The following is a 71,852-nucleotide window of genomic DNA, read 5'->3' as shown; positions in this document are numbered from 1 at the left end:
CACGTGAAGAGTGTGTTTCTGGTTGCACCGAGTGCTTGTGCATGGCTTTTGGTGCATTTGGAGTCTCTATTTAATTTCAGCACGGTGCCTGGGATGTGTCTTCGACTGATGTGTTTACCATCCTATCTTGCTCACGGATTGAAAGGGGTCCCATAGTGGCGGCGAATTGCGTCCTAGTTGCCAGTGTGTCGTGCTGTCGGATGTCGCGATTCCGGCAGTTCGTCTCAAGCCTAGTTCACATGCAGCGGTTTTGGCCCTAGAGCGGCGCGATTTCTGCCGTCGCGGCGCTCGTGCCGCAGAATTGCTGGTGCTGGCCAGAGCGCCGCGACGGCAGAAATCGCGCCGCTCTAGGGCCAAAACCTCTGCATGTGAACTAGGCTTTAGGGCCAAACTCGCTGCATGTGAAACACGCTTTAGAAATGCCGGCGAAAAAGGCGGGAGGATGCGAGATTCGCTGTCGTTGTGGCATCCCATTTCGCTTCTGCTTCAATTTCCGTCGACCGTCTGGCTGCAAAGCGACCTACAGCAGAAAAGGCGTCTGCCACTTCTGCTAATGTACCGCTAAACGCACTAGTCGGCAACGCACTCCAGGCACGGTGGTTTCAGGGTCCTTCTTTGGTCATCTAATCGGTGAATTCATTGGTTACGATAGGGAAGCCTGGTGGTACTTGACTGTTTCATCATACCCAGGCATTACCGTGTTTACTGTCGCATTGACCGTATGGTGTGCTAAAGGGTGCCGAATGTCGCTGTAATAATTCCATATCGATCTGGATTTGTGATGGCTACCAGGCAATGTTACCATAGCCTATTGGGAGCGAGAAAGTTAATAGTGGCTTGATCGCCGATTCTAGTATCTTGGGCTGCCTTTGTAGTACAGGGTGGCGACTCACAGGTTAAGGCAGGTCTGTGTTCTGTTGCAGCGATTGCTTCCTTGTTTTGCATGGGAACTTAGGGTCGTCCATTTATGGTCCTATCTCGATCTGTGGGCTCTAAGCATCCTAAAAAAAACCAAACATTACATTCGTGCATGACCAATTTTTTTTATTAAAATCTGTATTAAAAATTGATTACCTCGGAACTACTATCCAGACACCAGAGGAGTTCACTGCAGTCGATCGAACGCCATTTCATCGAAAAAACATTTTAGAGAAATTGCACATTTTATTGAAGCTCGGTGTAGAGAAACGCTGCTTATCGAAAAGGGGACACTGTTTAAAATAGATCACGCCTCGGGTTCGCGTTTGTGGTTTGGAACTCGGTAACAGTGTTACATGTTACAGGAGAAGCGCTAAAGTAGACTCATACCCCTGTTATACCCCTGTTACACGGGCACACTTAACCGCGGTTAACTCAGCTTTAACTGCGGTTACATGGCAGCACAGATGCCGCACTATAGCCTCGGACAGCTATTTCAAAAGAAGGGAAGAGAGCGCGTGAACTGCTTTGATGGGTGCTCAAGATGCTCAAGCGCACGTTCGCCCATAGCTTTGACTGCATAGCCGCAGAATGTTGTCCGCAAGTATTGTGCGCTAACTGTGGCTTAGCGTAACCGCAGTTAAGTGTGCCCGTGTAACAAGGGTATCACTCACCCTCACATTCACACTCACACCAGAAAAACGGTCACTCACGTCGCGACGTGAGTGACCGTTTTTCTGGTGTGAGTGTGAGGGTGAGTGAGTCTACTTTAGCGCTTCTCCTGCAACATGTATATCCAACTCGCCCAAGCATCCATTCTAAGAAGAAAAAAAAAAAAAAACAGTGTTACATAGCAATCTTATTGAAAACGTTCAGCGAAAGTTTATACAATTTCCAAAAACCAATACGGTTACAAAAATTACCGCATCTCCACGTGGTGAATGATGTTGATTGGGGCGAAGCTCGGGTGGTGCTGATACTGATCTTGGTCATAGGTAGTGCTGATGGTGCAGTTTTCATTCATGTCGGTAGGAGAATGTGTGGTTTTCTTCTTTTTTTTAAGAAGACGGATGGGATGGCAAGTCAGAACCCCCTACTTTTTTTTTTTCTTCTTTTTCTTGATACTGATTTTGGTCATAGGTAGTGCTGATGGTGCCGTTTTCATTCATGTCAGTAGAATGAGTGAGTGAGAAAATGTTTTATTTTCAGGTGGGGTACCTGTTGCCCTTGAAACTCGTCATTGGCTACAGGGGGAGGGGAAGGAGGGATTGGGTTTAAATGTAAATATAAAGTCCGGCGGACTTGATGAACTCTATCAGCGAGTCCAAAATTGCTTTTCTGTGCTCGGGGGTGCCGTCTGGAAGAACCCATTCCTTTAGGCAGGATGGTCTTTCTTGTGGCGGTAGAGCATTCAAAGCTAGTTTCCGCTTGATGTCACTTTTGGGACAATCCCAGATGATGTGTTTGATGTCTGCCAATATTTGACAGTGATCGCACATGTCAGTTTCGGAATCTTCCCCGTTGTTGCTTTTCCGGAATTTATACTTCAAAGCCGGTGTCATGGCGGTTCCTGTACGCAACCTTCGTAGGCATACACGCTCCCACCGACTGTAAGATGTCGATGGAAGGGGGTGTTCGTCTGGCCTGCGTAGATCGGCGAGTCTTTGTCTTCTTTCTAGCCGTTCTTGTGCTTTGATTTCCGACGGGTCGACGTCGTCTTCGATGTCTTCATCTACGACGGGGTGCACTGAGCCTTGGCCGGGTGGGACTGCCTGTAGCTGCTCCCGTGCGGCTGCATGTGCCTCGTCGTTTCCGTGGATACCTTGATGTCCGGGGATCCATCGTATCTTGATGGTACGGCCTTCAGCTCGAAGCTGTCGGGCCGTAGCCTTAATGCTTTTAACCGTTTTGCTGCGGCTATCATGTTTTTTCAATTCTCGTACGGCTTCTTTAGAGTCCGTAAAGACATAAATGTTGCTTTTATGTTTTTCTTGTTCTGCACTTTCGACCGCCGTCTTGATGGCTTGAAGTTCAGCCTCCTTGACGCTGGTGGTAATGCCCAGGGAGGCGGCGACTCTTCTCTGGTCGTTTGCGCAATAATGAGCCATAGCTGTGCATTTGTCCTCCTTGGCTGCGTCCGTGTAAATAATGACGTTAGTGTCATCTTCAAGAAGTGATTGTACCTCGGTGTCGTGTTTCCTGGCAGCGCTATTTCTTCTTTTAACTTGTGTTTTTCCTTGATTTTGCGGGGTCGGTCTTGTATCAATAACTATCTCGTCTTCCCATGGTGGAGGAGGTTTCGTAAAAACTTGGTAGACCTCGTTGTTGTAACCAAGAGCTCTCAGGATCTTTCTTCCTGGTTCAGTTTTTTCAAGCCTCAAGTTTTGACTGATTTTGTTTTCTTGTGCTATTTCTTCAATCGTGTTGAGTCCTCCGATCTCGTAAAGCGCTTCCACCTTGGTGCACCTGGGAAGCCCAGTGATTACTCTCAAGGCTTCCCTGTTAAGTTCTTCAAGTCCGTTCTTTTGTGCTCTGGTTAGACTGAGGTAGTTCACTCCGTAAGTTGCCTTTGGTACAAGGAAAGCCTTAACCATGGTCCTGAGGATGTCTTCTTTAGCTCCCCACGCTTTGCCGGTGGTGTGTTTGATCATATTGAGTGCCTGCTTCCACTGACTTTTGATTTGCTGGTACCAGCTTCCCGCCTTTCCGTTTTCGTCAATCACGATACCGAGTATCTTAATTGAGGTTTGAGATTTAATTGGCTGGCCATTGATGAGGAGCTTGATCTTGTCTCCAACTTTTTCATCTCGCCCTCTGGCGTTGGATATGGCGACGTAATTTGTTTTTTCGGTTGAGAGTTGTAACCCCGTCTGCTTGGAGAAGTCTTGAATTGTGTCCAGGGCTTTTTGAAGCGTGGTGACTTGCGTGGACGTGCTGCAGTTCTTTGTCCAAATAGTAATATCGTCTGCGTAAATGGTAAATCCCAAGAAAGGAATTTTTTCTAGGGAAAGAGCAAGATCTGCCATCACCATATTAAAAAGTGTTGGCGAGATTACGGCTCCTTGTGGGACACCGATCTTGTTATCCGTCATCGGTCCTCTGGTTGGTCCTATAGCCGTTTGGTATTTTCTTTTGTCCAGAAAAGAGTGAATGAATTTCAGGAGTCTCCCTTTGATTCCTCTTTTGACTGCACCACGTATGACCGCGTCGTGGGGCACAGAATCAAAAGCTTTCTTTATGTCGATCGTGACGATCAGCCGTGGATTGTAGGATGGTCGTTTGGAGGTGATGTCCTTGTGAATAAGGGCCAAACTATCCTGCGTTGACAAACCTGGTCTGAAGCCGGTTTGTCTGGCGCAGTAAGCCTGGCTCTCAATTTCGAGGAGCCACGTGATTCTCGCGAGGACCATCCTCTCCATGGTCTTGCACAAATTGGAAGTGAGTGAGATTGGTCTTAGGTTCTGGATTGAGTCGGTGAGCTTGCCTGGCTTGGGAATTGGAATAACCGTTGACAGTTTCCATTCTTCGGGCAGCTGTCCTGTCTCCCATATTTCGTTAAACCAGGCCAGCAGTTCCGTCTTCTTTTCCTCTGGCAGGTTCTTGAGAGACGTGATGGTGATCTTATCCGGTCCGGGTGCGGTGTTCCTTGCTGATTCCAGAGCCATTATAAGTTCCCCCATGTTAAATGGGGCGTCTGCTGGTGACCCATGGTCGAGCTCGGGAACCCTCTTTTTGTAGCGTTGCTGCAGCTGTTGTGTTGTTGGTTGCGGGAAGAAGTGTTCCCCTGCCATTACTGCAAGATCTTCTTCCGTGATGCCGAGCTTGATAGCGAGATTTTGTCCCGTACAATTGTTCTTCTTCTTACCGGACATGCCTTTGTATGTCCGCCACATTCTTCTAATGCCGGTTTTTTCATTGAATGAATGGCAGTGCCGTCTCCAGATTTGCTGCTTCAGCTCCTTCGTATAACGTTTGGCTCTAGCCGTTGCGATGTTTAGTTGTATTTTGTAGCGGATGTTATACTTTGCTTTTCTATATCGCTGTTGAGCTTGAAGTCTGCTTGCCCAAAGGTTCAGCAAATGCATGTCTGGGTTGGGAGTGTCTTCTTTGACTTGGTAGGTCCTTGTCGCCGCTTTGACTGCCAGTTGGATCTGATGAGCGAGGGGGAGTGAGGAAGGGACCTTTTTGATGGCATCGCGAAACGTGTCCCATCGAATGAAGGGTGCGTCTCGTCTCCGTGTACCGTTGGTAGGGAGCTCGATCCTGATCGGCAGATGATCACTACCCATTGCGTCTGGCAATGTTTTCCAGGAGAGTTTGATTTTCTTGCTTGCCCAAGTGAGGTCAGGCGTCGTGTCTACTTCTTTGGCATGAAGGCCAATCCTCGTTGGTATGCAGGGTTCGTTGACTAGTACTAATCCGACCTCCTTCATTTTGCACTTTAGTGTCTTGCCTCGAGCTGATGTGCGGGTATAGCCCCAGTCTTCGTGCTGAGCGTTAAAATCTCCGCTGATTATGAGAAGTTCTTTATTGGGTCTGAGGCGCGTGAGCCAGCTCATATCATCTCCGTCTTTAACGTTAGGTCGGATGTAGGTTGAAGCAATTATGAGAGGCTTCCCTTCGTGTTTTATCTGCACAGCAACTACCTCTCTTGCTTCATTGCACAGATGTGCTGATTCTATACGCGCGTGTGGAACTTGTTCCTGAACTAGAATGGCCACCTGCCCGATGATCGCTGTCACTGCATCTTTGCCATTCCCGCGGTGAATCGTTCTCGTTATGGAGGGTTCTGTGTACGTTTTGTATCCATTAAGTTTGACGTTTTCGTGGTTGGTTTCCTGAAGGAGAAGTACCGCTGGTCTTCTCTTGCCCATTCTTTCGAGTTGAAGTTTGAGCTCCGCACATTTGTTTGCAAAACCTCTACAATTCCAATGAAAAATCCAAGGGTGTACCTTTGTATCTTGGTAGTTTGAGCCGTTCGGTTTCATATTTACTGTGGTGGGTGTTTAGCAGTGAGGTATTTGTCAAATTTCTCGCCGATGTAGTTCACCTTGGTGAGGATCTCAAATGCTAGAGATTCTAGTTGTTCTATTCGGCTCGTGTTGGTCTGGACGTTTGCGAAACCTTGCTCAACCATGTCAGTAGAAGAATGTGTGGTTTTCTTCTTTTTCTTTTTTAAGAAGACAGATGGGATTAAAGCCCCTCGATGTGTTTGCTTTAGATGGGATTAGAGTGCCTTCATACACACGCGCGCTTTTGCTTGAGTGGTGACATCTCAGCCATTTTTCCGCCCAATCGTTTTTTTATGCATTTTGAAGTGCGCGCAATCCGGTGTCACTCAGCTCGAGCGCGTAGCTTTGGTTGATGCATAGACGCCATCTTACCGCCCAAGTCACGCACCGAGTGCGCGAGAGCGTCACGCGCTGGCACTTTCCGGACAACAATGGATGTCTTCACCCTGAGACAGACAGAGAGACATCTAGGCACCCTAGATGGGATTAGAGTGCCTTCATACACACGCGCGCTTTTGCTTGAGTGGTGACATCTCAGCCATTTTTCCGCCCAATGGTTCTTAATGCATTTTGAAGTGCGCGCAATCCGGTGTCACACAGCTCGAGCGCGTAGCTTTGGCTAATGCATAGACGCCATTTCACCGCCCAAGCCACGCATTGAGTGCGCGAGAGCGTCACGTGCTGGCACATTCAGGGCAACAATGGATGTCTTCACCCTGAGACAGACAGACATGTAGGCACCCTATACTTCGTTTCACTTTATCTGGGAGCGAAGCCAAAGCTAGATGCGCGAGACCAGCGCCTTTTGCGCTTCTCCCCAGCTCGCGCGCTCGAGCAAAGCCTGAACGCATGGAGCTTCCGTGCTCGCGCTTCCAGCTTTGCCTTCGCTCGCACATAAGGTGAAACGAAGTATAGATGGGATGGCATCTCAGAGCCCCCTATTTTTTTTTTTTCTTTTTTTTTTTTTTTTTGCTTTCGCTGCTGAACGAGCAGGAGCTCGTGAGCTCCTGCTCGTGAGCTTACGAGCAGGACGGCGGACGGACATACGGACATGGCTAGCCCCTAAGGAGCTTCGTCCCTATAAGGCTAGTGCGTGATTCACCGAGGCATGTTTACCCAAGACTTGGATCTCCCCTCACCCACCTCCTCTCTCCCCCTGTAAACCTGGCGAGACGCACAAAGTTGCGCCGCTCAATCCCGAATTGTTTTTTACAAAAACGAATTCGCTAAAAGGAGGCTCTTCACAATGTTCTCTAAACTGGGTTTTTCTATTTAGGGATTCTGTAAACGAGGATGTCCGTACTAGCGTTACTAGTATGAGCTTTGGTAAAATGGATGCCTCCGGCACTAGAGGGTGCCGTCGGACGAGTATGGGCAGAGCTCTGAGTATGGGCAGAGCTCTGAGTATGGGTAAAGCCCCTTTATGTTTTAAAAGTAGTGTAAGGTGCGTCGATGCACCAGGCATGTGCAACGTGCAGCCCTTTGGAAGATCATGGCGGCACAGCGCAGCACTGAGCTAGATTTCAGCTGCCATGTTCTTCCCAAAGTGGTGCGTGGCACGTGTCTCGAGCATTTCCACAGCAATAAATGGCGCCACTTTTCCCAGGATAGGAGGGGCTTTAAGTATGGGAGGTTGCGATGCAACAAATAGCAACTGTGATGGCAGAACAATTTAACAAGCAAAGATTTATAGGTGGTATTAAAGTAGTGGAGGAAGACAGTCTAATTAGTGAACTGGAAGCTATTGGACAAGTGGAATGGGTAAAGGCAGAGCAGTGAGTTCCTAGTGGTGGTAATCAGTGCATCGAACGATGTTTCATCGAAAGCTCAAATCAACTTTTTTCTGTAATAAGCTGCACGAGACTGTTGCCATAAAGCGGCACGTACGGGTCGCCGAGATGAATTAACATTTTTGTAATGAGCCGCCGAAGACTCTCCGCAACACGGCGTGACCGCAGGCCGGGAGGGGGGAGGGGGGGGGGGGGGGGGTGGTTAGCGCGTACCCCAGTGTTACACGTGTGATGAAATGTCCCTATAGCGTGCAATTTGCGTAACGAGTATCAATGAAACTATCGTGTCGGCAAAACGTGTGTTCATGAAAAGTTGTCCACGAAACGTAATTCCACGAAACGAGTTTCGACGAAATGATAGGGACCCAGTTCCTAGCGGTACATCGACAGGTCGAGATTGTATTTCGATTATGTTTATAAAAAGGTTAGGCCCAAAATCTAAGGCATCGGAGGTAGAAAATTTCTTATGAATAGAAACCACACAAAATACAATAGTTCATGGTTTAGACAGTAGAGAAATACAAGTACCTAGGGGTAACAATTCATGAGTGGATTACCTTTGTGAGTATGAAAAATATGTAACTGGTAAGGGAAACAGAAATGCAGCTGTAATGAAGAGTAGAGCTCTGTGTAATTACAACAGGTATGAGGCGGTGAGGGAAATTGGGAAGGGAGTTACGGTGCCGAGAACTTTTGGCAATGCAGTTCTGTATATGAGATCTGATATCCAAGCATGGTTAGAAGGAATGCAATGCGGTGTGGATAGACTGGCATTGGGGGAGCACATAAGAAAACCAAATCGGGGTGCAAGGTGATTTGGGATGGTCATCATTTGAAGGTAGGGAAGGTAGGGAAAGATAGATTCTGGGGAGAGTCTGAGGGACACGGGGGAGGAACGATGGGCATGGAGTGTTTTTGGCTATTTGTACATAAAGGTGTCGATACAAAGTGTAGAAAGCAAACAAGAAAACTCTGGTCGGAATTCTTGGGCAATAATGGCGCAGATCAGGAAATTACAGTTAAGAGAGTTAAAGCGGAGGAAAGGGAAGTATGGGAAATGGGGATGCACACTAAATCTACCCTGGAGACAAATAGAAAATGTAAGATGGATATTGCTAAGGAAAGTGTATATGACAATTCCAGGGGAAGCTCGCTGCTTGAGGCAAGGACAGGGGTGTTACGAACTATAGGTGTACAGAACTAAATATCGGGACACAGATATCGTATGTGGTAAAGGAGACGGCTGAACATTTGATACTTTACTATAAAGGGCGTTGCCCTGCAGTTCAAGGCGATACTGATGAAGTGAAAGCTGTAGGCTTTAAAGGGGCGATGCAACAATTTTTGCACTTTGCGCAAATACCGCTTAGAACGGGTCCCTGACGTTAATGACCTATGAAACGCGTTCGTTTTTCACCCCACGCAATAGGAGTCCCGGAAAAAAAATTTTAAGAAAAACAAGCAGCGTTCACACCCTCAATTAGCAGCCAAAACAAGCGGCCACGTGATCTGGAGCCGATTATATGTCGCCAATGTTGATCATAGCCGCGCGCTCGGGTTGGCAAACCACAGGACAAGCGCTGAGTTCCAGACATTGTTATGGCTCGGCTGTTGTCGTCATGGCAGCGATTGGACACGGGCCACTACCCGAATGCTTCTCGAGCTAGTAATTATCACAAGCCTAAATCGGGTGCTCACGCAATGCACGGGTCCAATCTGGTCCCACGGCATCCATCTTGAACGAGGCGTTAGTTCAACCAATAGATGGCGACACGCACCCGTGGGGTGGCCGAAACATTGGTTCACAGTGGGATGGCTCGAGCACCATCACGTTCCCCTCGTGGCCTTGCTCGCGCCGCTGCCAGCTGTGCTCAGCTAGCTCAAGTAGCGTGGCCCAGCAAACGGATGTATGCGGAGATGCGGTTCGGCGGTTGTAACAGGCTTTCGCAACAAATCTTACCAAGACGGAATCAAATGTTGATTGACGTGTTAATATTCTATCAATGAAAATTTCCTCTGCAAGAATGCACGCTCACTAGACTCAACCAGTGGAAGCGGACGTCGAGTAAACTGCTTCGCGATTTACGGTACTTACCTCACCATTTTAATGACGACTAAAATAACGTCACGAAATATTGTGTTTCACGGGGTCCGGAAGATGTTGTAAAGGTTGTTACATTATAGTTCCCGGAAAACAAACGCCGTTGCAATATTTTCGGAAGTACCGACACACATTATGTTGTAAGTACAGCTTAGGGAAACCATCAGAAGAAATAGGAAGACGTTTATTTGCAATGAAGACGCTATGAATGAACGGCGTTTAGCGACGACAAGTTATGAGCGTTCGGGAATTTATAAGTTGACGTGATTGCTAACCATGGACATGCGGACAATGAAGACCAGTTTTGTCGGGAGATGGTGTTGTGGTGATGACCGGATATCGGACGACTCATGGCAGACGAACAAGCAAGTTTCTTCTCAGCGATTGGTAAGTGTCCAGTTTCAAGCACAACACGTGGCTACCGACGTTGTCGACGTTTTGAACACTTACTGCTTTCGACAAAAGTCCTGGCACCTGGGCTAACTTTGTGGAAAGACTCGAACAGTAACTGAAAACGATCCACTATTCAGTCGGTGGGTGGCGAAACGTATCCACATCTGCGGAGTCATGTACGATGCGTACTCTAAGTGGCTGGAAGTTTACACGATGTCTGCCACGACGTCCAAACACGTCATTGACGTTCTACGGTCTCTTTTACCTACTTTTGCCCTACCGAAAATACTTTTCTCTGATAACGCGCCAAATCGTGCTTCAAATAAAATAAACAAGTTTAAAAAAAAAACGGCATCAGGCATCACATTAGTGCACCATACCATCCTGCAACTAACGGGCAAGCAGAACAGATGGTGTGCGAAACGAAAAAAAAAAATCCCTTTTGAAGCTTACGGAAGAAGCAGTCCAGTGAAGAATCGCCAGGTTCTTGTTCCGGCAGCACGCGTCGGTCTCATCTTACACGAAAAAAAAACCCGCCGAAGCAATATTCGGCGGAAGAATAGCCACACCCCTCGATCTCATGATACTATCGCTTACGAACAAAGATCGAGAGATACCCACATCGGGAGTAATGGCAGTTTATTCGGTCGGACAACTCGTCTACGTGAGGAATTTCAGCGGAAGTCTGGCCTTCCATGTAAAACTTGAGGAGAAAAGGTTCTATGTTGGTTGACCAGGAGGTGTCATCTCTCTGAATAGGTTGGATATCAATGCCCTTAAGTGTAAATATAACTAAATCACAAACCTTTCTTTGTGTATTGTGTAACTGTCCTTGTATTTGATAGTAGAATACGGTGGTGATCTGGACCTTTCACACCAGACTCCTTTTTCTTATTTTTCGCCTCATACTCCTTTGCGGTTTAAGTATGCTTCAAGAATCTTTTGGAACGGGGACACTTTACGTCAACGAGGCCATTTGTTCCAAGTAGTCAATCAGGGAATGCTGCTAGAAATCCGTCCCTCATATTAACGAATAAACCGCGCTTCTGCACAGTGCAGTTTTCCTGTTCCACGTACAGTTGTAAAGCAACATCGTCATTGATTCTACCATATTCTGTTGCGGGTGAAGGAAGTCTTTGGGTACACGATACTTGGAACAAGTCTGGCACTGTACGTTGTAGTTCGACACCCACTAATGTCGTCGTCCTTATAGAGCCTCATCATTTAATCATTACCTCGTCACCTCATATTGCTTTTCATCAACAGCAAGTACAATAGGCTACCGCCACATTACAGTCCAAGAATTGAAAAATTAAGTCGTTCAGTCCTTCAACCAGTTTATAATTTATATAATGTTATTACGTTACATTACCTCGAGACGATCGACGTCCATTGTCGATCTTCAAATATTTATACCTGTATATAAATTAGACGCACAAGGAGGGTTGGTTGCCGAGTGCATGGTTTAGCGCACACCAGCTCGGAGCACTGGCAGCGAAAGCTCGCGCTGCAGAACCCACCCCGCCCCTGCCCGTTTCGATCTGGAAGAGCATCGTACCGGCGTGCGGTCGTGCATCACTACTGCGTGGCGCACGTTGAAGACCCCAGGTTTTCGGTTGTACCGCACTGGCTAAATTGCTCATCTACAGCTGAGACACCAGACGCCCACTAAGGCAGACTAACTTCCGGCTGAATAAACATACACACAACAATTTGCAATTAGACGCATAATAACAAAGAACACAGTGAGCCGCCTCTTTTCTTTGGATGCCTTTTTTTCTAAACCAGCGCAAGCTCGTGCGTTCTCTCTTTTGAGACGGTTAGAACGGTCGCGTATAAAACCCGCGTTTCTCCTACCCGCCCGCTTCCTCCTCTCATTATGTGTATTTGGTTATAACTAAATAAGCTATAATAATGGTGTATTATTCATATTTACTTTCAGTTTCAGTCAGGGAGAAGGAGTTTCGCGGCAACTAGAGCCAATAAATGAGCTGCGCTTAGAGTATCGGCACTCTCTTCCCCGACAGTGTTGTGAACGCCGCCATTTTGGTGCTTGTGCAGAGCAGGCGCAACTGCCGATCGTCATGATTCAAAAGTGCGACATCGTCAGCATTAGGTTCGGTGTTAGGAAGCTCATGTAATGTTGCTTTGCTTTGTCGCAAACTGTTTAAAGTGGGGGACGGAAAAGCGTTTCTTGTGATTTCAGATAAAGCTTCAAATAACTGGCAACCATAATTTTAAGCCATACTAAGACCAAGCGTGGCTACTCTGAAGCGTAGCTTATTTAATAACACTATTCATGCTCTTGTTCAAGAGGCTCGTAATACCTAGGGTGCCTCAATGTCCTTCTGTTTAGGGTGATGCCACCCTCTGTAGTACCCGATGCCGACAGCACGCGCTCACGGGGAAAATACAAAGAAATCAACGAAAACAAAATGTCGCCATAGCACAATCAGCGCCTCGAGCGCGTGCAGGGACACGCTCTTTCACGCGCTTCTGAACAAAAAATAAAAATAAAAGAGGGGGACAAAATGGCCAGATGTCGTGCTCCACCCTAAGCAAAGGGCACATGAAGTGCTCCACCCAGTAATACCTGGAGGGGCCATATCGTAAGCCCCGTGGATTCCACAAGCCACTACCTTTTGACACCTGCCTCTTCTTCATTGTTCCCGCTTGTGCCAGTAAATTAGCTACGGTTCAGAGCACTGATCTCTATGACAATTGCTGGATCGCGCTTCCCCGCTTGTTCGCTGCAGCGCAAGTGAAGCCACCGGGCTTCACTCGCTTGGGATACGATTTGCCGTTTGTGCTAGCCTTTGCTGCGGTTTTCCAGCGTGCTGACGACACGTTTTCTACTCGTTCGTCGTCATTCGCCGAAGAAGTTTTTTGAAGACTCTGTGTATGTTGAGACTTGCCGTTGTGAACACGTGGAAAATTTTACGAAAGTGCAGTGTCGCAGGAAAAAGGCACAACGCGTCGAAAGGAAGGGCTGGCGGCGTGTTCAAAGATTCCTTGGCACGCCGAAGTGCCGTGTCTCTGTGCCTTCGCACGCTTGGATACCGACCAAGAACCGACGCCGTGTGTATGTGTTCAGCGAGTGCAATGTGCGTGAAGCTGTTCGTGCCTCTGGATCAGCGTCTTTTCCCCTCGCGGTTTAGGAACGAGCTTAATCCAGCGTCCACTAGCGACGGAAGATGGGGAAAAGGTACGTCTTTTTTTCGTCCTTAGACGATTTACACAATACCGTGCACAACAGCTCCTCATCACTGATCAGTGCTGGCTTATTATCAACCTACTTAATTGCATTTGACGTTTGAGCGCGGCTCACCTAATTGTAATTGGTCAACAGATTGCACACGACCATATCGGCCGCGCTTCAAAGATTTTCATTCTCGCCGTCTTGTACTTTTGCTTTCGAAAACCCCCCTGGCTCCACGTACAACGTTGCCCTATTCGTGCTCCCACGGAATCTATTAGAGTAGATTTGGGACATAGCCATGGTTAATATAGTACATAAGAATACGTACAGATCTCCCCCTTTTATTGATAGCAACTCACCGGAACAGCTGGACGATCCAGAACTCCGTGGCCGATATATATAAATGATCTAAAGGCATCTACGCGCGACACACGTTCAGAACTTTGGCGCGGCGTCAATTCTTGACCGGTATCCAAGCGTGCGAAGGCACAAAGATGCATCACTCGGCGTGCCAAGGAAGCTTTGATCACGCCGCGACACCGGCGACACGTTTTCGACGAGTTGTACCTTTTGATACGGCTTCACGCACATTGCACTCGCTAAACACATTCACACGGCGTCGATCGGTTCTTGTTCGGTATCCAAGCGCGCGAAGGCACAGAGACACGGCACTTCGGCGTGCCAAGGATGCTTTGAACACGCCGCCAGCCCTTCCTTTCGACGCGTTGTGCCTTTTTCCTGCGACACTGCACTTTCGTAAAATTTTCCACGTGTTCACAACGGAAAGTCTCAACAATACACTGAGTCTTCAAAAAACTTCTTCGGCGAACGACGACGAACGAGTAGAAAACGTGTCGTCAGCACGCTGGAAAACCGCAGCAAAGGCTAGCAAAAACGGCAAATCGTATCCCAAGCGAGTGACGCCCGGTGGCTTCACTTGCGGGAGCGGCAAGCGCGATCCAGCAATTGTCATTGAGATCAGTGGTTCAGAGTAACGACACTTGGCCATTTTGTGGCTTAAAATCATGGTTGCCAGTTACCTGAAGCTTTATCTAAAATCACAGGAAACGATTTTCCCACCCTCACAAATGTCTGAACAACCCGCCACAGAGAATTGAAATATTGCATCAGCTTCCTAGCACCGCATCTAATGCTGAGGAAGTCGTACTTTTAGACCACGATGATCGGCAGTTGCGTTTGCTCTGAGCAAGACCCAAAATGGCGGCGCCCAAAACAATTTTGGGGAACGGAGTGCCGATACTTTAAAGCTAATTTAGTGACTCTAGACATGAAGTGAACTCGGGTGTATTCTTTTCCTCTTCGTCTTCATTGTTTATTTATTTCAATCATATCGAATAATGAACACATTATATCACGCTACGCTTGTGTAAATATTGGTCTTAGATTTATTAGCCTGACCCAGTACTTAAACCATTCAGTTATCGATACTAAATCTTCCAATATGTTTTTTAAATGTGAGGGTAAAAAGACACGGAGATTGATGATGATACAGACGCCAACGCCGCCCTCGGAAATTTTTCGAACATTAAAAATCAGCAGTTTGTCTGCCATCCGCCAGGTAGCGCAACAAAACACCCAAACAGTTTTTAATGGTTTTTAAAATTAGCTAAGCTCTACACCTATTAAGAAACCAAAGCAATATCATTGTGAAAATTTAATACATCACAATGTATATCTATTCCAAACTATAAATGTTATTAAATGCCAATAAATCTGTTTGATGTCCAAAACAGATATGCGTCAAAAACAGGTAAGTTTGAAGGGCTCCTGGAGCGTTATGACTTTGAAAATGAAAAAAAGCCATCGTCCACCTCTTGGGCAACCATTGTAGCTCTAAATGTTATAAAAGATTCTATCATAGTTTAAATATTTCTTCAGCGGCATTTGAACTACAATGACACGAAGCACAAACAAGTGCTACGTTTGATATAAAATATCAAAACAAAAAAAAATTTACACAACATTAAATTTTTTTCTGCATATTACCAATTATAAGCACTACATCTGTAGCTAATTTCATTGCCCTAAAGGCCCGTTCACACACATGCGTCCGTAGCGACCGGAACGACCGGAACAACCGAAACGACCGTTGCAACGGTCTGCAACCGTCAGTTGCCATAGCGACGGAGGGACGCACGCACGTGTCGTTCACGACGCAAGGAGTTGGAGCGAGCCCAACTTTCCCCGATGCGTTGGAAACGACCGAAGCGACCGCAACGACAGACCAATCACAGGTCGAGGAGAATGGGTCGAGCGCGTTGCATGCCGGTCTGCCGGTCGCGGGCAGAGTCCTTCTGTCTGCAAACATGGCGTCGGTGGTGATCGTCGACGTCGGGGTGAAAGTTCATCGTTCCGCGTAAAAGCGGCAGCCTTGACTGTGAATTTTCGTCGTGTGTCGCTATGATAACCCAGCACGTATTAGAAGGGAAGATCCACCTACTCGTGCGGCGATGTCGTGGTTGTACTCTCAAGACAGCAGAAACGCCCGTGCCGTCGTGTTTGTTTACTTCGACTACAGTGGTGCTTTCTAAGCATTTGTGTCCTCGAACATCGCCCGGATTTCTGATTTGGCGCATTCCTTGCGTGTGCCCAAGTTCAAGGTATTACTGGTGCGTACCGTATAAAGGATGCGAATTTTTTACTCGTTTTCATCGCCCGAAAAAGGTGATTAGTGTTAGCAATCCTGAACGCTCGCATCGTCTGTCAAATTATATTTCTACGTTGCTATATCGTTGCTAAGATTACATCGTCTTTTATAATCGTAGAAAAGGCGTGTGGCGAGATTTGTACTGTTGGCAAAGTCGTGTATTAAAGTCGTGATCGTGCAAGACGGCGTACTGCATCTCTTTCTTTTTTTTTCTTTTTTTTTTTTTTTTTTTTAATGCACTACCCTGCAAGCTTATCCTGAAAAGAGTAATAAAGCTTGGGGTCATAGAAGACGGTCTGTCTATTTTCTGTTACGCAAGTGAGTGGCAGCGCGTCCCCTTCTTTTTGGAGGCACCGCTGAAACAGCTGACGGCAACGGAGAGGCGGTCGCCGTGCTGCCGACCCGCTGCGCTTGTTGCAGTGGTTGCAGGTGTGTGTACGCGCGGCGCAGAGCGGTCGTTCCGGTCGCTTCGGTTGCAACGGACGCATCGCGCTCGTTGTACATGTCTGAACCAGCCTCAACTCTTGTCATTAAACACATATTTGTGCGGAAAAATGTCAATTTTAGGGCAATATTTGGAGGGATGAAAAAAACAAAGTAGTGCAAATATCAAAAAAGTGGATCGTTAGATTCTGCTCCGACATCGTCTTAACAAAACTGCTATATTGGAACCGTGCTATCTTTAATAGATCGTTCGTAAAACATGAACTAGCGGAGCAAGTGAGGGTCCGCGCCATCATATTCGCAACGCTACAAATGCGCATGAACAGTAAAAACCAACACATACATAATATCAAATGAAAGAGGATTGCATTGCCTTTCAAATGACATCAATCCCACAAAACAGTATTTAAAAGGAGATGAGTAATGGCCTGCCGAAAAGTACCTAAACTGCCACATTCAGTGGGACCGTGGCCTTAAAATATCGTCATTTGGGTGCACTTTTTCAATCCCCACTTTACGTGATCAAATTTTGCATTGTCCCCGCAGCTCCGTCATCAAGTTTTGCGAAGGAGAGACTGAAAGGTCCGCTTTTATCCTTGGAATTCTACGGCAACGAAGACGCTTCTTGGTCAGTTGCGTTGCGTTTGAGTATTCTTAGGGCCCACCAGCTATGTTGTAAAGGGAGAAGCGTTCCCACCAAATATTGTTGCACAGCCCCTTTAAAGGCATCGACGGAAAAATGAATGCTGGGAAAGCTTCGATCACAAAGCGCAAGTTATCGGACGGGCGACATAAGTCAAGTGGAAGAATTAAGCTTCGTGGAGAATGGTAGGTGAAGGCTTGTGCTTAGCAGCAATACAAGATTCTTTTGCCCTTTTCCATTGACTATAAATCTAATCAGAGATTATTTAAATTTAATGGAAAGCTTTGGCTAGGTGGAGCAAGCCGCCGCCCAATTTAAATGGTTCAGCCGTATTCATACATTCATCCACCTGACACAGGGGCCACAGGGGTGGCTGCCGGGTTGGTTTTGTGCTGACAGCGGTCCATCACCGTTCTGCAGAGCTGCTTTTTGTAGCTGATCAGTGCACTTTTTTTACTCATCTAGGCCTCTTCATGTCAAAATCTGACACTTGATTCTTCACAAATGGTGCAGTTTTGTTCCCTTTGTCAGCTGATTCCAGTACACTCAAGAAGCAGCCAATTTCTTGCTGTCGTAAGCTCAGGAGCCATTCACAAACTGTATCATGCTTGCTTTACAGTGTCTGTCTTCAAGGACGGGTTGACACGTGCCTGTAGACAAAGCATCCTTGGCCACATGCCGGTTACGAAGCTTTGTCAAAAACTGCGGCTTGATTACCGTCTGAAACCACAGCGGAGGGTCTTGTAAAAACAACATTTTTAACTTCTGAAAATGTAGAATTCGATACAATTTAAATACAATTACCGTTGTCAAGTTTAGGTCGCATCACTCATGTATTTTTACATAAATGCAACAATTTAGATGATCGCAACGCGTGAGTTGCATCGCTATCGTGATGAATCGTTATGGCCGAACAAGGAGGTTATAAGGCAAAATTTATCCAGTGCTTTAGTTATAACTACTAGCCACCATAATAAGTACTAGGAGGGGGCACGTTTCAATACTGGTGAGGCCTAGACATAAAAAAGTAAACGATATTGTGCCCAATGTGACGCAAGATCTCTATGGCGATTGGTGCGCGTGACATGCCACGTGCGAGATGGATGGTTGATTGTAGGAGGATTCCTTGCAGGCTTGCGCGCGCTCTGTCCGGCAGGTTTCATCAGATCGAAGGCTAGACGAAGGCTTGCTACGGTCACGTGATATGGTCATGTTGGGCTGATAAGTGAGGGGAGTAAGGAGGAAAATGAGAAAGAGGCGAGGCGTCAAGGGAGCATGGCTTGTGGATGCTACGCTGACGTCATGCCCTCTCCTACGCTTCTATCCTCCTTGTTGGGAGCACTTTCACTGTTTGCATACGCCCCTGGATCATCACTTACCCTGCCTAGTCGAGGCCTCTTTCTTTTCTCGTCCGTTATTCTGCATGTGGGACGGATAGCCTGGAAATACCGTCGGAATGGCGGTTGGCAGCAGGACCCGCAATTTCCCCGTCTTCCTGTAATCATTGTCTGTGAAGGGCAAGGAACACAGGACTGTTCTTCTCACTTGGTTCCCACCGGGTACCTTTTCCTCCGAATCCCTGCCTGGATATGCTTTTCAATCACGCTGCCCGGCGCTCAGCATTGCACGGAAATTCGCGGTAGCGGACGCCCGGATCCTTCCTTGCGTTAGACGTGCACAGTGGCACGCAGCAGTTGCGCGGCATACTGCCGCACCAGCGACACTGTCCCGCGAAGAGAATGTTTGTAATTGCACGCGTTGGACAAAACACGAAAGCACGAATTTAGAAACGAAAGCTCCACGGTGGCCGGCACTGTGGTCAGCAGGGCTGGCCGTATCTTGGTCTTGATCGAGCGGCCGTGCCATAGGAGTAGTGTACAACCTCGTTTTTTTTGTTTTTGTTTTTTTTTCTTTTAACAATATCACGCGAGCGCCGACCGGCCAGTAGATTAGAACACCAGCACGGCGTAAAATGAGTGATGTGATTGCTGCGCCAGACTGCGCCAAATTTTACCCAAATGTGTGGAATTTGCGCCAACATTACGCCAAAACTTAATTTCACTTTAATAATACTGAAAACAGAATAGCTCATGCCTCGCTACTTGGTCGGATCGTTACGAGACACGTATCCGACTTTTCAGAACTTTTTATTATCACCTCAAATAATGTACTATTTGATTGCATGTTATATCAGAGACTGGCACAGCGACACTACTGCGGAAGTTTCGCAACCATTAAGCCGGGGTCAGACTGCTTATACATCAAACAAAAGACAGTCTACATACAGATTCAAACGCGAGTCGCTGCGAGAAACGTGCTTGAATGCCGCATGACAATGAGTTCGAGGAGAAAACTGGGCACACGACATTCGAGCCACGGATATTACGGGGACTCGTGCTTGTTGACTGTTGTTGTAGTGTGACCCCGACCTTATGTTCGTGGTTTGTCCTGGCGGGTTAGTTCGTTTCGTTGACTGCGCTTCTCACCGCGCGCTGGTGTACTGCAGAGAAACGACAACCGCGGAGTAGGCATCGCAAGTTTCCGTGTCTTGCTTCGCCGCAGCGCACCGGCGTGCTAAGGGGAAAGCACTCTTTCAGAGCGAGACGCGACCATTTCTGAGTGCAACTTCGGCTTGCATATATGATAGACTGCGATAGCCTGACGGTACTTTTTAATGTGAAAGCATTAACTGGTCTCATGGAGTGAAGCCGGTGTTGTCTGTAACCGTCTGTAGTAGCGAAATGGCAGAAATTCCTATTGGCCAAAAGCACAGCAACGCAGAGGCTTCGTCAGGGAAGCCGGCGGGGCGCTCAATGTCAAAGCGGACGCGCTTCAGAAAAAAAATTCGGCAGAGACACTTAAGACTGCTTACGTGTAGGAATGCGGAAGCGTTCCTACACGCAGCGCATTCCTACAAGCAGCGCGCCACTTCTTTCTTTGGCACACGGCGCTGCGGTGGTGACATCACGCTCCCCCACTGCGCAGGCGCGGCAAACCTTGCCGGCTTCAAGACGGCTTTCGTGACGAAGCATTGCGGTGTTGTGCTTTTCTTTGTGTTTTATTTCTGAGGCGCGTCTGCTTTGACCTTGAGCGCCCCCGCCGGCTTGCGTGCCGAAGCATATTCGTTGCTGTGCTTTTCTTTGTGTTTTATTTTCTGAGACCCTTGCTTGATGACGTATTGGTGTGACCACCTTTCGGGCACAACGCCTCCGCTTTTTCGCGTAATGGGACAAGTAAGGCTTTCGCCTTAAAAGAGATTGATTGTGGTTTTGGGTTTATGATCATGTCTTTCCAATTCGAGAATTAGCAAAGATAGTTCGGTATTGCAAAAAGATTTACATCCATTCTTCTGTACGTTTATTTTTTATGCCAACTCTTTTGCTTAGCTATCACCTTTTTTTATAGGTGTGACATAAAGCAAAAATAAATCGTCAGGAGCAGTGGAGGGAAGCTTGGAAAGAATCTTCACAACTTCGATGGAATTGTTTTTAAGAAGGCATATAATCGGTTCACGGGCACGTGGCCTGGATTTTGTTTCGGGGGGGGGGGGGGGGGGGGGGGGAGGGAGGGAGGGAGGGAGGGAGGGAGGGGAGGGGAGGGGAGAAGGTGGGGGGCGCCAATCACAAAATGCTTTATGAGGCGGAGGAGGGAGAGAAGGCCCCAGGCAAAATAGATTTCAGGAGGGCCCGGACCCCATGACTGCCCCCCCCCCCCTCCCCCCTGAATACGTGTCTGATCGTTCACATGCCAATGTTTGTTATCGAGTTATACATGTAAAATTTGATTGACGTTCATTATCAGATGACAAGTGCTTTGACCTTGATCTGAATTATAAATTGCAGTTTGATTACAACCTCTAGAGCTTGAAGCGACCTAATATAGCCATTCATAGCAGTTGCTGTCCTTCGTCAGTCATCTTCTTGTTACCGTGTCTGGTGCTTCTCCATGCAACTAAAGGCTAGTCCTGTATTTGAGGGAATCGCTCCTTCTGTGAAATCGATATTAACAGAGGGTAGCACGTGTGTAAGAAGGCAAAGTAGACCTTGCTTTTTGGTTGAACAGGCCGACACATTAATTTAACACGATATTTGCAGTGGTATGAATAAAAATGAAATGCGCTCTTACGCCCCAAAAGTTATTTTACTGCACCAAAATTGACATTTGGCTGCTCCAACCAATTACGTCGCTGGAAGTGGCAAAACTGACGCGTGCGCAAAAGAACGTGCAAAAGTTGGCGTCGTCCGCTAAGCTGTTCCCTCAAGCCCAGCCCACACCTGCTCCTGTTATCCGCGCCGCCTTCTCTCCATCACTAACCAGCAATAAAAAGGCTAAAGCTTCATTAAAAAAAAATTGTCTTGGCACACATATGAAAAAATGTGTTAGGCTATTTCAGCGAAAACAAAATTGGCTGCATATACGTTTGGTCATTCTGCCAAAGGCGTTTAAATGTGGTAGTTTTAAAGGGTGAGTGGTGCTCTTAGGTAAGTTGCTGCCTAGGGCAGGGGGTTTCGCATGGAAACAGATTACGTCACACCATTCTTTCTTTGCGACGCTGCGCGTTTCCCTTCAGAAATCAAAAACGGGAAAAAACCGGCGCTAGTTTTTGTGCTAACTGCGTGGAAGCGTGTACCATAATGCGTTTACAATGTCAAATTGTAGCACCGTGACATGTTAAAAAAAAAGGCTGCTTTTGCTTTAGTTTCTTGAAGACTTCGAAGATTACTTTGAAGTGGCAGCCCGTGCTATATAGTACCGAAACAAGCAAGTTTGAACGATAACACTACACGCTAAGCTCCCGAATAGGGGCTTTAATAGGGAGTCCTCAGACAGTTTTTCCACAAAGAGCGCTCTGGCCGCCGCCATTTTGCGAATCGAGCGGCCCCTATCAGCCAGAAATTTCTGGCACCCGCCTGAGCTGTGGAAACCCGGTCAGCGTGACTCCCCAGCTGCATTTTGCATTCGGAGTTCGCCGGCTTTTCTTGGACGTTTTTATTTTATTCGCCTGTTTAGGATGCTTACCCTTTGTATGTTATCTTCCACTGTGAGAACCAGGGAATACCAGGGCTCGTAGGCTGCTCGGCCTTCGCAGGAAACGAACGAAGAGAGCGAACGTCAAGCAGCCCGCGACGCAGGCAGTTCGACGTGCTTGGAGGATTATTTCCGTCGAGATAATCTCCAAAAAAGCCTTCCAGGCTGTGTTCCGGGTCTTCGCAAAAACTAGCTGATAGGGTCGGGTCCGGGGAGTGGCGACATAATAAGCACGTTCGTTCATTTGCTATGAAGCTGTGCAAAAAAGGAGCTCTCTTTTACATGTTCCTCAAAACACGCGGGATTCCGTCCGATCGTCGTGAAGTGACTATCGTCGACACTGTATATTGGACATGCTGTGTTATTTGAGACCTTTCTCAAATCCTGTTTGGATAACGCGGCACCGAGGGGTACGTGCAATATATTTTTTGTTCGACTGATGAGACTCATTGAATTTTATGTTGTGGGCGGGGAATATCCCTGCAGTACGGATATCCTGTGTGGTCAAATATTTTGACCTTTATAGATTGACACGGCTGAGTTTACGGTGCCGTAAAACAAAGAACATAAAATGAAACAAACATCCAGTTGCATTTGTTCTGTCGCGCACGGACTCACCAAAACAGCTTTCATTTCTTTGTTTTTGTTCCCAAAAATAGAGCACTGCTTTCTTAAAGACCTTTATAAATTATGCTCACCACAGAACACAAGATAGAAAAGAAAACGCGGCAATTCAGCCGCCACCAGCGTCCGGAATTGCGCCCAACGCAGGCTGCCACAGCCTACTGACGAGAAACTCCACAGCTCAGCGCAGTCGGGCAACACTGACGTACACTCTCAAAACCAGGGACACGCGCTGTAAATCGCTTCGTTCGAGACTGCCGCTGGAAAGGTCTATACGCTCTCTGGAACGAAGACTCCGCTACTGCGCATGCGCGACGCTAGCCTCGCCTGCAGAGTCTCAGATCTCGTAGCGGGTTGCGGAAAACGTTGGGGCTCAGCGGGAACGATCTACGAAAACTCCCTAATAATAGGGAGTTTTCGTAGATCGTTTTCACCGTCCCGCAACCTGCAGCCTCTTCTGCCTCCGCCTGGTCCATCAGAAGGTTGACCTTCTCGTCTTCTGTTGCTGCATTCACCTCGTCGGCATATGTCTTCCTACACTCCTGCCAGGTGTGTCCATAGCAGCGATAGCCTTCACACCGAGGCACACGACACTCTTTACGGATATGACCAGTCTTCCGGCACCGTATAGACAGAGCGGTGACCTTCCTGGCGCGATGACCAGCGCAGTGCACCCGGACAGTCGGAGTTGGTGCCGAAGTTGCTCGGTGGAGACACCGTCTTTTAGCGTTGGCCTCGCCGTCCTCGTGGTCGACTGCACCCCGTCAAACCCTTTGATACGACACGTCTCTCTTTCTATCTCCCCAGCTTTGCCATACGGCTCCAGTGAATTTTTCCCGTTATCATCGGGCAGATGAAAAGGTAACGGGTGCTCCGCTCGTGGCACGTGTCTTGCGCATCTCCGCAACCATGGTTGGCGGTAATAGTCAAAAACGTCTTTATCAAAAAAACCTTAAACCAAGCAATAAAAAATAAAAATAGCAGCAAACTATCATCATCATCATTATAGTGGGTCTACCGAACTTAGGTAGTGTACTAGAATACGGGTAGTGTTTGGACCGGCGCGGCTCGGCAATGGCTGCTAATGAGGCTGCGCGCGTAGACAACAATCGCGGTGCTGCAGTCGACAGGGCTGCAGAAATTCGCTGCAGTCCGCTCGTGCCGCCGCACGTGCACGTGCACGCGGTGAAACGCGCACAACCGCCACCGTACTGACCCTACTGCCTCTGCGCCGGTGTCGACACACCACACGCCTCAGCCGCCCCGGTCCCAACACTATCCCGTTTTCTAGTACACTGTGACTTATACCCTTGTTATACCCCTGTTACACGGGCACACTTAACCGCGGTTAACTCAGCTTTAACTGCGGTTACGTGGCAGCACAGATGCCGCACAATACCCTCGGACAGTTATTTCAAAAGAAGTGAAGAGAGCGCGTGCACTGTTTTGATGCGTGCTCAAGATGTTCAAGCGCACGTTCGCCCATAGCTCTGACTGCATCGCCGCAGAACGTTGTCGGCAAGTATGGTGCGCTAATTGTGGTTTAGCGTAACTGCAGTTAAGTGTGCCCGTGTAACAAGGGTATTACACGGGCACAATTAACTGCGGTTACGCTAAGCTAGCGCACAATACTTGCGGACAACATTCTGCGGCTATGCAGTCAAAGCTATGGGCGAACGTGCCCTCGAGCATCTTGAGCATCTATCGAAGCAGTGCGCTCGCGCTCTTCACTTCTTCTGATATAGCTGTCAGAGAGTATAGTGCGGTATCTGTGGTGCTGCGAAACAGCAGTTAAGTTGAGTTAACCGCGGTTAAGTGTGCCCGTGTAACAGGGGTATTAGAAGGAGCAGCGCGAAATGTGCTCCCCGCCTCTCGCCGCAACCCAGAGACCTTTGGCAAGGAAGAAGTTGATCGAAATGTGAAGGTTCATTTTTTCAAAGGTGTAGAGCAAATGTCCGTGCACGTAAGTGTAGTCCAGAAAGCTGATCTCAGGCGTGACGACAAAAATGAAAGGCGTTTACAATACTCTGTCATGCCGAATTGGAGCGCAGCTCTTGAGGAGGAGGAGGGGAGGATACGGAGGGAAGGGTATACCCCTCCTCTCCTGATCCCCATTTCCGCAAAACTTTTCCGCTAAATTTAGCGGGGAAACTTTTTCAATAAATTGAGCCGCGAAATTTTTCCGCTAAACTTAGCGGGGAAATTTTTCCGTAAATTTTTCCTCCATATTTAGCGAAAAAGTTGTATTCTCGTGACGTCATGTGTGACGTCATTATGGGAAACCTCTCATAATGCAACGCGCGGTAACGCCGACGCCGACGCCACTTCAACCCGGAAACGGGCGCCTGAAGCGCGATCCAAACCAACGTGTTTGGTGTGCGCTTAGGCCGTGCGCTTCCCGGAAATTGCGTATTTCGTGACGTTCTTGCTGTTTCGTCACAGCGCGTTTTCGTGAGCGTTCGTAAAAAAAATGGGAGTGTCTACATCCACGCGCGGGGATGTAGCCATGTCGGGAGGAGATAAGGCTCCATCCACGCACTACGTCACTTCCGGCGCCCGCGTCACTTTTTTGCGTGGACGGAAGCAGTTCTTTTTCCGTCTTCTCTCGGTCGACGCAGCAATCAATCTACGGTGCTACGGTCTTGTCTCCCATTGTTTTGCCTTGTGCTCGGTGGCCATCGCTCCTTGCGTTCCTGCCGTGCGCGGACTGCTGTTCCTGCCTGGTCTTCCCCAATCCCCAGGCGGGTTTATCTGAAGTTTTTTTTTTATATCTTTTTTTTATTGTTTTCTTGGTCAAGAAAACTTTGTGTATTCACACGGTCGCGCTTCTGATATGCCTCCAGTTTTGGTTGCCGGGGGTTCGATGGTGAAATACTTGTCCCAGTATTTCACATCGAATAACCGGGTGGCTGTCGAAGTGCGGGTGTTTAGTAAGATTAGGATCAAGGCTTTGCTTCTCGAAGTGTCTGACGCCCTGCTCGATTTTGGCACAAACAACACCAGCGTGTGTGCCTGCGCGTACGTTGACAAGTACCGTCGGCTGGCCGCTCAGATCTTGGAACGCAATACGACGACGCAGATCGCTTTTTCTTCCGAGTTGGGAGAACAGGTTCTTTTCGTTGGAGTGTCAGCGTAGGCAGAGTGCAGTGATCCAGGCGTAGAATGATCGGCACAAAGAAGTGAACTGGCTCCTGCAGGAGTTCTGCCGCAAGAAGGGCTTCGTGTTCATCGGTGATCTCGTGGATGAGTGGCATCTGTGCATCGGCTACTGTTTTATTTGTCATGAAATAAACTGTTTCTGGAATCTTTTACCCAGTTTTCTCGATTGAATGCTCTCAATAGGTTTGTTATTACTGAGTCTAATGCATGCTTTCCCTTCTCGCACAATCTTTGTGAGATAGCGAGCGTGCGCGCAAGTCAAGAACATACGAAGCGTACGTGTGCTCGCACTTGTCCCCTTCGATGCACATAAGCTCACACTACAACGCCTTAAACGAATTAAGCCAATCACATACACGGCGAAGCCTCGCCGCCTCGCCTCAGCAGCGATGTGCACAAGGGCGATGGCCCCAGAGGCCGCAGCCGCGCCAAGCCAACCAAGCCCACACCACATGGCTGCAGGCTGCACGCCCACACGCACGGATGACACTCACGCTGCCCACACGTGTGTGTGACTCCTGGACAACATAAATATAAAGACATCTACGGATACTATTTTTATGACGCATGATATTTCCTATCGGTGTTAGAAAACAGTGAAACATTGATAAATTGTCTAAGAATTTGTAAAGTCACGTGATATATTAACTTTAAAACAACAATAAAATGTAACCTCTTTATTTTTAGATCCTATATTTACTTGTAAGACAGCATAATATGTACATAAAAACAAATTATCTCTTTATGTTATAAGTCACGTGACCTTTTGCGTGGATGGAGCCTTATCTCCTCCCGACTTGGCTACGTCCCCGCGCGTGGATGTAGACTCGGCCAAAAAAAATAGAAATCAACCAACTTTTTTATGCGCGCCCCGAAGGGCGCGCATAAATCAGCACGACGTCACGAAATACGCTATTTCCGGAAAGCGCACGGCCAACGCGCGCACAAAAACGCGTTGGTTTGGATCGCGCTGCGCTTTAAAATAGTCCTATGCCTGTCCCGCCGGCCCAGACAGTACTCTCAGCGGGCAAATAGAGATTCGCACTGAATTCTGAGATATCATCCAGCACAACAACGCAGCCCGGAGCAGCGAAAAAATGCGATTCTGATGATGAGAGCAAGAAAAATGCGACCTTCATGCCGCTGGCCCACACTCGACAGCGCGCTTTGAGGCGATTCTGTTTCCGTTTCTGGTTTAAAGTTCCTCGATAAAATTCACGCTTGCAAAATATTGATAACATTCGCGCAAGACAAACGCAAACACACCGAGGGGCTTTACTCTGGTTTAGAGTAATTGTTACTTTAGTCTGGTTTGGTTATAGCGCCGCATACGGAGATATAGAAAACTGGTTCGGCTCGTTTTTTCTGGTGGGCAGCCGAGCGTTTCGACATGCCATAGCAGAGCGCGCAGAAAATCTCGGAGGCCAAACGCCGCAGACTAGTGTCACTAAATAAGCTACGCTTCAGAGTAACGACACTTGGCCATATTGTGGCTTAAAATCATGGTTGCCAGTTATCTGAAGCTTTATCTGAAATCACAGGAAATGCTTTTCCGCCCTCCACAAATGTTTAAACCGTTCGCGACAGAGCAAAGCAATATTTCATGACCTTCCTAATACCGAATCTAATGCTGAGGAAGTCGCACTTTTGAATCATGACGATCGGCCGTTGCGTCTGTTCTGCATACGAGCCAAAATGGCGGCGCCCACAACAATGTCGGGGAACGGAGTGCCGATACTCTAAGCGGAGCTTATTTAGTGGCTCTACCGCAGACCATAGCAGCCGTCCGCTGGGCAAATCTTTTGCCAGCACCAGCACGAGGCACGTAGCCGGGATTTTGTTACGGGGGGGCAGGGGGGGATGACGAAATGCTGTTTGAGGGGAAGGGGGAGAGGAGGCCCCAGAAAAATGGAAGATTTGGGGGGGAAGCCGCCCCCCCCCCCTCCCTTCACGTCATATACAAGACATATACTGCGGCTAAATAAGATGTTCTAGAATTTAGACAGTGAAGTTAACCAACCTTGAAATCAGGCCAGTCTTTTCTGGTGAAGCAGAACCCGTACATGTCGAAGTCGGCAGTTATGTCAGAATAATCTGAAATAAAATGGAAAAAAAGAAGACGTGGAAGAAAACGCATCTTCTAGGGCCCCCGCGAGGGCAAGGCAGAGAAGAAGCAGAGGTTCGAACCATAGGGTCGTCGAAGCGGTGAGTGCCCGTCGTTTGCACCACTCCGAAGGCCCGTTCACACACTTGCCTTTGCTTAGGACCGAGTTCGTGGGATGTCTCACGACGAGAAAACACACTGGCCTGCTGGTTCCGTTTATGAGGCGTCCCTGAACCCGCATTTCACTAAAGCGAAGGTGTATTGGCGAGATCGAATGTGCGTATCTGTCTATGAGCAATCGTCCTTTATCACACTGTCAAAAGTGTGTTTCAAACAAAAGAAAAAAAAAAAAAGGAAATGCGCGTAAACAAAGATGAAACCAGTGTTTTTTTCTCGTGGAAAGGGATTTTAAGATGTAAGGCACTCGGTCGGAAAGAGTCGCTAGTGTGTGTCATGTATCGGGACAGAGCGTAAAAACACGCTCAGTTGTTGGTTTATTTGCCGCTAGTTTTTTTGTCGGCAGGGTGTACTAGGACGGGGAGTGCGGCGATCGAGTATGTTTTTTTTTTAAAAAGCTGTAAAAGTGCCCGCCTAAAAAAAAAAAAAAAAAAAAAAAAAAAAAAAAAAAAAGCGAGATGGCGTTGTTGTTGTTGATTTGTATGTAGGTTCCGAGGTGTCATTGTCGGGAAGGAGCGCTTTAACGAAGGGCGAGGGTAAGACTAGCCGGGGAGGAGGAAGCAGATGGAACGCTAAAGAGAGAACAAGGTTTCCATCTCTCTTCTCCAGCGTTCCGTCTGCTTCCTCCTCCCCAGTCCGTCTTACCCTCGCCCTTCGTTCTTAGGTTGCAACAGACTACAGACCACTCAGCTGGGAAACTCACCGTTGAAACCTGGGCTGCCGGCGTCCACCGAGACCGGGCTAAATACGATAACAGCGCCACCCTTAATCTTTATTCATGTGGTTACCTTGAGCTTTGAGAAAGCATTTTTTATTTTTTTTGCGTAAAACAAACGGAAAAAAAAAAACTTTTTTTTTTTTTGTAAGAGCTTTTATTGGAGATTAGTAAAAAAATAACAGGGCGCGTGATGTTTTCTAAAATCTGTAGTTTACAAGGTTTTGTTGCACAATCAATGTTGTTTTTATACAACCATGTACCACCGGGGATTTCAGGTAGCGCGTCCCGACCTGGACGAGTCATAATTTCGAAAGGAATTTGCGGCATGTCCGCTTGGGAGACGGGGGTTGGCATCCCTGAAACCCCTTCCACCGTGTTTCCGTGTTTCGGCGCCAAAATGGCCGGTTAAAGTGGACGCTATCGAATAGGGTAGTCCCGAACCAATGCAAGCAGCCGCGCAGTTCCCCGAGTGGCCGTTGCAAGAAAAATTGCGGCGTTGCGATCGCCATTAGCTCGGTGAACCGTTTCCCAACTGAGTGGTTGTAGTAACGTTGGTTTCAGCTAAGTTGTCGATTCTAGAGAGCCAGCTCCGCCTAAGATTAGTTCATTGAGATCGAAGCTCAACTTTCTCCCGGCTAGATTTAGAGGCCGGTTAAAACCGGGAGGGAGTTTATCGCTTCCTGCATACTCCATGTGGCCTAAATTTCCGTCCTCTTAGCCCCCCCCCCCCCCCCCCCCCCCCCCCCCCCTCCAAGGGGTGGTACTTTCTAGATATGTGAACTCATCCTGAGCACGCACAGTGAACAGCGCACTCAAATGTAGCGTCCAGGGACCAGCATTATGTATATATGGAACTGATTTCTTGGGCATTCGGTGAGATTCTCGTTGAATGATGAACGGCAACTTTAATTGGGTTCTATCTTACTCTACTCCCATGCCAACTGGAGTCATCACAAATTGAAGCCGAGAAATCACACCAAATATAGGCACCTCATGTTCAAGACATAGTCTATTTTTTTTTTTTTCGTGGGCTGCGGGACGTGGGATTGGTCGTCCTCTTTTCTTGGACCGTAATCTAGAGACGGTGCTGTGGCCCAGGGAACCATGGGTGTGGTCTCGCAAGTCTTGGCCATCATCTGGAAAGACGTGTACGTGCAGAAGATCAAGCGGCACTACTTCATCACCGCTGCCGAGATCCTTCTTGTCGTCGTGTGCTTCCTCTTCGTGGAGAAGGACCGTCCCATCCTGGACGCCCCTCCGGGTTGTGCCGGCAATGTGTCCTGCCTGCGCCTCGCCAAACCCCAGGTCTACCCGGAACGCAGCCTCGCAGACTTCCGGGGACCGCAGATGGTGAGACGTCTGAACGCGCACTCGTCATACTCTGGTCGCCAATAAGTTCTGCTAGAGCCAGTAAACAAGCTACACCTCTCAGTGGCAATGCTTCAGCCAAGTTTCAAAATCATCGTCTCCAGTTCTTGTAAACTTGATCCAAAATCGCAGGAAACGCTTTTCTTTTTTCCGGAGTCGCTCGACTCGTCAAGCACAAATTTGGGGCCAAAGTTCGCGGAGCGTGCTGATTGGACTCTCGCCACGATGGCGGCGCGCTGGACGAGATGTCGATCATCCGAAATCTTTCGGTGCTTAATTAGACCTTACTGGAAAATCCCAGGAGACCTTGCAACGAGGGGAATTGTGGGGCTGTTCGGATGTACGCTAGGGGGGGGGGGGGGGGGGGGGGGGGGCTTGTGTTGGTGCGAACGCTTCGTATAACTTGGTAGCGTCACGTGATTTATTCTTTCTTATCGTTAGGAACTCAGAACACAGGCAAAACTTAAGCGAACGGAGAAGAAGGTCATCACATACTCTGTTTTGCTTTGTTCGCGCATTCTTTGCGTTCTGAAATCAGTAATTATTGTTAAATTAACGTCAACTTCCTATTGAATGGGTTAAAACAGCGCAAAAAAGACGAAGGCCCAGTAAAAGGAAACACCCAGACACAGTGCTTTCTTTCATTTTCCTTTGTTTCCTTTTACTGGTCCTTCGCCTTTTTTTGCGCTGTTTTAACCCATTCAATATGACCATCAACCAACTCGCCCAACTTTACACCTTGTCAACTTCCTCTTCGATTCTTGGGTAATTTCACGTGCCGTACATCTAAACATCACAATGCGTAAAGCAGACGCTGAGAGCACCACATATTTCTGAAAATGTCTCTTCCAGCGAGATTGTGAAACACAAAGTCGTAGCGAGCTTCATCGGAGCGCGCTCGAGCGACACCTTGGGGCCAGCCGAATGAACGGCTGCACTGATGACGTCAGGCCCCCGTGTCCCTGCATCCCTACGCCGCGTTAGTGTCAAGGGGCCCTAGCAATTACTTTTTTACTAATTTTTAATTTGCACCGAACCTGAGCGCACTGAACGTAGTAACTTTGTGAAACTTTTCTTTCCTCAAAATTCCCATTATTTTAAAAGTTATAGGCAAATTAAAATTACAAAAAACAAGCAAGAAATAACCTCCCTCATGACGTCCTTGGTTGCTTGAGAGTGGCCGTGAACTGAAGGAGGGGTAGTGAGCTTATCGAGCGCTCACGGCTGCCGCACTCCTTGTCGACGGCGCGAGAGGGCGCCATTAAAGCGTGTTCTGTAGAGTTCCTGTATAGCTACAGGGAGCCTATACAGGAACTCTAGTGTTCTGGATCGGCTGTATGCAGCGGGCAGCCGGAGAGGCTCTCATTGCATTTGCTGCGCGATTAAATACTAATTCGGCATGACACTTCACCGGCCACAAACGTCAGCAAACACGGGGTAAAGATCAGCAGTTCAGAATGGGAGCTACTTTGCGCTGCTATACCGCGAAATGGCCTGACCGCAAGACAGAGCTTCTCGGCGAAAGCCTTCGGAAAGCTCGGAGCCCGTCGGATCTTGCTGCAAATACGACCGCAGCGCCGCCGCGTACATCCGGGACTTTTCCGTGTCGGCGCCTGATCCCACTACTCCTTTCTAGTATGCGCCGCCTTTTCCACCGCTTGGTGGGGGTATGTCACCGGGTCATTTCTTGTTTCCGTACTTTATGAACTGCATTCGTTTCTTTTTTTAACTAAAATACTGAACGAAAACAACTTTTATAAACAATTGAAAAGGTTCGCGCCACTTATATTTGGTATTTCGACCAAAAAAGAAGCCTTTAGCGGCTCTGACCAGTAGTAAGCCCAGGACCAAAGACGTCACATTTTGCGCGCTTTCGGTACCGCGGGTCGCCCTCGTCGGTGGAGGAGGTTTCCGCGTCGTCCGGTTAAAATATGACGCACTGATAGTCAGTTACTCTCTCCGTGCCCGCTGGCTTGCCCGAACCCCAAGAGACGTGGAAACCGCAAAAAAGGTAGAGGCTTAAATATGATTGCAGGGCCCCTTTAAGGAGTTTTCGTAGATCGTTTCCGCTGTCCCGCAACGGCTCTCCGCAACCAGCTACGCCTGCCGGAACTCTACAGTCAAGGCCATCGGCGCGCCGGCGCAGTAGCGGCTGCTTCGTTGCGGAGGGCTTAGCGGAGGGGGAAACGCGGTTTACGAAAACTCCCTAATGCTGTCTAGGTTGACACTAGGCGAGTGCCGAACTTTCCCGTCGCTAGACTCGTCGTTTGTGGAGGCTATCGGTGACGACAAAGTGACATGGTCAACAGCGCTACCGGAGTCACCGAGATGCGTTGTGGGTAGTGGGGAAAGAGAAATAATGTAACCTGGGGACGAAAAAAAAAAAATTACAATCAAAACGCACGCAAAAAAAAAAAAAGGGGGGGGGGGCAGGAAGTGTCGTAGAGAATATTCAGGAGATAGAGAGAGATGGAGATGGGGAGGGGGTGACGATAGTGAAGAAGGGGGATATCCCGTCTCCCGAATTTGTTTTATATACCTTTCTGAAATGTCTTGAGCAGGGGCGATCGGATGGGTGGATGGATGCTATAGAGCAGGGGTGGCCGGGCTGACCCGGCCTAAGAGCCGCAAACCAAACCACGCAACTTCCAAGAGCCGCAGAGGGGGACAAACTTTAGTCCAGAGCAACAATCGAAACTCTAACTACTTTCAATCTATCCGTGTCAAAAGCAGTCCAACTCGACGTGAGGTAGGAGAAGCATAATACAACCAAACCGCAACCTGTCCTTCGAGTTAAAACGCGGTCCATTTCTCGTTCTGGGGAAGTGCAAGGGGGAAGGGGGAGAGGGGAGAGAGCCGCGAGCCGCACTTTAATACGCGAAGAGCCGCATGCGGCTCGCGAGCCGCAGCTTGGCCACCCCTGCTATAGAGTATTTAATTTAGTCTGTAATAGCAAACGCAAAAAAGATGACCAGTGCCGCGACCTTACACCATTTTGGTGCTGCTTGATTTGCTCCTTAAAGGGGTAGGGAAACGAAATTTCAGCGCTCATTTTCTAGCTTTAATGTGTTGCATGTTGCACCCTAACCTCAAAAACACCAGTCTTCCGTTGAAAAGCACAAGAAAACTAATTTTAAAGTAAATAAACGATCTTTCAATGTGCACCTGGTGGATGCATGCGGAGCCTATTTGGGAGGTAGTCTAGCAACGTTGTGGAGACTGCTACGTAGTCGTGACGTAGCAGTTTCCTTCGGAGCAGCGCCGCTCTTTGGCATTTCAACGTTTTCCTTCTTAGCTTTCCTCCTGAACTCACAAATCGCGCATTGTACCAAACGGTCCAAGAAGACGGAAAGGAAGAACTCCCTTCTTTCTCGGAGCCTCGTTCGTGCAACCGGAAACAGCCATTGTCCCCCTAGAAGATTAGCCCGTCGCTCCAAACTCGAACAAAAGTTGCTTTCCCCACCCCGTTCAGCCCTAAGCTGACAGTGTTGTGGAAGCTACGTGCTCCTTGGGCCAGCCACACGCTCGTCACCCCACGGATACTTCGAGCGGCTCGGTTGTAACGCGCTGACGCTATTGACACCACCACAACGCTGACACCGCCACCAAGGGCAAAGCTCATAACCACGCTTGCCTTGCTACTCCACGAACGCGGGAAATCTTTTCTTTCTGTTTTTGTTTGCGCCGGACATCCCATGACGCATCGCGCTCTCCGCTCGCTTCTCTTCGAGTGCTTGCTCGAGTGCACCGTTTGGAACGAAAAATATAGCCAATCGTTCAAAATACAAACGCGCGATTATGATTTACGGTTATTATCCGTCATGCTTGACTCATTTCCGAGCGAAATTTGAATATTTCAATTTATGTTTCCGCACCCCTTTAAAGATAAACAGAGTATAGCTCTTTCCTGTGGGATATCATACGACGTGCATGCGCCCGATATTATTCGCCAGAGTCTGAAGCGCTATAGGAATAGTGTATAGCGGTATGTAAAACACTGCGGATTTCATAAAGTGGCTCTGCCTCTCTCTCTCTCAGGTGCTATACACCCCGGTAGGTGGCGCAGCCGAAGTCCTGATCAAAACCGCCTTCGCCTCCACCAGCACAACGCTGCGAGGTTTCGCGAACGTCCCAGACCTGCTCATTCATTTCCGAAACATTTCCACCGTTCCCAAACGAGGACCCCAGCAAAACGTCGTCACGGTCCGGTTTTTCAACGCCTCCAACCGCCGCCCAGACGACCTCACCTTTAACGTCGGCTTCTACGAAGACCCCGCCTACCTCTCGCGGCGACACAAGGGCTACGGGGTCTTTAAGCCCCTTCCGGACAGCATGACTCAGCGGTCTTCGATAGCCTACTGCCAGCTCGCACTAGCGCGAGCCCATCTAGACAACGTACGAAGGCTGAAGGGCTCCTCTGAGCGCGCGTACAGCATCGCAACCAGGAGGATCCCTGAGGGACCGTACCCTCTGGACGCACCAAGCAGGAGAGGCCTGATGCCTCTGCGGATCGGCATGGGGTTTGCCGTACCCTTCTGCATCCTGGTGGGAAGACTAGTGGACGAGACGCAGAACGGGATGCGCGAGAAGCTCCGTCTGGTGGGGCTAAAAAACGGTGTCTACTGGCTGGGGCACTTTCTGGCGGCCATGGTGACCGGCGTGCTCAGCTGTGTCTCCGTCATCGTCTACATGCTAGCGATTAAGAACCATAAGGGCCAGGAGACGCAGAGCTTTCTGAGTGACATCAACGTCCTGGTACCGGCCATCTGCTTCCTCATCTTCTGCGGGCAGTATATCACGAACGCGATGCTGGTCTCTCTCTTCTTCTCGGATCCTAGCGCTGCTGTGGTGTTCGCGTTGTTGTACTGGCTGTCGGCCTTTCTCGTGCCTTGGTACACGCTCGAGGATCTGCTCAAGGGTCGGTCGGCGCACTACATCCTACTGGGTCGCCCGACCAAGCTGATTACCTCTGTACTTCCGTGCATGGGGCTGCATTGGTGCTTCAGGATCATGGGCTGCGCCAACTTGGTCGGTAAGAATCGTCCGTTGTATTTCTGCATATTGAACGCTCGTTTTTGTTCACTAGGATAGTTGGTAATATCTACCTTATTAACCTAACGAATTTAAAAGGTTCAAATAAAAAGGCTGTTCCTGAAAATGCGGTATTTTCTGCTTACAAACATGTAAAATATCACGTTCATTGTAGCAGCGCATGTTTGATCTTCCAGTCAGCACGTTATCTCCGCTGCTAAGTATCTCACCCTTCCGTGTATTGTAATAACTCCCTATGCAGAGTTCCCTGGCAGATTTTGACACGCGGACATTGTTTATAAACAATGGGATCATTGTTCAAATACAGTAGACTCTCATTAATTCAAACTTGTGGATAATTAAAACTAACATGCAGGTCCCGCCCTATGCGTCTCTATGGGAGGAAACTCCCTGTAATTCAAACATTGCTTTATTTAAACAAATTTTCATTTCCCCTCGAGTTTGAATTAACGAGCTTCGACTGTATATACTAATGTCACGTAACACTCGATATTGTAAGTGGAATAGAAACTCTGTTTATTTCCGGACGTAAGTTACAATTTACTCGAGAGATATAGGTACAATTTCCTGCACTTTTTGATTGCCTAATTGTCTCCTGAAGTGATACTTTTAAAGGTTGGCTCATATACGGCACCTGAGATAAGAGTGAGCTGCTGCTTTCTCTTAAAAAGAAAGAATATTCCAGTTACGAAGTATCCATAAAGTAAATTACGGTGATTGAATTAGTGTTTACTGACCAAATATTTATACTGGATCCGAGAGCTGCAAAACGCCACAAGTTGCAAACTATCGCTATACCTCGCTCGTCTGCGAACAGCATAACGCTCCACCGTCGGTGGTCTAATTTTTTCACAAAAAGGGAGGTTGAACTTGCTCCAGGTAAAATGCACCACCTAAATGCACAGTCGGTGAAATCTTTAGCCTTCTATGTACAGACGCAGATTTTTCTGACAGTCTTCATAGTCCCACACTGAACTCTCATTTCAACTTAGCAAGTACGGGACGGCCGAAAGTAATTAACAAAACCTGAAAGTATAATTACATCACGCAGCTCTTTCGTCAGATAAAGTCAGTTTAACCTTCGTGAACCAATGTGATAGCCGCTTCTTTTGCTTCCCACGCTTCTGCCAGGCGAACACTACTCCTTGAGCTCCGTGGCGACCCCCGTTCTGGAGCTGGACAACGTGACCATGCTCGACATCTGGATGGTGATGCTCGCACGGATCGCCTTTGTCTACCTTCTAATTTGGTACTTCGGCAACGTGCTCCCCTGGGTTGTCGGGGTACCCCTGGCGCCCTGGTACCCGTTTACCTTACGATACTGGTTCCCAGGACGGCAGGGAGCCTTTACGTTCATTCCGCCCAAAATTCCGGATGGAGTGCACTTTGAGCCGTACAAGACAGACGCCGAGGGAGCCGTGTTCGTGAATAGGTTCGTAGCACCGAAGTAGATCTATACAGTGTGACACGCTTAGAGGAAAACAAAGACGGTCGATCTAGCGAGTATGGTGGCGACGTGTATAGATTCCCCTCATGCATGTAGCGTGCGTGTTCTTGGCAGAAGAATTCTCATCCCAGAGTATAATATTTTACCGTACACGGCTATTTTATTAGCTACTTGCGCCTTTAGATTAACTGCTGGGATACTGTCTTCTTTTAGGATCTTCGCCAACGGCTTTTTAAAAAAAAGTTTCTGTTTACTGTCCATGGGATTCGCTTTTTAGTATGATGGTGCCCCTGCATGCTGTATGGTACTGTCGCACGGCGGTACGGCGTACTGATACTGATGCCAAAATAAAAGATTTTTTTTTGTTAAAAAATAAATGGATAAATGAAATCAAAAAATATATATTCTTGAGCTAGAGTGGTTACCAGTCGACTTTGCGTCTTTAAAAGTTTTTAAACTGATCCCGTCAGTGGAAGTCAAGTTGGTGGTTTGTAATCTCCTAGGGCCCCGTTCAAACTAAAAAAACAAAGACAGTGCAAATAAAATAATGGCTTCGAGGCAAATTGTTGGGTCTACGGAGCTGCCAGGTTTTAATTCTGTTAGCGATAAGACGGCAATTTATTTTAAAGAGCGCTGCGTCTAACTAAACGATCGTTCCGTTACACGTCCGAACATCCCCGGTGGGTTGAAATGGATAATTAATCCTTCGCTGGGCGAGTGCGCTCGTCGTTGTTTTCACGCATAACCCCCCCCCCCCCCCCCCTCACTCACACACACACACACACACGCTCACATTTTTTTTTTTACTTATCAATTGACTTTCACTAACTCGCGTGTATTGTATGGCGCCCATGCGTAACTTAAACCCTTGCTTTCTTCAGGCTCGACGCCGACCGCAGTCAGAGGTCGGTGCTGCACGACACCAACTTCAAAGCCTTCACAGGCGAGATCATGACGATCCTTGGGCCCAACGGATCCGGCAAGACGACGCTGTTGAACATCATGTCTGGTAACCTGGTTCCGAGTGGCGGACAAGTCATCGTGAACGGATACGACATGCACGTGCAAACGGCCAGGGCCCGCTCGGAGCTCTGCATGGTGAAGCAGACGGACGTGCTCTTTGCCGACCTCACAGTCCAGGAGCATTTGCGGTTCTTCGGTTACATCGGCGGACTCTCCAACGACGCCCTGCGCACCAGGATCGTGGAGGTGGAGGGCCTGTTCAAGCTCTCGGACGTGTCCGGTATCACGTCTTTGTGGCTGACGAAGGTGCAGAAGAGACAGCTTGACCTCGCCATTGCGATGGTCACCTGCCCGAAGTAAGTACATATAACGCCCCGGTTCGAATCACAGAAAAACAAATAGTGCAACATTATTTGTTTTAATAGTTTTCACACGTCGCAATAACGTAGTTTTGTGCTGTAAATATTCTATTCTAATATAACGTATTTTCCCGCGAACTGTTCGAAAGTGAAATTCATTAATAGTGAACGTGAACGTGAGAGTGAACTAGTGCGCCATTTTCTTTCTTTCTAACCAAACGTGGAAGGAAAACAAAGTTGTCCATACTCTTTCTTTTAGTGCTTTTCGTGTTGGGTCGATCGTTGGGTTTGATTGTTTCTTAGTTAACTTCTCTGTTTGCTTAATAAAGTTTTATTGGCCTCTCATGGCGGAATTGTGCAGCCCATTTGTGTTAAGACCACCCCCACTCTGGTTAAAGAGTTCAGAATGTACCTTGCACTACGAAGCTCCAGTTGAAACCCACTTTTGGAAAGTTGAATCTCGCTTAGTGTAGAATGGGTGATCCGCCATTTGAAGGCGGGCAAGGAGCCGTCGTCAAGCAGAATCTTGAGGCAGAGTTGTACGCCGGATGACTTAAGTGACGGGCATTATGAAATGGTTTCTTCTGGGGCCGGATGTCCCAGCATTCTGTTAACAAAGGGGAGCATCTGTGCGGTGCAATGAATTAGGAGGCTTGATAGGTTTTGGCTTTTTTCTAATGGCCTTCTCCTTCTTTTTTTTTTTTTTTTTTTTTTGGGGGGGGGGGGGTGCATTTCTGCTGCTACAGCGACCGACGATGCTAGCAGTCTGAGTGAAGAAATAGATGTCCGCTGTGTTGTACTGCGGTAATAAATTTGCTCCTTTGCTAAAGCCGCGCAGCCGCACTGCTCGCACATTATGTAAGGCTCACGTAGTTTCTCTGCAGACACATTAACAGAAACATCTGCGGACACGCCTCAAACACCTTTGGAGTAGGTTTGCTACGTACGTGTCTGTTTCGAATACGCCTAAAGTCAGATTTTGTATGACCAATGTGACGGAATCGTCATTCAAGAAACAGATCACGCCTCGGGCAGCTTCTACAGACTGGCTTTTGTGCGATGTACTGGCAGTGCGACCAAGGTTTTAAGCTGCAAGGTTATAGATCCCACGCTTACAGCCTAGATGACGTGGAAGCGCTGTAGTCTATAAAGTGTAAGCTTTGTTCGAGGCAACGCACTCCGCTTGTAGCTTGAGCGTATATGTATGGGCAACTCACTAGAACCCGCTTGCTATACTTTTTTCTTCCCGCAGGGTCTTGCTTTTAGATGAACCAGCCGTCGGCATGGACGCAGTGTCCCGCGTCACCGTCTGGGAGGAGCTGATCCGCATCAAGAAGGACACGTGCATCATCATAAGTACCACGGACGTGGACGAGGTGGAGGCCCTTAGCGACAGGGTCGCCATCTTGGGCTACGGAGGTCAGAAGTGTTACGGCACGCTGGCTTTCATCCGCCGGCGCTACGGGTCCGGCTACAACGTCCGCATCCAGAAGGGTCCCAAGTTCCAGGCGAAGCTCCTGATGTCCACCGTGAAGCAGAAGGTCCCCGATGCCTACGTTCTTCAAAGCCACACGGTACGGGACTGCCGAACCTGTATCTGAGGTCTGTCGAGGGGCCTTATTAGAACTCTCTTACGGCAAAAGCCCTTATTGGCGAAGTTTCGCAGCAGATCCCCGCGCATGCTATCATGCAGTAAACAGTTGCTCGACTACTGTATAAGCCCGCACAGATGCAGACCTGCAAGAGTGCACTCACAAAAGACACATAAAGAGTGTTTTAGCAACATGTTTGGGTACGCAGGTGCCCGCTAAATTTAGCGGGAAACTTTCTTCGCCCAATTTAGCGCTGAATCAGTGTCATGACATTAGGACGCTACGGTATCACGTGGCGTTAATCGCAAGACCCATTCAATTTTTGCGCCGGAAAATGATCTCCGCTAAATTTTGTGAGGAAATATTTTTCTAAATCTAGAGATAAGTTTTCTCCGCTAAATTTAGCGGGAATTTAGTTTCACGCACGTGGCGTCATGGTATCACCCGACGGCAGAGTGTCACATAATCATCCCTTTCTAAATTGCTGAATTTCAACACGGCGGTGTAACTGAGTGTGCAGCGTCTCGCCGTTCATTTCATGGTCACAAGAAGGAACCGGGAATGTTTTGACTGCAATTAGAAGAACACAAATATATGTTACCCATGCACCTAAAAGTCCCGAAGAAGAGGCTAGCCTCGAGGAAACTGTTCTCGGTTTCATAACTCTTTTTATGCAGACGTGCGAGGACCGCTGAGTAATCACCATAATCCGAATCACGTGCATGTGTGCGCGCGTTTGAGTACTTGCGCGTGTGTCGTGAAGGTTTCGCACGTCTATGAATTTTTTCACTTCCTACAATATTTTATTTACGATGGGATGTGGAACTTACGCTTCAGTACATACTTATTTTAGGTTTATATAATTATTTAAATGTTGACGTTTTAGAATTTGCACTAACATCCGCATGTGTAGACCGAAATCGAGCCGCGAAATGCAGAATTGCATATTGATCTGCGTTACACGTAGTGCAAAAAACTTTAGAGTATACGTTGGAGGTACACCAAATTCCCTCCTAAAATTATTTAAAATGAACTTTTCTTTTTATACGTCGACCTCAATATGGATATTAGTTTCGGCCCTAAATCAAAATGTGTCTTGCAGAGGAAATAATGCTATAATTGGTTTTCGGGAACTTTTCATGACATTTGCGTTTTGTGCCGGCATTTAAAAAAATGTTTCCTTGTAATTCAACGTTCCTAATAAAAAGAATACTACCGGAGATTTATTTTGACATTATAAGTTATAACCCTATCACAGTTAGTGCTTCAAAGCCAAGGGAAGTATCCGACCATTGGCTTCTTGCTCAGCTTTGAAAGAGACTGGAAACGACGTTAATTCAAGATCTCACTTGTACAGCACAAGTAACAATTTAAGTTGACTCAGTTACGTGGTATGATGAATAATTGATACAGGCTCCAAAACTGAAAATATCGCTCTGGTTTTGGATCAGGTAATCGCTGTAATGACAGTACTTTAATGGCGGCAGGAGCTCGGAATCTTCTTGAGCCTTCAATGCCAGTTATGCGCCGGCATTATCGTTGGCAGTTGAATAGGATTAAATAACATTGGAGTTTCGTGAATCTCAACAGTACCTCACTTGTTGTAGCATCCTAACCCTGGCGCACTTTTTTCTTCCCGGTTAAAAGGACTTTATCATCTTGGGTCTCGGCGAACGTACCGGGTACGCTCCCATTGCGACTGTGCTCAGGGAATTCGAACTCAACGGACAGAAACTGGGCATCGCCTCCTTCAGGGTGAGCGTGATCACCATGGAAGACATCTTCATGCGCGTCGTCCTTGAGGTGGATACCGGCGCCGTTGAGGCCGGAAAATCGGCAGCCATGTCCAGGTCAATCAAACGGCAACGGGAAATGAAGCAGACCGCAGCTGCTGAACTCATCGATCAATCCGAAGACAACCTGGTCATCGCCACGGAGAAAATCACCGGTATTAGTCACATAATGGAAGAACAGTACGAGTCATCGGTTCAGATCGAAGCCCACGTGAAAGCAATGTGCGACTTGAGAACCGGGAAGCCTAACAACCGCCAGATCTTTCTGGCACTGCTTCAGAAGCGGCGAAGCTACATGCTGCAGTACATGGCACTACCGGTTACCTGCTGGATCGTCCCCACAGTGTTGCTCTTGGTCCTGTGCAAAACGGAGGAGTCGTCGAGACGTCAACTAGAGGTTAACCTGGCGGCTGATGCTCTGCCCCACAACCTTCACTTTGTTCATCCGGAAGGCGACGTATTCTTGGAGCACGACAAAAAGTCCACAGCGGCCGCGGGGGCATTCCGGCTCTATGTAAAACCGGAAGGACACAATCTCAAGGAATTCTCAAACTTGTCCAGCTTTCTGGAAGAGCTGAAGACCAAACGGACTCAAGATGATCGCTACTTGATCGGTGCCCAGTTTTCTTCCGGCCAGACCGACGAGTCGAAAGGCAAGGCTGTGGCCTGGTACGATGGGGACGTGTACCACACGCAGTCGGTGTCCCTCACCGCAGTGTCTACAGCACTGCTCCGTCTGGTGTCGGGAGATTCCAAAGCGTCCCTTCTGTCTGTCCAGAAGCCTCTTAGGCACGGCTACACGATCATCACTTCCCGGCGTTTGTCTAGCATAAACGTCACCACGGAACTGGCGGCGCTGCTGTCCGGAAGGACAATTCTTCTGGTCCTTCTGCCACTCGCGATGTCGGTGAACGTGGCGGCCTTCGTACTGTTCCCAATCGACGACCGAGTGAGCAACTCCAAGAAGATGCAACTCATCTCAGGGGTGTCGCCGCTGCTCTATTGGCTCTCGAACTACACCTGGGACATGATGATGGGTCTGGTGTCCATTGTCTGCATGTTCATCCCGGTCCTGTTCTGTCACAGCACGTTCGCTTCGACCGGTGAGCTTTACGCAGTCTTTCTTCTCGCGTACACCCGTTTGCAAGACCACATGTTTGAAGAACTTGCCTGGCCGCTTTGGGTAGAAACCGCTTTGGTCCCGTACTATTCTGGCAAGCCTGGGCATGCCTTATCAAAGTGCGTGTCCGCTTTGGGTAGCCTGCATCACCTAGGCTAGGTGGCGCAAGCTACCGCCCGTTATAAATCGTACAGCCGTTATTATCCATCCATCCATCCATCCAGCTTAAATATCAGAAGTGATAACACACCAAGAGTAAGATTGCGATGCCCAGAGGCCGTACTTGAAAACGTGTATTGAAGATGGAGATTCGGTAGCATTTAAAGTAGTCTTGTCAGATGAGAGGGAGTGTGGCCGCGGAAGCGATAGTTCAGTAATGAATGTACGGTTGTGACTGATTGAAATGAAGTAAAAGGGCTGTATGACCGTGGGTGGCACAAGCGTCACTCTGTGGTGGCCGGAAGAACTGCGAGCCCGGTGTGAGAGCCGGTTACAAAGTTGCCGGCCATCAAAGTACGAGTAGGTTTGTTCGGCCCTGGCATTTTTACCGAAACAACGATTGCGCTCAACGAGATTGTCCTACGATAGTGGGCACATCCTACACATATTTCCCATGATAGCTGAATTACCAACAAGCATAGGGGTATCGTTGACTCAGTCTGGTTCAAGGGGGTTATGGCAGAAATGTTTGAATGAACTGAAGTAAGGAACGATATGTTATGCTTCGTTTCACCTCAAGTCCAGGCGCAGCCGACGCTAAAACTTAATGGGACCAATCAAGCAGCGTTAAAAGCGCAAATAACTGGGATTTTATGTTTGTGATTGGTTCAGCGATGATAGAACATACAGAGAAACATTACAAGCACCGTGATGGTGCGCTTTTGTCGCTGTCTGATTAGTTCCTTCATCTGGTAGCGTCTACTAAACGAAGTATAGTTTGACATTTGTCAGCATTGCCATTGCAATATTTTGGAGACTTTAGAAACGAACGAGTGGCATCACTCAAAAAGCTGTGTCGATCATTGGTAGGAAGGGGAGCGTTGGTGAACCCATTTCTTTGGCTCTGAAGGAAGCCTTCTAGCCGTCTTTGACCATCATATCATGTACCAGCATATCATGTTAAATTGTAATTGTGTTGTGTGTATGTTTATACAGCCGGAAGTTAGTCAGCCGCACTCTAAGAAAAAACGGGTGTAGTCGGGTGTATCAGCATCACATGCACCCCTTTCCTGAAAGATGCACCCTCAGTTGCCCAGCCAGTGTATTTGTGCACCGACAATGAGCATCCTCCTCTCCCTTAAAAACCTCTGGGTGTATCAGTGCACCGCCACGCTTGCCACGCGCCCCGACCAGCGTGTGCTTGGATGCCCTCTTGGGGGTCACTTTTGGGTTGGTCAGTTTCTTAGGAAGTATGGAACTGTTTTGTTCACTCGGTATTGACAGTAGAGTAGACGCTATGCTTGTTTTAGGCCAATCGGGTCTCCGGGTAGGATCACGTGACTACAGTCTCCAAGCTAGAGATAAGGCAGAGCACGGCACCTGCCTGAAGGCCAAGGCCACGGGTAGCATCCACTGCACTATTAACTTTGGGTCGAACTTTCAAGAGGATATAGGGGACAAATCCTCGAGCTGCGTTCATTGTTGGGATAACCCTGAAGATAAGCCTTCGCGAGGGCGACCACTTTTGGCCTTGAAGGAGCTGCTATTTTCGTATACTCCTCTCTTTTCTTTCTCTCCCTAAGCTGAAAGCGTGGAACAGGCTACGCAGTCGTCGGACCTAGAGTGCCTTCATGTGCGCTTGAAGGCTCTCTAGTCGGACCGATGAACCGGAGGCTTTTTTTATGCTTTGACTTTGAGTCCGCTGTCTGGGCGCGGGTAATGGCAGGAGCGTGATCATGTGGCAAAGGTTTCACGGGTGACGTAGTACTATATTAGCTCTTTCCGATCCGGGAATGCTTGATTCCCGGCCTAGTTTCTTGTGTGCTGTGCTGCGACCAGCGGGGCTGCCAGAGATTTCGTCCGTGACAACGTATTCGAGTGTACCAAGGCTTCCAGTGTTTAAAAGGTTCAACGTACATCGGCAACACGCGATTTCTTCGAGAATGCCCAAGGAATTCATGTGATGCGTTTAGTGTTCGGTTTGGCAAATTACTTCTTCTGCCACATCGTGTTGAATCTTCACAGGCCCCTTTCTTTCCGTGTTTGTGTTTGTGTGGTTCTGCAGTGCCCGTGTCAACATCTATCTCGGATTACATATTTCAAGTCCGATATTTTCATCGTAAGTGCGCTGCAACCTACTCCTTTGCAGCAATTGACCGTTCCGTTCTTGATTACGTCTAAAATTAGGCAGTGTCTATTTCCTAGCAGCCGGGAGAATAATTTCCCCGAAATTCTATCGGCAGTCGCCTGCCATTAGCTGTCTACAATCATGTGATAACTGCAGGTGACTTCCTTATTCTTCCGGCGTTTTGTGAACACGCGTTTCATGGACAGCTTTTCGTTGATACACGTTTTCTAGACACATTTCGTCGACACTAACGTTTCACCGTAACTCGTTACGCGAAATACACGCTGTAGGGACATTTCGTCGTGCGTGTGTCTCTGACGCGTGCTCACCGACCCAGCCCACCCGTTCACGTCGCTTCGTGGTGACAGTATGCGGTGGCTCATTAAAGAAATGTTCACCCTACCTGTGATACCCGTACATATCACCTCGCGCATATAGCCTGGGGCGGCTCATTACAAAAAAAAAAGAAAAAAAAAAGATGTTTATAGAGGAAAGCTAACCTGAGCTGTCGATGACATGTCGTTCGAAGAAGTGATCATATCGCCAATGAGCGACGACTGCCGGCACGATTTCGGGTAAATAATTCTGCCGGCTGCTGAGACAATAGACACTACCTAGGAATCACCCCGGTCCTTGTTAGCTCAGTAATCTCCTCAGTTGTGTAAAAGCTTCGTTGTACATCTTCACATATCACAGATTGCTTGCACGTTTGTACTTGTTTACGGAATTGGCTGTCTAATAAACTTATAGGAGATTTGAAAACAATCCGTTGTGTCTGTTTACCTGCATTTTTGCAACCACCTGGGCGCGTACATTTTTTACAGGTTTCCTTGAGGTGGGTGCACGAAGAGGTGTAATGGTACTTCATTGAATGCGGTGTATATATGTTCCATATGAGCAGGGTGGGTGTAAAAACGGTGTAATAGTAAACCCTGTTGGCGGGTGTATCTCTGTTCCCTATGAGCGGGGTGGGTGTAAACAACGGTGTAATAGCAAACCCTGTTGGTGGGTGTAAAGAAAGGAATACTTGTACACCTTAAATTGGGGTGTACCTTCACACCGAAACGACAGTGAGGGTGTAGGAAAGGAGTAATGACACACCTCAGCATGGGGTGTATCTTTAAACCCCTGAATGCTGAAGGTGTATAAAAGGGTGCACATATGCACGCCTAAAGAGGGTGTACATATGCACCTCGTTTTGAGGTGTACATGTACACCTTTATGGGTGTAGTATATGTGGCAGCACTTACACCCCCTGTGGGTGTACCCACTACACCCTTTTTTCTTAGAGTGCACGATGTTTGTCTGGTGTCTCAACCGTAGATGAGCAATTTAGCCAGTGCAGTAAACAACTGCTAGCCTAGGGTTTTTAAGGTGCACCACGCAGTAGTGATATACCAACGCATGCTGGTACGATGCTCACCCAGATTGAAACGGGCAGGGGCTGGGATTGAACCATGTTTAGAGTACGTTATTATGGTAAATCTCGACAGGATTTGAAGAATGGGAGCATCAAGCAAACGAATATATATGGCCAGCATCCTTTTACCTTGCTCATACACTGCATCATTCGTTTCTCTAGCACAGAAGATCCTGGGCTGCAGGTTGCTGTGTCTTCACTTTAATCGTTCATGGCATTCTAACCCAAACTACAGTTAACTGCTCCAAGTCCCGTATGCCTTGTCCTTTTTGCAGCATGTCTTTCCAGCAATTATGTGGGAACTACTGATCTCGCGGCTTATACTTGTTTTACCTTTCGATGTACCGCAACGGACGCTACCAGCCACCGGAGCGAACTCATAGCTTGGTGGTTGTCCCATGACCTTTCGTTTGGACGGCCCGATGAACGGAGCCTGAAGTCACGTGGCACGCGTGGGGCGCTGGATCGGCTAATGGGGTTCGTAAGGTTCGTTGCGGCACGCCGTAAGGTTAAACGAGATATAGCCGCTGGTTTATAAAGGGTTAGAGACTAAAACAGATTTGTTTAACTCTGAAGCAGCTAGTAGCCTTGTTGGTGAGCACGCCACGAATAGATTCTCCGTCTCATAGTCGATCTCGTTTTTCTCCCACAATCAAATACTGTATTCAGTAACGCTTGTCTTCTTTCTTTTTTTTTTTTTTGTTGAACACGTTGACGCTTAAAGGGCATCTCCGCCGTAATTTTGATGGTCACTGATTTCTATAAAATTTTCACCATGTATTTGGATGCCCTTCCTGATCATGTGTACAAAATATCTCGGAAAAATAATAATTTTTTTTTGAAGAAAATGAATTTTGAAATTTACATGTACACACCCAAATCACTTGCTGCAGCCCTACTGGCAACACTGAGCAAGAGCGGCACACGGAGGCTGCCATGGTGGCGCTGACGTTGCCGTGACGTCACATGTTGGTCAGGGTGCTTACTTTGTAGCTAGTTGGTGCTAGCGACTGTCTGCTTTTTGCTTATGTTATCGGTTTATACAGTTATGTAAGAGCGCGTAATGGCGACTGGAGGAAATTGGTGTTGTGTGTGGAAGCGTCGCTTGAAAACACGGTCTACTAAAACCGTCTATTGTCAGACCCCAAGATATAACAAAAAGTGCCTGCAATTAAAAGGCGTAACGTCGATCAGTTTTTCTTGGCGTGCTAGCAACAAAAGCTGCCTTACCATTCCGCTTCGGAAGCGGCATCTGGGTCCACATGGCGGCGGATCACGAATGCAGCCGCCGCTGGCGGTTTTCTCGGAGGCGATGCCGGCGGATCGTATGAGAACGGGTTATCGTCATCGTCCTCAACATCTAGCAGCATATCCTCATCGTTGCTCGATTCAGACGAGCCTGATGAGTCCATTTTTATCCGCGGCACGAACACAAAACAGTGACCTGCTGCCAGGCCGGCCAGGCTCAAACTGCACACGTGCGAGTGTTTATACCATATGTGACGTCACGTCAAAATGGCGGACCAGTCGAGTGGCAAGTTAGTTTCGGTATCAGTTTCAGCGTATTTTAAGGATTATAAATTATGTAAACAGTTTTTTCATGATTTAACCGCTGCTATAGGCTAAATTTTTAGTACCCTTTCCGAAAATATGTTTTGATAAAAACGCTCAAATTGACGGCGGAGCTGCCCTTTAAACAAAAGCTTTATTCTAACCAGTTCAAATTTAGCACTCGGGAGTCTGACGTAGTAAAATAATTTGCACAAATCAAAGCCAAATTACGTGATAGAGATCACTTGTAGTGCGTGTCTGTAGCCGCTACTTCATCGGCTCTAATTAGGCCGGTGGTCCACAATTTGGTTCCACAGAGCTTTCGTTCTTTATGATCGCGCAGACAGACAGCAGGGAAGACTATAGCTTCATTCACACTGCCGGTTGAACAGCAATTACGAAGGGTTGCGAACGGGGTTGCTTAAATATTCAGTACAGTTTTACGCGCACAGCGAAGTCTCAGAAATAGAGGGTGTTGTACTGACACCCCTTGTCCCATATATAACTCCCCAAAACCACATTTTAAAGCTGAGTCTAGTGACGTCGAATTGACGATGACTTTTAGCAGCGGCTATATAGCTGTGTGGTATAACTTACTAAAGAGCAAATGTACGTGTCAAAGACTAAAAAAAAAAAAAAAAGAAACAGAAAAACACAGGTTTTTTTTATTAGGGCCAGCAAAACTTAAAGGGCAACTCCGCTTAATTTCAAAAATTTTGAGATAGTGGCCGATTTTGCTTTTTGAAGCACTCAAAAAAAATCCCCAATCCTTTGTTTCGCGAAAAATAAAATATTTTTCGTGTAATTTTACTCTAGCCATGATCGCAAACCGAAACCGAAACGGTGGCAAAGCCGGACAACATTGTATATTCGGCATCACTAAGCATGTACACCCACGTGATATACAAGGGGAAGAAGGAGCTCCCCTCTTATCAGGATCCTCCTTTGTGCCTCCTGGATTAGCACAAGCGTCGCTATTCTCCTCCCAGAAGATTATAGAAGATTAACCTGCCACTCAAAATTCTTACAAAAGCAGCTTCCCTCTCCTCCTTTTACTTGGTGTTCAAAAGTATGCGATGTAACGCAAGCCGCGCTCAACGAGGCGATCGGCTCATCAGTAGCATCAATAGTCGAGCGCCGGGCCGGCCGAGCGCGTCACTCACGTCTTTCACGGCGCTGGCGCCACCCGTGCTCTCCCCGGGAAAGAAAACAAAATTGAAAAAAAAAAAAAAGAAGCTGTACATGCTTGATGACGTCGCGGACGTGCCGGGGGAAGGAATTTGGAGGAAGCGGAAATGCAGCCGGGCAGTGTTGTCTGGCCCGCACGTCTCATCCAAAACCAGCGGATTCGTGCTTGTCAAACTTTGACAGCGATTTTAATGAACTTCTAGGCGGAATTCCGTCGTAATATTTGCCATGGGGGTTTTGTAGACGATAACAAAGAGAACTGTATAGTTTTGCACTACTGGAAAAGAAGCGGAGTTGCCCTTTAACGTTTTCTTGCAGTCTTCAATGTGCACATTAGCTATTTTAATACGTTGTATCACTCGACTATCAAGCCGCTCGTGAAAGTTCGTATCGTCAGTTTGACGTCAGTGGACTGAACGTCGAATTGTAGTTTTTGGGGTGTTACATATAGGAAGAGGCGTGTGAGTACGGCACCCCCTATTTCTGAGAGTGAACGCTACACGGTTATGGGACCAATCAAGCAGACTCAAAAGCACAAGTCGCTAGGCCTTTTCGTTTATAATTGGTTTAGTGATGATAGAGCACGTAGAAGATCACACTGAACACCATGATTGTGCTCTCTTGACATGGTCCCATCAGCTCGCGGCTTCGGCTGCGCCTGGACTTAAGGTGAAACAAAGTCTAGTTGAGATGACCATTGTGTTCCATTGGTTCTGATTGATGATCGCAATGTTCCTTTCTGCAGCGCCGATCGTGCTGGGGCTGTACATCGTCTACGTCCACTGCAGCCTGCCCTTCGTGTACTTCTTTTCGTTTGTTGCGGATTCAATGACTTCGGGCTTCGTTGTGGTGAACGCCATATGGACCTTTGCAGGTCTGTGGAAAACCTGGTTTTAAATCGGCGCTGGTCGATGTTACGAGCTATACAGGGCATTTTTTAACCCATTTTGACGAGAGTTCGCAGCGAATCTCCATGTGTGTTCCCTGTGGGGTCGTCGTGGCACGGGACTCGTCACAGTATCACGTGACGCCACGGTGGTCACGTGATGTCAGTGTTCAGTTATGATACGTGTCACAGTGACGTTTAGCAGGGAAATTGTCTCGCTCAATCTAATAGGGAACTTTTCTTGCTAAATTTGGCGAGACATTTCTGCGCTGAATTTGGCTAGATAATCTATACTCTACATTTATTGAGAAAAGGCATGTGTGGTGCGTTTTTCCGCTGAATAAAGGTGTAGATACCTTTCTGATTCAGGGGCCTTAGCTGCTTCTTGGTGCTCCAGGTATGGCGCTGTCTAGCGCTCGCACGTTACAACTTATCGAGTCCCCTCGACTTTTACCGGTTCACACCTGCATCTCAGCGTTGAGAGATAACGCACGGTCAGCGCTGGGAACTAACTGTATGTGCAAACATACCTTTCGATTCATGAAAACCGAGCTTGTCTCCAAACGTCCTGGTTTCGCTCTCAAGGCTTGGTTGCTTGAAGTAGTGTACTTCCGCACGGATATGTTCCGATCATTTGTGGTGTTCTGTACCTTTTTCCCCCAGGGATACTGACTGCAATGGCCTACCAGATATTTCTGATCAACACGGAGCAAGGCACAGAACTCCTTAAGGACCACATGCCTTGGGACCCGTACCTGATCCTACTCTACCCGCTGCCACCCTTCAGCGGAAACTGGGCCCTGGCCAAGATGGTCCAGCTGGCCGCGGAGAACGACTATTGCACCGAGAGCAGCGCATCAGAGCTCTACGACATCTGCGCCCATCTCAAGAACAGCGCCGACTCGGGGGCGGTACTGCTTACCGGCCTACGCTACTGTTGCGCCACCTTCTTCGCGCTGGACCAGAAGGCCGTGCTCACTCTGAGCCCCCTCTCTTTCCACAGGTGAGGACGTTCGGGCACAGTGAACACTCTTTTGTTGAGAGTTGAGAACTTGAGACTAGGTGGGGAGGGTAGCAAAAAGTGGTCACCTGACGCGGATCAATTTGAGTTAATGATGATATTCATGAGGCAGGAGCGCCCGGCGTTGTAGTTTATTAATGCAATAGAGAACAATTAAAAGTCAACAGGTTGGTATAAGTTATGATTCAGAAAGAAGGAAGAGGAGGGGGAAAAACGTTTATTGGTCTAGGAGGGGCGGGAATCAGAACAGGAAAGGGAGATCAACCCCGCCGGGTGGCAAGGAGTTCTCAGACCCCGGCGATCCGCCCGTTGAGTGACCCTATCCTGAAGGACAGGGTCCCAGCTGAAAAGCGTAGCTTCCTACATCCCCAAAGTAGTGACGTCAGGCCCGTGGGACCAAGGGTCCTTCGGGCAATTCCAAATAATATGAGCTAGGTCTGCCCTTTTCTGGCCTAAAGCGCAGGGAGGTGGGGGGGGGGGGGGTGAAGAGGCAAGGGTGTATGTAGGAGTAAAGGACAGCGGTTAGGGTATGAATTGGTCGGGACCTGACGCCATGTGAAGTCTTGAGCTCGAGGCGAGGAGGGGTGTGTGTGTGTGTGTGTGTGTGAGGGGGAGGGGGGGGAGGGGGGTTAGATGCGTAGCTCCAGTTGGTATTGATTGGTAACTTTATGGAGAGTAACATCAGGTCCCGGGCCGTGCGAAACTCTATTTCAGGGGGTACGGGGCCCACAGCCCGGTCTGCGAATCCTCGGGCGGAAGTGTGGGCGGCCTCATTGCCGGGAAGGGAGGTGTTGGCGGGGGTCCACATAAGGGGGACGGGATGGGAGGAAGGGTGTTTGGTGAGAAGGAGGAGAAGGGTGTGGGGGAAAACGCACCCTTTCATGAAACTGCGGATAACAGTTTTGGTGAAGCTGATAATTGTTTTAGCTGAGGTGCCGGTTAGCGCCAAAGCGATAGCCACCTCCTCTGCTTCCGCCGGGAGTGTGGGGGCAATCGTGGCAAAAAATAAGGAGGAACCCAAGTTGTTAACTCCCGAGAAAGCAAAGGCATTGATTTCAGTGGGTGTATTCATCGGCGACGATAGATTACATTCTCGCGGGTGCCGCATCGTTTGTGGAGGGCTTCGGTGCGTTTAAGGTTTCTCTGTTTGTGATGATGGGGGTGCATGCTGCAGGGGATAAGAGAAACATGACGGTATTGGCGAATGTCAAGAGGTAAAGGGTGTTTGAGAGATGGGCTGGAGGGAAACCTTATCAGCAAAGAGGTGAGGTTGTGTCGGACAGTCGCGGTAGTGGACAGCCGTTCGTATTGTGCAGTGAGATGGGCTTCGGTCAATTCCTCGGCCGTGACTCCTAGTTTCAGGAATTTGTCCGTGGAAGTTCAGGGTGAGAGGCTAAGGGACACCGATTCAGAAAGGACACTGGTTAACTTGGTACTTCGGGAAAGGCTTCCCTCTTCCAAGTACTAAAAAGCTCTTAACTGGAAAGCATTATATTAAATTGTTCAAAATTGTATACCTTCCCCGAGCACAGACTTCCTAAATGGTATTAAGACTGCGAGTTGGCCTAGTTGGTGATGATTCATACATTATTTTACGCCGAAGAAAACAAGGACAAAAAATGAGTGGCTCACAGGACAGATTGTAACTTTCAACTGAAATTTATAATAACACATATAAAAATTGTAAAAATGGCGCATGGCGTAAAAGATAGACTTAGATAAAAAAAAAAACAAAAAAAACGAAGAAGCCGGTCGACATTGGTGAATGGCAGAGGCTTGGTATCAATGACTGAATTATAGAGTACTTGGCTGTACACTATGTGAGATGCGAATGCGACCCATATTTTCGTGAAACTAAGATTGTGGGGGAGCTTTAAAACAAAACGGAAACGTGAAATACATGAAGCTTTCATGATTAAATCACATGGGTCGACCGTCTATTTCAGCGCTCCTTCTATAGCCCTTTGCGATAAGGAACATGCCGTTATCAGCCAAGCCTCTGTCATAAATCGCTGTCGTCCGGCTTCTACGGGCTTTTACAGCGGGGCCTTTAAGGGCTATTGTTTCCCCAGTATCGTGTCCGTCAGAAACAAAGGATGACGCGAAACTCTGAACAGCTACCGCCATCTACGAGCGACGGCGGCAACAAGACAACCAGCTTGACGGTTGTCTGGTTGCCCCAGTTGCTCCTAAATGGCGGTAGCTGTCCAGCCTTTCCACTCTGTCTTGCCGACTAGCGGCCGGCCATTACTTCGTTCCCACCATAGTTCAGCTTCTCTGGTCTTCCTTCTTCACCATAGTGGAAAGGCTAAAATATTTTTAATCTATGTGCATCCTCTTTGTGAACGTAGAGCTTTCACAATTTTTTATATGCGTATTCTTATAAATTTATGTTGAAAGACACGCCCTGTACTGTGTGCCACTTATCTTTTTTTTTTTTCGTTTTTTAGGCGTAATTCACAGTACGAATCTCCAAAGGGGCGTGTTCTTTACACTACGTCCCCCGAAGTAGAGTTGGAGCAAGTAAGAAATAAATGGTTAACAGTTTGATATAGCTTTGGCTGGTGGCTTCGAAAGTTATGCCATCAATGAGTCCTTTATGGCAAGTATTCACAAAAGCCAGTTTGATAGTACAAGCTTGCTAATTTGCTCAGTGCACGGCGAAACCGGTGACGTCAATCCGTCTATGCGCGGACATATATTTGCAGAGTGACGGCTAATAGTCGAGGTCATAACTTGTAGTCGCACTCCTCTCATAAATGTTGTTTTTACCATATCCTGAGGGCAACATAATTTAACAAGAAAGTTGACTAAAATATAAAACGCACGGATTGCTCGCCTGTCCTTCATCGTCATATTTAAGCTGCTCCAACATATTTTTTCAGAGATTCCATGCTATTCGAGCTACTGGTCATGGTAATCGAAGGAACCGTTTTACTCGTACTGCTAGCCCTGTTCGAAAAGGGAACCATGCAAGGCTGGTGGGCATTGAAGAGAGTTACTCAAGGCACTACTCAAGCGCCTCCGGTCATGAGTCCAGACGTGGCCGAAGAGAAGGCGGCCGTCGAGAAGGTCATTGAGGGACATGATCTGACCAAGCCCGCGCTCCTGGTCATCGATCTCAAGAAGACCACGGGCTCCAAGGAGGTCGTCAGAGGGGTGACCTTTGCCGTGGAACCCGGCGACTGCTTCGGAGTGATGGGACTTAAGGGCTGCGGCAAGACCACCATGCTGGACGTTCTGGCCGGGTTGACCCCTGCTTCTGGGGGAACTGCCCTCATCGGCGGCGTGGACCTCACCACCGTCGCGGCGTGGCGTGAGCGGATCGGGTTGTGTCCGTCGCACGACAGTGTGCTCGGGAGGCTCACGGTGCGTCAGACGCTCGTGCTATACGCCAACATCCGGGGCATCACGCGTAAGAACGCAGACGTGCTGCTGGACAACCTGATCGACCTCCTCAACTTGCGAGTGGTTATAGATGACACCATCGATAAGTGCAGGTAAGAAAATATATAGATGTTGAGTGCGCCTGAGCAGATAAGGAAACAAAAAGCAAAAATACAGTAATATCGGGCACTTGTCAAAGAGGTTACGTCACGTAAGAAATACAAACTGAGATTTAAAACGTTGACTCCAGCTTAACATAACAGAGACAATAACAAAATACAAAAATTCGCTCCCTATACAGGTGACATCTTTATTGTGTATTGACGCCAATGAGGCGAGAAGCGTGCCAGTTACTGCTTACCGTGAGTGCTCTAGTAAACGTTCGGTTGGGGGCCACTATTGGTGTTGCACACTGATGGGTCACGACGCCGTGGCTCATTGGCGTGCCGTACCATCCACGACCCCCTGCTACTGTACTCCTACCGGACATAGTGACTGGTGGGCCTCTCTATTAGGGTCATAGCAGAGAGGGTAAAAAGAGAAAAAAATGCCCTCCCCCTCTCGGTACAGCAACGGATTTAACCGCCATAACTTCTTCAAACCCGTGAACAGCGCCCGAGGTTTGTGCATTTTTTGCAGGTTGCTTTTCGTGCGGGGCGCTTGTCTTTTTGATGTTGTCCGTAGCCACACTTCGGGCAGGTTTCTTCATGAGTTGGCAAACCAGACCGAGATGGAGTCGCTTCTTCATTTTTTGCCTTCCCTATGCCGTTGACTTGCCTCCTTTTTTTAAGACACTGTCAACGTTTTCTTTCGAGGAATTGTGAAGAACAACTCTCCGTTTCTTGACAGCTTCGGACTGTTGAGCCTGGCTAGTAGCCTTCTCGAGTGTCAGTCCTGGATCCAATTGCATTTTCTCCGACAGCAGATGACTGAGGACTCCGACGACGATTCGGTCTCGAAACATCTCCTCCTGCAGAACCCCGAACTCGCAAGTCTGGGCGAGGTCATGAGAAGTTTTGGAATAAATTCTTCCACGCCTTCGCCTTCTCGCTGACTTATTTTGTGGAACTTCGCTCTTTCGAAGATTACGTTTCGACGGACGACGAAATGGCTCTCGTAGGCCGAAACTACTTCTGCGTACTTCGCCGCCCTGGCTGAAGATGGGTTCAGCAAGAGTAGGATGTCGTCCGCTTTGTCGCCCATAAAGTAGATTATAGCGTTGACCTGCCCCAGGTTAGGTTTTGTGACAAGGCCACCGATCAGCCGAAAGCTTTCGAACCGGCGCTTCCAATGAGCCCTTCATCGGGGATCTAGAAATCAAATTCCGCAAGCGGTTGGCTATGGAAGGAGGGTGTGGCTGCCACTGATCACCGTTCCGGGTCAATTCTGGGTCCTTGTACTTTTGAAAGTCGTTAATGACTCAAAGCATCTCTGGTAGCTTCCTGCCTTAACGCTATCTGTATTCTGTGTCCTTCTTTTTTTGCCGTCTTCTATCTAAGCTCAACAGCACACTCAGGAAGTTTATAATTGAAACCATATGTTCATTTTCATAAAGAAAAAGTTATCTAGTAAATTTAATGCAGTTAGTTAGATATTTAGTATGTTTTTGTAATCTTTGACGTGTTATTTTTGCAACACTATATTTTAGGGATGTTTGGATGTTTTCTCAAAGAACCCCCGGTACCTTGGGGTTATAATGTGTTTTATTACAAATTATAATGTAACACAATGTATTGCATAGTATCCACGCATTTCGCACAGTACCGTCACTCGACGCGTAACACAATGTATTGCATCGTATCCACGCATTTCGCACAGTACCGTCACTCGACGCAAGCTGGCGGTGGGCATTGCCATCATCGGCCTGCCGCCCGTGGTACTGCTGGACGATCCAGCGACAGGTCTGGACATGATGGCCAAGAGGAAGATCTACAGGACCATCCTCCTCATCAGGCAGCTGGTCAAGTCCGCAGTGGTGGTGGCCACGCACAGCGTAGGCGACTGCGTCATCATGTCCGAAAAGATGGCCGTCATGTTCAACGGCCAGTTCCAGTGCATCGGCAACATCAAGCTCCTACGGGCCAGGCTGTGTCGGGGCTTCGTGCTTCTGGTCAGGCTGAGGCCCGACGCGCCCAGGACGCGTGCCACCATGCAGACCATCGAATCCACGACGAAAAAGACGTTCCCCAGGTTGGGAGTTCTTGTCTAGATCGGCTCGGTCAAATAGACCGTTTCAGAAAGTCAAAGCCATCTAGGCTTCCTTTCGCACCAATGGCTCGCTCGCGCACCTACGTTTCCTTCCGACCGAGCTCTTCTGATCTCTTACGACGAGACAACACACTGGCACGCTGGTGCCATCTATGAGGTTACCCTAGAACTGCATTTCGCTAGAGCAGAGGTTCCGCGGTATGTACGAGATCAAACTTAAGTGATATCTATGAGTAAGGGCTATTTATAACATTTCAAAGGTTTTTCAAGCCGAGAAGTAAAAAAAAATACGACGCGCTGATAAAATAGAATAGATAGAACATGATATGCCAAAATGTTGAATAATCTATGGTTACCCAATAGAGGGTTCAAGTGTGTATACCGGTGGCAGCAAACCTACAAACACGACGAGCGCTGTGACGATGCACTTTTGTCGCTGCTTGATTGGTTCTATTGGATATGCTACTTAAAGTGAAACGAAGTGTGCGGGCCTTCGCGGAAGCAAAAAAAAAAAAAAAAATTAAGGAAGGAAATTGCCAATATCAGGCGCCCAAACTTAATAAACAGATGACGAACGTTCGGCCCGCTCGTGTACAGGCGCGGAGTTTGACGGATCTCCGTGATGCTACCAGTGGGGCATGGGGCTTTGAAAGCGGGGATACTCTGAGTTTTGAAAAAGGACTGTTCAGCTATCGGCTCACAGGAAATTTGCATCGTCTCGAGTTCAATCGTGAGATGTCTTTGAAAGTGTTTTTTGTATAGACACTACAGAACTGCGTGCGCGCCCCGGTGTGAAAAAGATTTCTCGATTGCTTTGCTAGAGGTGCCTGCAGTCTAGTTTCATTTTGACTTACCGATTAGTTGCCTATAGCCTATAGGCCACATTTCGTCCTCAAGCTGGCGCGGACAGATGATATGCTAGATGGTGCACCAGTGGATTAGAGCAGATAGGAACTGCTATCGTTATCCCCATATATATAGGGGGAAAATTTTCTATTTCCTAGGGGAAGGCCGGGTCCCGGACCTACGGCTCTTTCTCTAACAAGCAGAGGTCGGCATTTTAGGTCGCCCTCACTCACCCTCACCCTCACAGCAACACTCACCTAAGCCCCTCACTCACCCTCGCCCTCACAACTACGCTCACCTTCAGCTCTTCACTCACCCTCCCTGAACCTCACCCACTCATGGCCCTCACGTCCCCCACGCACTCATGACCCTCACACCCTTACACACTCACCGCCCTCACGCCTCTCACGCACTCAAGGCCCTTACGCCCCTCACGCACACACCGCCCTCTCGCACTTATACCCCTCACGCACTCACGGTCCTCACAGCTCTCACGGTCCTCACAGCTCTCACGGCCCTCACTCACCCTCAAACTCACAAAGCTTCCTGGTTCGGAAACTCACTGACCCTCACCCCACCTCTGAAGATGAGGGTGAGTGAAGGTAAGTGAGGGCCCTCATGAGTGAGGTTTGCCGAGGTATGCTGACAAGTAGCTTTTCAACCAGCCGTGTACTTAGCCACATACTTCGTAGGAGGAAAATTTGAATAATATAATCGTGTGATTGACTACATCAAAGGACTTGCTTAAGTGAAAATATACAACGTCTAACTGACCGGTCAGTTAGGCGTTGTCTATTTTGGCAGATCAACGAATACAATACTTGTTAGTTCTATGTCTACCACATCTCGTGTGATATGTAATAGAGGTCGACCTCTATTACATATCACACGAGATGTGGTAGACGTAAAACTAACAAGGTTTGTTTTAGTTGATCTGCCACTCATAAAGCCATGCTGATAGGGAATTGATAAGTTTCAAAATTTCAAAAACAGGAATTGATGAACGACCATTTCAAAAAGCTTGGATAATGGAGAAAGAAGCGAAATCGGTCTATAGTTATAAACATCCCCTTTTTTCTCCGACTATAGGACCGGAAGAACAGCAGTGACTTTCCACATTTCAGTAGAGGTTCCCAACCTTCAAGAGTTGTAAAATACTGAGCACAGTATCAGCGTGAATATGTCGTGATAAGTTTTGATGATCGCGGAGGGAATGCCGTCGGACTCTACTGATAATCTTGCTCTCATTTTCTTAAATACAGGACTGTACGCATTCCTCATCGACGTTAATGCAACATAACAAGTCTCCAAACCCATCTAGTGAGGCAGCGCAGACGCGAAACACTGCGTACTATCCCTCTAGACTGACTTAGGGGAGTCGGTGGCCGAGTGGGCTAGCGCACACCAGCCCGGAGCACGTGGAGCGAAAGCTCGCGCTGCAGAATCCAGGGATCCTGGGTTCAATCCCCACCCCTGCCCGTTTCGATCTGGATTAGCATCGCACCTGCGTGCGGTCGTGTATCGCTACTGCGTGGTGCACGTTAAAGACCCCAGGCTAACGGTCGTACTGTACTGGCTAAATTTCTCATCTACAGCTGGGAGACAAGTCGCCCGTTAAGGCAGGCTAAGTTCTAGGCAGTTTAAACATACACACACCCATATTTTGTAGACTGACCTAAAATGATTAGCAAGTAACTCAAGCACAGACTTTGAATCGCTTTCATGATTATCCAAGAAAATTTTCGACTCGATATGCCTCCCAGAACGTGATTTAATGTACTTCCAGAACTTTTTTTTATTATTATTATTGACGAGATCTAATTCTACTGAGTAACGATGCGCCCGGCGGTCGTGGTTTAGGATTGTTTTACATTGCTTTTAGCAACTCTGGAATTTTACCTTCCACTTTGGGACGCCATTTTTTTAAACTTCCTGTGAAAGAAGTTCTTTCTTTTCAGAAGCGTGTTTAGCTCGCTGAAAAACCAGCTAGGAAAGCGAGATTTAGTAACTGTCGTCAAGGGAATAAAGGTATCCATGGCATCCCGAATAATTCGCAAGAAGGGCATGACCTGCTTTTTTACATCAGGAGATTCCAAGATCGATGCCCAACCAAAGCTTATGAAGTGATGGTACATCCTGTCATAGTCCCCTGCCGAAAGAGTATATGAGTTGTGCGGCGGGGAACAACTATATAATTAGCACGAATATAGGGATTTTCAAAAGAAAGCACTATATGAAGTGCAGGATGATATGTATCCTGAGGAACTAATGGGAGTTCTCCCCTTGCTACACGTACACTGTCCATATTTGAGAGAACATAAATCTAGATAATTAAATTCGTGATTCAGAACACCATTGTACTGTGTGAGATTTAAGAAAGAGGAAACGTTGAAGCGCTGGGTGACTTTCTACCTGCAGTAAATGCTGTTCGTAAAAAAAACATCAAACTGCGGCCAGTTGATTTCTGGATTATTAAAATCCCCTAAGATTAAGACCTCGCATCCATGTAAGTCATTCGCTGTATTATCTATACCAACAAGACAACTACAAAATTCATCCGGCGGTGTCTAGTGAGAGAGGTAAAATGAACCGATTAAAACGCGTACTTCCTTTGCCATACATAATTAAACAGCGCACAAGGAGAGGGACAGAAAAGGAGGACAGAACAGGCAAGCGCTGACTCGCAACTGACGATTTACTATGAAAAGGAGAAGGAAGAAAACTACACACATGAACATATATCGGAAAAGAGAAAGATGTGAAAACGCTAATAAATTAAATAAAATTACACCTAAAATAATTATAGCTGAAAAAGGAAAACAAAATAAAATGAAAATCAATCTCTCAAAGTGCTAGGCATGTCCAGTGCCGGCACTCCGAAGCCTTGACCATACACCTATTTGTGCGCAGCTGCCCCCATAAACTCATACTCGCTGTCTTGTAGTGTTAATGATGGCTGGCTCACACATTTGGATTCGAGCTTTCTTATCCAAAAGGCTTCCACTATTTCTCTTGTTGTTTTCTCTTTATGGGAAGCTAGAACAGTTGTTGCACAAAAATCTGGATCACATCCACAGGTTCTGCAGTGGATGGCTAGAGAGACTGTTTATGTTCCCTCAAGCGGTCGTTGAGGCAACGCCCAGTCTGTCCGACATAGGTTTTCCCGCAGGACAGAGGAAGATGGTAAACCACTTGTAGAATGCAAGACACAAAGTGCACCTTGTGGTTTTTCATGCAGCAAGCCCTCCTGTCATTGTTCTTGTCCACAAGCGTGCAAATTCTACCCAGTTTGTTTGGGGCTGAAAACACCATGGGCACGTTGTATCTATTGGCAACATTTTTTAAGTTGTGCGACGTCTTGTGGATGTATGGTATAACTAGTGGACAGATATTGGTAAGGTCTTTGCTCTTTTTTCTTTTGGTCGATCCTTTACAGGTTTGTATCAGAGTGCCCGCAACTTCACTTAACATGGCTGATGGAAAGCCGGATCTTGAGAGTTTGTTTACTTGAGTGCTGAAACTCTGTTCGATGGTGTGGTGACAGGATTTTTTCAAAGCTGAATACATGCACGAACTGGCTATCCCTCTTTTTATTAATTTTGAATGGGCAGATTGGTAATTAAGAATTTCTTTTTTGGAGCGTGGTTGGTAGGACCAACAAATGTGGTGATCTGAGATTTTTATAGATAGGTCCAGGAACTGCAGCACATTTAGAATAGGTTGTTCATACGTAAAACTCAGACCTTTACCGCTTCTAGAGAAAACACTCAGGATTGTATCTATTAAGTCTTCTGTTTGTTCTTCTTGGAGGATAATAAGAAAGTCATCAACGTACCTGAAGACTTTTATAATAGACATAGTGCTCAAAAGCGGTGCGAGGATCATGTCTACGCCTCCCAGAAAGATGTCGCTTAAGATGGGAGCAACACATGACCCAATGCACACTCCAGACCGCTGTAGGTATGAAGAATCTTGCCATTTTACAAACAAGGCTTTCAGATAAAAGTCTAGTAGCTCCATGAAGCTTTCCGTTGAAGTACCACTCGAATTCTGAAACTTGATTTCTCCTGATTGTTCAATAGTTGATTTGACTGAAGCCAGGAGAGCATCCTGTGGAATGGAGTAATACAGGTCCACCACGTCTACGCTGAAGGCTCCTCTCTTCTGATTGGTGTCACTCTTCAAAAAATCAATTACCTCCTCGGAGTTGTGTATGAGGAACGGGTCAACTATGTTGAGGCTAGAGAGGTGAGTCTGGAGATAGAGGGCGATCTGTTTCTGCCAAGTACCCCTTTCTGATACAATGGCCCTGAAGGGACATGCATCTTTGTGGGTTTTTGCACTAAAAATATATCCAGGTGCAAGCCCTCAGCTTTCTTTATTTTTACCGCCAGCTGATTGAGACTTAGCTTTTGACAGGTGGCATATGCTCTTTCCTTGATCTTTTTCAGTACTATGTCTACAGGCTTGAAATTTTTCATTACAGCAGCGTTAGCCTTTTCATTGTACATACCCTCGGGCATGACGACAAAGCCTCCTTCTTTATCTGAGAGCAGAAGTTTCTGGGAGTTTTGCCCTAAATATCTGACCACGGGTCTGACTTGAATGGGCTGTCTTCCTTTCTTGATGGAGCTTGTGATGACGTTCACACATTCTGAGATGCATCGGGGACGATCTGCTTCTGGAACTTTGAAGGCTACCTTCCTTGCCAAGGTTAGTAAAGCAGGTGGCTGTAAGGTGGGTTCCACGGAAAATTTAGGGCCTAGGTCTAAAGTCTTCCTTACAGGAGAAGGAATACTAACGTCGCCCAAGATGGTTGTTGTCCCTTTGACGGCAGTCAAGTTTCTCTTTTTGCAGAGCAGTTGGGGAAGAATCCCCCGCCAGAGAAATTCAGCAACTTGTCTCTCCGAATTGCTCATGTTGTAGAACAGCCTTCGTTGTTGGTTCTCGGTGCCTCCACGAGCAGCACAAGCCACTCTAAGGCATTCCTTGAAATACCTTTCTTGCCGCCAGTACTCGGAGCGAAGAATCCGACACAGTCTTCTTGCATGGCCTGCTGACGGTTGTAGCATACCGCACAATCCATGGAGTTCCACTGGACAGAGGCCCTTCTTGATGTGCCAGGAGGCTACTCTGGCACTAAACATGCACTGGGCCGCGAGGTTGACCAGATGAAAAATGTTACTGAAAGGGGCATATTTACATGTGAGAGGAGGATAGAGGCCCGATGTACTAGAAATGAACTTCAAAATGGTGGATACTTGGGCTAGTTGGTGGTTGCTATACATAATTAAACAGCGCACAAGGAGAGGGACAGAAAAGGAAGACAGAACAGGCAAGCGCTGACTCGCAACTGACGATTTACTATGAAAAGGAGAAGGAAGAAAACTACACACATGAACATATATCGGAAAAGAGAAAGATGTGAAAACGCTAATAAATTAAATAAAATTACACCTAAAATAATTATAGCTGAAAAAGGAAAACAAAATAAAATGAAAATCAATCTCTCAAAGTGCTAGGCATGTCCAGTGCCGGCACTCCGAAGCCTTGACCATACACCTATTTGTGCGCAGCTGCCCCCATAAACTCATACTCGCTGTCTTGTAGTGTTAATGATGGCTGGCTCACACATTTGGATTCGACCTTTCTTATCCATTTTATTTTGTTTTCCTTTTTCAGCTATAATTATTTTAGGTGTAATTTTATTTAATTTATTAGCGTTTTCACATCTTTCTCTTTTCCGATATATGTTCATGTGTGTAGTTTTCTTCCTTCTCCTTTTCATAGTAAATCGTCAGTTGCGAGTCAGCGCTTGCCTGTTCTGTCTTCCTTTTCTGTCCCTCTCCTTGTGCGCTGTTTAATTATGTATAGCAACCACCAACTAGCCCAAGTATCCACCATTTTGAAGTTCATTTCTAGTACATCGGGCCTCTATCCTCCTCTCACATGTAAATATGCCCCTTTCAGTAACATTTTTCATCTGGTCAACCTCGCGGCCCAGTGCATGTTTAGTGCCAGAGTAGCCTCCTGGCACATCAAGAAGGGCCTCTGTCCAGTGGAACTCCATGGATTGTGCGGTATGCTACAACCGTCAGCAGGCCATGCAAGAAGACTGTGTCGGATTCTTCGCTCCGAGTACTGGCGGCAAGAAAGGCATTTCAAGGAATGCCTTAGAGTGGCTTGTGCTGCTCGTGGAGGCACCGAGAACCAACAACGAAGGCTGTTCTACAACATGAGCAATTCGGAGAGACAAGTTGCTGAATTTCTCTGGCGGGGGATTCTTCCCCAACTGCTCTGCAAAAAGAGAAACTTGACTGCCGTCAAAGGGACAACAACCATCTTGGGCGACGTTAGTATTCCTTCTCCTGTAAGGAAGACTTTAGACCTAGGCCCTAAATTTTCCGTGGAACCCACCTTACAGCCACCTGCTTTACTAACCTTGGCAAGGAAGGTAGCCTTCAAAGTTCCAGAAGCAGATCGTCCCCGATGCATCTCAGAATGTGTGAACGTCATCACAAGCTCCATCAAGAAAGGAAGACAGCCCATTCAAGTCAGACCCGTGGTCAGATATTTAGGGCAAAACTCCCAGAAACTTCTGCTCTCAGATAAAGAAGGAGGCTTTGTCGTCATGCCCGAGGGTATGTACAATGAAAAGGCTAACGCTGCTGTAATGAAAAATTTCAAGCCTGTAGACATAGTACTGAAAAAGATCAAGGAAAGAGCATATGCCACCTGTCAAAAGCTAAGTCTCAATCAGCTGGCGGTAAAAATAAAGAAAGCTGAGGGCTTGCACCTGGATATATTTTTTAGTGCAAAAACCCACAAAGATGCAGGTCTCTTCAGGGCCATTGTATCAGAAAGGGGTACTTGGCAGAAACAGATCGCCCTCTCTCTCCAGACTCACCTCTCTAGCCTCAACATAGTTGACCCGTTCCTCATACACAACTCCGAGGAGGTAATTGATTTTTTGAAGAGTGACACCAATCAGAAGAGAGGAGCCTTCAGCGTAGACGTGGTGGACCTGTATTACTCCATTCCACAGGATGCTCTCCTGGCTTCAGTCAAATCAACTATTGAACAATCAGGAGAAATCAAGTTTCAGAATTCGAGTGGTACTTCAACGGAAAGCTTCATGGAGCTACTAGACTTTTATCTGAAAGCCTTGTTTGTAAAATGGCAAGATTCTTCATACCTACAGCGGTCTGGAGTGTGCATTGGGTCATGTGTTGCTCCCATCTTAAGCGACATCTTTCTGGGAGGCGTAGACATGATCCTCGCACCGCTTTTGAGCACTATGTCTATTATAAAAGTCTTCAGGTACGTTGATGACTTTCTTATTATCCTCCAAGAAGAACAAACAGAAGACTTAATAGATACAATCCTGAGTGTTTTCTCTAGAAGCGGTAAAGGTCTGAGTTTTACGTATGAACAACCTATTCTAAATGTGCTGCAGTTCCTGGACCTATCTATAAAAATCTCAGATCACCACATTTGTTGGTCCTACCAACCACGCTCCAAAAAAGAAATTCTTAATTACCAATCTGCCCATTCAAAATTAATAAAAAGAGGGATAGCCAGTTCGTGCATGTATTCAGCTTTGAAAAAATCCTGTCACCACACCATCGAACAGAGTTTCAGCACTCAAGTAAACAAACTCTCAAGATCCGGCTTTCCATCAGCCATGTTAAGTGAAGTTGCGGGCACTCTGATACAAACCTGTAAAGGATCGACCAAAAGAAAAAAGAGCAAAGACCTTACCAATATCCGTCCACTAGTTATACCATACATCCACAAGACGTCGCACAACTTAAAAAATGTTGCCAATAGATACAACGTGCCCATGGTGTTTTCAGCCCCAAACAAACTGGGTAGAATTTGCACGCTTGTGGACAAGAACAATGACAGGAGGGCTTGCTGCATGAAAAACCACAAGGTGCACTTTGTGTCTTGCATTCTACAAGTGGTTTACCATCTTCCTCTGTCCTGCGGGAAAACCTATGTCGGACAGACTGGGCGTTGCCTCAACGACCGCTTGAGGGAACATAAACAGTCTCTTCAAACCACCACTGGAAGCCACCTAGCCATCCACTGCAGAACCTGTGGATGTGATCCAGATTTTTGTGCAACAACTGTTCTAGCTTCCCATAAAGAGAAAACAACAAGAGAAATAGTGGAAGCCTTTTGGATAAGAAAGCTCGAATCCAAATGTGTGAGCCAGCCATCATTAACACTACAAGACAGCGAGTATGAGTTTATGGGGGCAGCTGCGCACAAATAGGTGTATGGTCAAGGCTTCGGAGTGCCGGCACTGGACATGCCTAGCACTTTGAGAGATTGATTTTCATTTTATTTTGTTTTCCTTTTTCAGCTATAATTATTTTAGGTGTAATTTTATTTAATTTATTAGCGTTTTCACATCTTTCTCTTTTCCGATATATGTTCATGTGTGTAGTTTTCTTCCTTCTCCTTTTCATAGTAAATCGTCAGTTGCGAGTCAGCGCTTGCCTGTTCTGTCTTCCTTTTCTGTCCCTCTCCTTGTGCGCTGTTTAATTATGTATAGCAACCACCAACTAGCCCAAGTATCCACCATTTTGAAGTTCCTTTGCCAACTCAATCTGGACCCATACGTTCTGAGGAAATTTATCCAAGTCTTCGCGTCTATTTTCAGCGATAGCGCCTGTCGACTGCGACCAACACACCGCCTTCCGTGCTGCTCCGCGGGGTAAAATCTCTATCGCGATGGTGCACCTCAGAAGAGGGAGGGAAGTAACCGGAAGAGCCGATGCTAAAACATAACCACGTTTCAGATTAAAAAAAGAAAGAGTAATTAGACAAGGTAACATTAGAGAAAAAAAAAAACGATCGGATTTTGTACGCAGGCCGCGACCGTTTTGATAGAATATATCAATGTGACTCATCCTTAGTTTCCCCAACGGTCGAGGCGGCGGCAGCGGCTGCCTCGGATGCATGAAGCAGGTCTTCGCGAAGGGCGCCTCGAAATGCTTCAAGAAGGCAGTATTTGGCCCACACGGCGGGATCAGAAAGCTTGTCGAGGTTTACCGCAGCCACGGACACATGGAAGTAAGCGTAAGAGTCGTAGCGCGTCTTCAGTTTCCGGCACTCCACTTTCTCAACTCTGACGGAAGAGAGATGAGAACTGATGTCTGCGCAGCTAGTGTCCGGGTTCTGCTTGGTGACGAACAGGGCTCTTCGTCGATTTGATGGAGGGGCAACGATCAGCTTGCAGGTTTCGGACTCCCCAGTAAGCTGTGTGGTCGAGGTTTTGGTCGTGCAGAATTGAAGCCACTGGAAGGCACGTTGTCTTTCGCTAAAGCATTATTCTGGTTATCCGAAAAAAGAGATGCCGCAACAACTTTCGTGGGAAAAACTTGGGGGATAGAGCTGCGTTCAGCGACAGCATAAGTGTCTTTTCCCAAAGGCCCTCCCGGAGCCCTATCCATTGGTTTCCGACGCTGATCGAGAGCGTCCTGCTGACGGCGCTGACCGAGCGCTTCACGCAGACCCCAGCCCTCAAACCGCAATATGGCCATGGCACCCGCCTGAAGCTCGGTGTCGCTCCTTTGCTCGGACGGAGGCGTGCGTTTTTGTCTCTGAGGGCGGCGATCTAGTCAGGAACGAAATTCCCTCCATAGCATCGAGGAGCAGGCTCCGTATGGACTCCACGGCGGCGCCAAGGTCAACAAGAAGGGAGGCGGCTGGCTCCTCGGGAAGATGTCGAGCCGGATAGAAGGCCGCAGAGGTCCGCAGCGTTGCTGGCGTGACTACAGACGACGCCATCGCGGTTAGGCCTCGCAGCACCGCCGATGTTCGCACGACTCTCACAGACAAAGGAGGTCACAGACAAAGGAGGGCATGACTCTCACAGACAAAGGAGGTCACAACTGAAGAAATGTGTTGACTTGTCTGACCAGCATACGCACTTTGTGTGTGCACGAAGTTTGCACACAGAAGATTGCAGGAACGTTTGTGTTCCGTAGAATAAAAGTAATAATTAATATCTTTATTCTACCCTGGACGGTTGCGGCACCACCGAATGTGTTTGTATCTGTTTGTGTCTGTCTAGCACGCAGCGAGGGCAATGGTGCTACTTTCCCACGATCGATCCAGCAACTTTAGCATGAAATAAAGTCCCGTGATAAAATTGACGCTTTACGTTTCTGACAAACACCGCCAATTATTGTTTGGCCAAAGTACAATGCACGTGCCACCTGCGGGATCTCCGGCGGTATTCGCTTTCTAGGGCCACTCGAGTGCATCGCCGCCTTTTGCTTCCAAGGGCCGCACGAGTCATGCGCCTGGTGCACTGGCGCATTTGACGCTACTGGTAAGACAAAACACATCAAGGAGCTTTACCACGAACTATACAGGTTTCCATAAAAGCATATGAGGGCGATTCATTGCTGTGCTTGTGTGCTATACGCGCGCACTTTCTGGCCGGCCGGAATTGCGAGCGAGCGCTGGCTTGTATGTGATTTAGCACGTGTGGATTGTGATGGTAGTAAGCAGTAGAAACGCCTATAGGGGGTATAGCTGCCATAGTTGAGTGCGCGCCTGTTGAGCGTGTGCTGACGGCGATATTTTACAGTTCTTTTGCATCGTTAATTACATATTATCGAGATTTCCGTCCTCATCAGCTTATTATTGTGAGCTTGTTCTAAGCACGCACTCTGAATAGAGCACTCAAATATGGCGCTTTACACACGTGCTAGATTACAGCCGCCATTGCTAACCTTTTCTTGTCCTACGGAGATACCGGGCCACCGAAACGGGTGTTGACGAGCTACCAGAAAATCGTATGCTGTGGAGGGCACAGCAGAATCTAAAATGGCGATGACCTGGCCTGTTATGGTAATGATTTAGTGAAGTAAATGGAATAGGAGGAAACAAAAACTGAAAGTGGGTTATGGCGGCGCCCGCGCACAGCTGTCGCAAAGTGAACTAGCTTTGATGCAGTTTTTATATTTACATACATAGAAAACTCTGTGTGCGTGGATTATCAACTTTAATCTTTCCAACAGGCCCATCAGTAGCGAGAACCAGATAAAAAGTGTTACTGCATTTCAGTGCTAGAACGCCACGTCAGGCACCACAGTAACGCCCTCGTTTCCCGTGCAGGGCGACCTTCGTCGGCCGACTGGGTACCGAGGTAGAGTTCGACCTGGAGGTCTCCGAGCCGTGGAGCGAGATCGTGCGCAAGATCCACGAGCTGAGGCAGCAGCTGGAGCCACTATCCCAGAACTGTCTGGTCAGCGAGGTCACCCTGGAGCACGCACTGCTCAAGCTGGCCAAGTTCCAGGCGCCCAAGCGGACCGTCGTCGGCTGTTAATAAACTTCACGGCCCTGATACCGTATTTATGATGAAAGGAGACATTTGTGAGGAAATATAGGCATTTGTGAGTGCTGCCTCTAGAGGCCGCCTTTTCTATGTTGGAGTGTGTATGTGTTTCCATCGCCGGATCTGTCTTTGGATTTAGAGCCAACCCTTTTGTGTCGGGGTATCTCTACTAGGCTCCTGGATTTATACCACACGTATCATTTTTCTTGATTTTCTCCGCTTGCGTTTCGTTGCTTTAAGTGGTGTCATCGGTGGGCCTCCTCCGGCTCGCTGCTCGGCTTCGTCCTCGTTCCAGTCCTTCCGGGACTGGAACGAGGACGAAGCCGACCTAGGGCCACCGCCATGCTACCGCCACACGCCACTTCCGACTGCACTCGAATATGACATGTTTCGGCGTCTCCGCGACTCCTTTTGAGCACCCGGTGCATTTCACGTCCACATCTGAGTATTTTGCTCAATGTACCCGAGCCCGCAACATCCCGCTTTGGGAGTCAAAGAATAGTGTACTATTCCTGCTCTTATCAAGGAAGTTCACACTCTTGACCTCCTGCTTCTGCACAGGCTCATCGCCGACTTAGGTGCCACAATCTCGTCCCTCTTGCTGTTGTTTGGGCGCTTTTGAGGAGTGGGCCGCCGGGAGAGCTGCCGTGTTCGATGCCCCTATCGGGTCAAGATGCTCTTCAGATGTATATATTTGTACATGTTTCGCCCAAAGCCCTTCCCACATCCTGCTGAGGCGCCGCTTCAAACTTAGCTTTGCTCGGGCCTCCCTGGCATTGAAACTGGCCCACCCCTTGTACCCTAGCGGCCTCGTTCGGTGCTCCTCTGCTGGCTCCTAGAGTTGCCCACCCCACTTCGCTCTTTCGTACTTCGAGGCATTCCCGGGCTTGTAACGAACGACACAGCACGCCATTTCCGAACGCATTCCCCAGCACCGTGGCCATTTTCCACACTGCGCGGGCAGGGGCGGATCCAGACCTCCATTTTGGGCGGGGCGGTTCCTCGGCGTAAAACGGGGGGGGGGGGGGGGGGGGGGGGGGGGGGGGGAGTGTTTATATTTTTTGTGGAGTCATCGTTTTTACTGAACTCTGATAACATAATATATATCTTGAGAGCTTTTGTATCGGTTTACCTGTAGGGGATGAACTCTTTGAACTTTCTGTGGCTATGCACACCAAGGCACACGCTCCCGTACTTTTGACTGCATAGCCTCAGAAAGCTGGGCATCTTGGCAACGCAATGTCTCTGCTCGTGCGGAAAATCACGTGCAATTGCAAGCTTACCAAAGCTATATTCACGTGCACGCCATACGTGCCTGCTCGTATGGAGCACCAGTCAGGACGCTACACTGTAGCGTCCTGACTGTAAATTTGACCGTAAAATTTACGGTCAAATACCAGGCAGCTGATGCTGCCAAACTTGTACAGTAAAAATAACGGTGCACTGTAAATCTGGTTTACGATAAATTTAAACGGGGACCGTAGAAATCTACGGTCGGCCTTCAAATTTGCGGTAAAAAAAATTTACAGCGCGCCGTTATGTTTACGGTGCAATTTAAACGACGAGAAAGGTGGTAGTATTCAGGTTCATAACATCATTGTATAGTGATGTTATGAACTCAATGATGTTATGAACCTCGACTGAACCAAGCACGTTTTGAAGGCTTTCAGCAAGTTGGCCGAACATGTATTGTTTGTATAAGAAATGCCGACGTTGAAATTCATAAATGGTTTTTTGAACTGTTGATACCGGCATAAGAAGCGTTCCGTTGAACTTCAGGTACAAAAAAAAAACAAGGTCGTATTTTATGGCCTTCCTTTTTTCTCCTGCAGACAGAGACATTAACACGTCGTAGTTATCATTAGGATATTGCATCACGTTAACAGCACCGTCTTCATTAGAATCCGCACTAGTCGACCGAGTCGAAGAGTCCTCAACCTGAAGCGGGCCTGCAGGCGATGCGCCGTCGCCCAAGAAACCCGTCACTCGTAAATGCGCCCAGTTCAAATGTGCCGTGGTCGAACTATGATTTCACACTTTCTGACAGTTGGAGCACGAACACAAAAACAAAATGCTGTCGGTGATGTGGCCTTTTAGATGTTTTAGCAAAGCCTCCCTTGTGTGGCACTCCTCTAGGCATGGTGGCAAAGTGCACTGAAAGCTTTCCAAACTCCTCGAAACAAACCAAACTTCCCTTAGGCGTACCAATGTCTATGTCTTCTCAAAATATGACACCTGAGAGTATCATACGTAACAACAAACTGGCGACAGCATCCTTCGTCCACACACTGAAGAATTCGAGAGCTGAATACGTGCTCATCGAATTGCACAACCATCAAGCGTGCTTGAACAGAAACTACAAATTCTGCAAGTAAACATCTTTTAGAGTGTTGTATTTATGCCACCATTACACTATCCTTGCCAATCAAGCAGCAGATTGATAGTGAAATACCTGCCTCGAGTATCCAGTTGCCTTCCGCTCCAAATTTTCAGGTGCACAAAAATCCAGGAATGCCACAAACGAACGAGGACAAAATTGCGCGGAGACGGGTGGGAAGGCGGGAAAATGAACTGAACGTCAGCTTTTTCCACTTCTTTCCGCGTTGTCCCAACCAACGTTCCTTTCTTTTGTTTATGCTTCTAGCTAGTCGCATTGTTGCTCTACTGTTTGCTCTTAGTTCTCTTTTTTTTCCTTTTTCAGTTAAGGCAGTTACGCTCTGCGTTGGCGCGGCTGGCGCGGACAAATGAAAGGAGGTGAAGGGGCGAGAGGAGACTCTCTGGGTTCCCGCAGCTTCCGAAAGGTCAAGAGTGGTGACCAATTAGCGAAGCGCGTCTTTTCTTTCTGTTTTCTTGCTCCATGAAGTTTTGCGTTTCCCTCTCGGTTTTTTTGCTCGTTTGCGGTGCATTTCAGATAATTCCTCTTCACGGCGTACTTGTAGTTTTTATTAGCGTATAGCGCCGTAAATTTGACGGTTACTTTTTACAGTGTATGCTTTCGAAGCTAAGCGCTTGTGAGCCCGAGCATGC

General features: G+C 47.7%; 1 protein-coding gene across 1 annotated transcript; it reads left to right on the top strand.

Annotated features, from left to right (window-relative positions):
* The first annotated feature begins 30,082 nt into the window (after window positions 1-30,082).
* On the top strand, window positions 30,083-68,816 carry LOC8038744 (retinal-specific phospholipid-transporting ATPase ABCA4-like). Its single transcript, XM_029979928.4, has 11 exons — window positions 30,083-30,328; window positions 34,385-35,378; window positions 36,530-36,830; window positions 37,727-38,164; window positions 39,420-39,741; window positions 41,407-42,655; window positions 49,864-49,992; window positions 50,668-51,007; window positions 53,911-54,525; window positions 56,231-56,602; window positions 68,606-68,816. Exons 1-11 carry the CDS (start codon window positions 30,083-30,085, stop codon window positions 68,814-68,816), a joined length of 5,217 nt encoding a protein of 1,738 aa, XP_029835788.4.
* Window positions 68,817-71,852: the final 3,036 nt, after the last annotated feature.

The sequence above is a fragment of the Ixodes scapularis genome, unplaced genomic scaffold (genome assembly GCF_016920785.2).
Source record: "Ixodes scapularis isolate PalLabHiFi unplaced genomic scaffold, ASM1692078v2 PGA_scaffold11__112_contigs__length_91849675, whole genome shotgun sequence".
NCBI classification, from domain to species: Eukaryota; Metazoa; Arthropoda; class Arachnida; order Ixodida; family Ixodidae; genus Ixodes; species Ixodes scapularis.
Note: the sequence above shows the minus strand (reverse complement) of the source record. Positions and strands in the feature narration are given on the sequence as shown.

Bases quoted from the DNA above. Each gene is read 5' to 3' on its own strand.
- LOC8038744 (XM_029979928.4), top strand. From the start codon at position 30,083: ATGGGTGTGGTCTCGCAAGTCTTGGCCATCATCTGGAAAGACGTGTAC. The intron at 42,656-49,863 runs GTGAGCTTTACG...TCCTTTCTGCAG, and splicing joins CAGCACGTTCGCTTCGACCG to CGCCGATCGTGCTGGGGCTG. The intron at 54,526-56,230 runs GTAAGAAAATAT...CATTTCGCACAG, and splicing joins GACACCATCGATAAGTGCAG to TACCGTCACTCGACGCAAGC.